Source organism: Spinacia oleracea, chromosome 5 (assembly GCF_020520425.1).
Source record: "Spinacia oleracea cultivar Varoflay chromosome 5, BTI_SOV_V1, whole genome shotgun sequence".
Taxonomy (NCBI): Eukaryota; Viridiplantae; Streptophyta; class Magnoliopsida; order Caryophyllales; family Amaranthaceae; genus Spinacia; species Spinacia oleracea.
In genome coordinates, this window is record NC_079491.1 from 107,703,703 (window position 1) to 107,775,791 (window position 72,089).

The 72,089-nt window shown below is 38.1% G+C and overlaps 4 protein-coding genes across 4 annotated transcripts; 1 reads left to right on the plus strand and 3 right to left on the minus strand.

The window, feature by feature from the left end:
* Positions 1 to 20,604: 20,604 nt before the first annotated feature.
* LOC110789387 (protein FAR1-RELATED SEQUENCE 5-like) lies at positions 20,605 to 47,620 on the minus strand. Its single transcript, XM_056829971.1, has 4 exons — positions 46,436 to 47,620; positions 45,023 to 46,144; positions 44,824 to 44,928; positions 20,605 to 20,655 (listed from the first exon to the last, which is right to left on the minus strand). The coding sequence occupies exons 1-4, from the start codon at positions 47,618 to 47,620 to the stop codon at positions 20,605 to 20,607; spliced, it is 2,463 nt and encodes an 820-aa protein (XP_056685949.1).
* Positions 47,621 to 49,138: 1,518 nt separating this feature from the next.
* Positions 49,139 to 52,541, plus strand: LOC110789390 (ATP-dependent zinc metalloprotease FTSH, chloroplastic). The gene is made up of 5 exons (XM_021994048.2): positions 49,139 to 50,685; positions 51,240 to 51,486; positions 51,586 to 51,769; positions 51,862 to 52,033; positions 52,190 to 52,541. Exons 1-5 carry the CDS (start codon positions 49,387 to 49,389, stop codon positions 52,409 to 52,411), a joined length of 2,124 nt encoding a protein of 707 aa, XP_021849740.1. The 5' UTR covers positions 49,139 to 49,386; the 3' UTR covers positions 52,412 to 52,541.
* A 341-nt stretch (positions 52,542 to 52,882) lies between these two features.
* Positions 52,883 to 58,767, minus strand: LOC110789389 (serine/threonine-protein kinase BSK1). Its single transcript, XM_021994047.2, has 9 exons — positions 58,163 to 58,767; positions 57,927 to 58,062; positions 56,885 to 57,018; positions 56,040 to 56,145; positions 55,436 to 55,521; positions 55,150 to 55,338; positions 54,052 to 54,216; positions 53,858 to 53,971; positions 52,883 to 53,362 (listed from the first exon to the last, which is right to left on the minus strand). Exons 1-9 carry the CDS (start codon positions 58,448 to 58,450, stop codon positions 53,108 to 53,110), a joined length of 1,473 nt encoding a protein of 490 aa, XP_021849739.1. The 5' UTR covers positions 58,451 to 58,767; the 3' UTR covers positions 52,883 to 53,107.
* Positions 58,768 to 62,236: 3,469 nt separating this feature from the next.
* On the minus strand, positions 62,237 to 63,565 carry LOC110789381 (uncharacterized). Its single transcript, XM_021994040.2, has one exon. The coding sequence runs from the start codon at positions 63,429 to 63,431 to the stop codon at positions 62,481 to 62,483; it is 951 nt and encodes a 316-aa protein (XP_021849732.2). The 5' UTR covers positions 63,432 to 63,565; the 3' UTR covers positions 62,237 to 62,480.
* Between the last annotated feature and the right edge of the window lie 8,524 nt (positions 63,566 to 72,089).

The window sequence follows — 72,089 nt, forward strand, 5'->3', positions numbered from 1 at the left end:
TAACAGAAACTGTGTTCATGACACAGCCTGAAGGTTTTGAGGATCCAAAGAATGCTAAAAAGGTATGCAAGCTAAAGAAATTAATTTACGGATTGAAGCAGGCATCCAGGAGCTGGAATATACGTTTTGATGAAGCAGTCAGTGACTTTGGTTTCATCAAGAACGCAGACGAATCTTGCGTATGTTAGGTTATGATACATATGACAATTCATAAATCATGCGGAAAAACCATAAAGCCAGGAAAGCATATTATATTCACATAATCATTTAGCATAGTATTGATGCATACATGTTGTAGCGTGCCTTCCCTAGCTGCCCCCGAACCGAACAAGAACAAGTCTTTAGGACTTCAAATGTCGTCCCTCCGTAGATAGTCCACAGTACGTCCGGATCCGCCTCAAGTTAGACCAACTAGAATCGCCCTTCAGGTTGCTAGGATTTTCGGGTAGTGTTTGCAAGTGTATGGCTAATTTTATTTCACAAACTTACCCTTTAATTACTTCAATCATTACTGCAAATAATGACCCTAGGCCCTTATTTATAGAGGTATGGAAAAGGAACTGGAATCCTATTAAGATACTAATTAGTTAAACTAGAATCCTAGTAGGACTCTAATTAATTAATATTTATCCTTTTAGGATTAGGAATTTAATCATCAAACAAATCCTATACAATTTAGGTTTCGTATGTGAACACAAACTCTACACGAGCATGACCTACAAGCGTGCAGGCCATGCCCGCGCACAGCCCACACAGCTGCTCGGCCCACGCGAGCCGCAAGCCCACGCGAGCAGCAGCACAGCTCGCAGCCCATTGCTGCGCGCGCTGTGCGCGCTGCCACGGCCTGCTGGGCCTGGCCTTGCGCTGGGCCTGGCGTGGCCTTGGCTGTTTCTGTGGCGCGCTTGGCTTGCTGGGCGATGGCCTGGCTTCGTGCTGGGCCTTCGTCCGGCAGGCCTCGTCCGATGCTTATTCGTACGATACGCTTCCGATTAAATTCCCGGTTCTGGAATTCGTTTCCGATACGAACAATATTTAATATTTCCGATTCCGGAATTAATTTCTGTTTCGAACAAATATTTAATATTTCCGTTTCCGGAACTATTTTCCGATTCCGATAATATTTCCGATTCTGACAATATTTCCGTTTCCGGCAATATTTCCGATTCCGGCAATATTTCCATTTCCTATAATATTTTCCGATACGTACCATGTTTCCGTTTCCGGCAACATCTACGACTTGGATAATATTTATATTTCCGATACGATCCATATTTCCGTTTCCGGCAATATCATCGTTTCCGGAGTATTCATTTCTTGCTTGTGACGATCTCAGCTCCCACTGAAACCAAGATCCGTCGATTCCGAATATCCATAGATGGAGTATTTAATGCCATTAAATACTTGATCCGTTTACGTACTATTTGTGTGACCCTACGGGTTTAGTCAAGAGTAAGTTGTGGATTAATATCATTAATTCCACTTGAACTGAAGCGGCCTCTAGCTAGGCATTCAGCTCACTTGATCTCACTGAACTTATTAACTTGTTAATTAATACTGAACCGCACTTATTAGACTTAACATAGAATGCATACTTGGACCAAGGGCACTATTTCCTTCAGTCTCCCACTTGTCCTTAGGGACAAGTGTGCATTTCCTAATTCCTTTGTCACTCGATGCTTGCTCTTGAACATAAGGTAAGAGTTGTCATCCTTATTATGTCCAGAGGTGTTCCTCGGTTTCAGAGTTCAACTGATCAAATAAACAGATAATCATAGCCTATGATTCATCCGAGCACGGCCATGCATTTCACAGTTTCTAGCTCTCCGAGTGGCCTTGTACAACTTTTAAGCATCTCATCCCGATTTATGGGAGGACAATCCCAATCTTGCGATCTTGAGATTAGACTTCGTTTGATAGGTGATTACCTGAGCGTTGCCTTTATAGCCTCTTTTTACGGTTCGACGGTTGGTCAACGTCAAAGCAACCAGTTCTCAAACAAGTAATCTCAAATCACTCAGGTATTGAGGATTTAGTGTCTAATAATTTTAATGAAATTTACTTATGACAGATTTTCATCTCTTACAGTAAAGTTTCATAGGTCTTGTCCGATACTAGTCTTCCCAAAGTAAGTATCTATGCAAATGATTATGACATTGCCATGTCCACATAGTTCAAGAAACAGAACTACTAGTCATCTTGCATTCTAATCGTCTAACGTTTTCTATGCGTCCAATTTTATAGAAAACTCCGACTAGGGACCATTTTCAACCTTTGACATTCAAGTTCACTTGATAGACATTTCTTAGTCACAGGACTGTTCCTGACAGTCTATCTTGAATATATTGTCAAATTGAAGGGACTCATCATTTAATAAACCACAAATTAAATGGAAAAATGAATTCTCTTCATTTATTGTGAATGATTAACCAATAATGTTTTACAAAGATTTAAACTTTAAAACATTAAACAGGGATATCAAAGCCATTCTCCAATATGTTTGATTCCCATAGCTGCAGTGTGCGAGTTGTGCTTCGCCTGCGGTAGAGGTTTAGTCAATGGATCTGATATGTTGTCATCAGTTCCAATCTTGTTTATCACGACTTCTTTTCTTTCAACGAACTCTCGTAGAAGGTGAAATCTACGAAGTACATGCTTGACTCTCTGGTGGTGTCTAGGCTCCTTTGCCTGTGCAATAGCTCCGTTATTATCACAATACAGGGCTATTGGTCCTTTAATGGAGGGGACTACACCAAGTTCACCTATGAACTTCCTTAGCCATATAGCTTCCTTTGCTGCTTCATGTGCAGCAATGTACTCCGCTTCAGTTGTAGAATCCGCAATGGTGCTTTGCTTAGCACTTTTCCAGCTTACTGCACCCCCGTTGAGGCAGAAGACAAACCCAGACTGTGATCTGAAATCATCTTTGTCAGTTTGGAAACTTGCGTCCGTATAGCCTTTAACAATTAATTCATCATCTCCACCATAGACCAGGAAGTCATCTTTGTGCCTTTTCAGGTACTTCAGAATATTCTTGGCAGCAGTCCAATGCGCCTCTCCTGGGTCTGACTGGTATCTGCTCGTAGCACTGAGTGCATACGCAACATCCGGGCATGTACATATCATAGCATACATTATTGAACCAATCAATGATGCATATGGAATCCCATTCATTCGTCTACGCTCATCAAGTGTTTTTGGGCACTGAGTCTTGCTTAGAGTTATTCCATGAGACATGGGTAGGTAGCCTCGCTTGGAGTCCGCCATCTTGAACCTATCAAGCACCTTATTGATATAAGTGCTTTGACTAAGTCCAATCATCCTTTTAGATCTTTCTCTGTAAATCTTGATGCCCAATATGTACTGTGCTTCTCCTAGATCTTTCATCGAAAAACATTTCCCAAGCCAAATCTTGACAGAGTTCAACATAGAAATGTCATTTCCGATAAGTAATATGTCGTCGACATATAATACTAGGAAAGAAATTTTGCTCCCACTGACCTTCTTGTATACACAAGATTCGTCTGCGTTCTTGATGAAACCAAAGTCACTTACTGCTTCATCAAAACGTATATTCCAGCTCCTGGATGCCTGCTTCAATCCGTAGATTGACTTCTTTAGCTTGCATACCTTTTTAGCATTCTTTGGATCCTCAAAACCTTCAGGCTGTGTCATAAACACAGTTTCTGTTAAAATGCCGTTTAAGAAAGCAGTTTTGACATCCATCTGCCATATTTCGTAATCGTAATATGCAGCGATTGCTAACATTATCCGAATAGACTTTAGCATTGCAACTGGTGAAAAGGTTTCATCGTAATCCACACCGTGGACTTGCCTGTAACCTTTTGCAACCAATCTAGCTTTGAAAACTTCAAATTTCCCATCCTTGTCTTTTTTCAGTTTGAAAACCCATTTGCTTCCAATGGCTTGGTAGCCATCTGGCAAATCGACCAAATCCCATACTTGGTTTTCAGACATGGAGTCTAATTCAGATTGCATGGCTTCTTGCCATTGCTTGGAGCTAGGGCTCGTCATAGCTTGTTTGTAAGTCGCAGGTTCATCACTTTCAAGTAATAGAACGGCATAGCTCTCGTTCGTCAAAATACCTAAGTACCTTTCCGGTTGAGATCTATATCTTTGCGATCTACGCGGGGTAACATTTCTAGATTGACCATGATTCTCACCAGATTCTTCTAAAGATCTCTGAGTTTCATCCTGAATGTCATCTTGAGCATTCTCTAGAGTTTGTTGTTCGACTCGAATTTCTTCGAGGTCTACTTTTCTCCCACTTGTCATTTTGGAAATGTGATCTTTCTCCAAAAAGACACCATCTCGAGCAACAAACACCTTGTTCTCAGATGTATTGTAGAAGTAATACCCCTTTGTTTCCTTTGGATAGCCCACAAGGATACATTTGTCAGATTTTGGATGAAGTTTGTCTGAAATTAATCGTTTGACGTATACTTCACATCCCCAAATCTTAAGAAAAAGACACATTTGGAGGCTTTCCAAACCATAACTCATATGGAGTCTTTTCGACAGCTTTAGACGGAGCTCTATTTATAGTGAGTGCAGCTGTATTTAGTGCATGTCCCCAAAATTCTAATGGAAGTTTGGCCTGACCCATCATTGACCTGACCATGTCTAGCAAGGTTCTGTCCCTCCGTTCCGACACACCGTTCCATTGTGGTGTTCCAGGAGGAGTCAATTCTGATAGAATTCCACATTCTTTCAGATGGTCATCAAATTCATAGCTCAAATATTCACCGCCTCTATCAGATCGCAGTGCCTTAATCTTCTTGCCTAATTGATTCTCTACTTCACTCTGAAATTCCTTGAATTTGTCAAAGGATTCAGACTTATGCTTCATTAGGTAGACATAACCATATCTACTGAAGTCATCAATGAAAGTGATAAAGTAGCTGAAACCACCTCTAGCATTTGTACTCATTGGTCCACATACATCTGTATGGATTAAACCCAATAGTTCATTTGCTCTTTCTCCAACTTTAGAGAAAGGTTGCTTTGTCATTTTGCCAAGTAAACATGATTCGCATTTACCATAATCCTCTAAGTCAAATGGTTCTAGAATTCCTTCCTTTTGAAGTCTTTCTAACCGTTTCAAGTTTATATGGCCTAATCGACAATGCCACAGATAGGTGAGATCTGAATCATCCTTTTTGGCCTTTTTGGTATTTATGTTATATACTTGTTTGTCGTGATCTAATAAATAAAGTCCATTGACTAATCTAGCAGATCCATAAAACATCTCTTTAAAATAAAACGAACAACTATTGTCTTTTATTAAAAAGGAAAATCCCTTAGCATCTAAGCAAGAAACTGAAATGATGTTTTTAGTAAGACTTGGAACATGGAAACATTCTTCCAGTTCCAAAACTAGCCCGGAGGGCAACGACAAATAATAAGTTCCTACAGCTAATGCAGCAATCCGTGCTCCATTTCCCACTCGTAGGTCGACTTCACCCTTGCTTAACTTTCTACTTCTTCTTAGTCCCTGTGGATTGGAACATAAGTGTGAGCCACAACCTGTATCTAATACCCAAGAAGTTGAATTAGCAAGTATACAGTCTATAACGAAAATACCTGAAGATGGAACGACTAATCCGTTCTTCTGATCTTCCTTTAGCTTCAAGCAATCTCTCTTCCAATGCCCCTTCTTCTTGCAGTAGAAGCATTCGGATTCAGAAGTGGGTTGACTGACCTTCCTCTTTACAGATTTGGCGCCAGTTTGCTTAGTTGGGATGGCCTTGTTGCCACCTTTCTTAGCATTCCTCTTCTTTCCAGATTTCTTGAACTTGCCCCCACGCACTATAAGCACATCCTGCTTATCACTTTTGAGCGTCTTTTCAGCGGTCTTCAGCATACCGTGAAGCTCAGTGAGCGTTTTGTCCAGACTATTCATACTGTAGTTCAGTTTGAACTGATCATACCCGCTATGAAGAGAATGGAGGATGGTGTCTATAGCCATTTCCTGAGAAAATTGCTGATCCAGCCGACTCATATTCTCAATGAGTCCAATCATTTTGAGAACATGTGGACTTACGGGCTCGCCTTTCTTAAGCTTGGTCTCAAGAATTTGCCTATGAGTCTCGAATCTTTCGACTCGAGCCAGATCTTGGAACATGTTCTTCAACTCACTGATGATTGTGAAAGCATCTGAGTTGATGAACGTTTTCTGCAGATCTGCACTCATGGTGGCGAGCATTAGACATTTCACATCCTTGTTGGCATCAATCCAACGATTGAGGGCTGCCTGAGTGACCCCGTCGCCTGCGGCTTCGGGCATCGCCTCTTCTAGGACATACTCCTTTTCTTCCTGCATAAGAACTATTTGCAAGTTCCTTTGCCAGTCAAGGAAGTTTTTCCCGTTCAACTTCTCCTTTTCGAGAATTGATCGAATGTTGAATGAATTGTTGTTTGCCATATTTAAAACTACAATTGAAAAGAATAAACAAATAAATAACCATTCACAGTTTCTCTTAATAAACTTAAATTCTAGCATACATGCATAATTCAATGTTCATTAAGCATTTTATTCAAGTTATGTGTTCCGGCAGGTGTGAATAAAATGATTCCAAGATCCTAAAATCATTGAAGAACTAAGCACAGTTTGTCGACTTAATCCTAAAACATCTTAGGTAAGCAAAAGCCTTTTGCTAATAGTCTAGAAACTATTCTTGGTTGATAGGTACGTCTAAGAACTTATTAGGTAAACCTATCGATTTTGCCACGACATAAAAGGACTCCTTACTTATATCGTTGAGTTTCACCAAAACTAACATGTACTCACAATTATTTGTGTACCTTGCCCCTTTAGGACCAATAAGTAACACCTCGCTGAGCGAAAACTATTACTAGATTGATGAAAAGGATATCCAAGCAAGTGTATATTTTGGCATGGCACCTTTTAACTCAATTTTTAAGTTTGGAACTTAAGGCTCTTACTATGTTGGTTAGATTTTAAGTGAACTAAAATCCTTAATCATGCAACATAATCAAGCTTTTGACCTCATGCATTTTAAGACATATTTAAAAGTAATAAATAACTTAAAACATGCATAAGATAAATGTGATCTAGTATGGCCCGACTTCATCTTGAAGCTTTAACTTCAAAGTCCGTCTTGAAAATCTCCGTGGGAGGCACCATTTTCTTCAAATAGAATAAGCTATAATTAAAACTAATTACAACTATTTGATGGTACGCAGACCATATTTGAATTGAAAAACAACTTTGGTACTTTAGACCAATTACATTCAAATTAATGGTACGCAGACCATATTTTCTATCCTATTTGGGCCATACTAGTCACTTCATAACCTGCAAAACAGTACATATACAATATATACCATTCACCCATTCATTATCATGAATGGCCCACATAGCTGGTTAGTAAAACACATTATGCATCACATAAACATTTGCAGCAATTAATCAAGGGCACCAATAATCTACAAATTATTCAGTCCTTATTAATTCTAATCAAGTTGTTTTAACCTTAAGGATTTGTAGACCTAATCAAGAGTTTATGACTAAAAGGGGCTCCCACTTAAACCAATAAATTCATATGCTTTACTAATTTTAAACATAAAAATGTATTTCTAGTCTAACCGGAAACATACAAATTAAATTAAAATTTAAAGCTCATATAAATTTATAATTGAATCCAAAAAGTTTAATTTAATTTCAGTCGTATTTAAATTAATTCATGATTTTAATTTTAGTAAAATAATTAGAATAAATAAAATTTATTATAATTACAATATTCAAAATTAAAATCCAAGAAAATAATTTAAATTATCAATTTTAAAATTAATTAAAATTACGTAAACTGAAAATTTCAAATTAAAAATTTCAAAACGATCTAATCGCAACGCAACAATCCCACGCATCGCACGCCCATGGGCCACACGCACACAGCCATCGCTGTCCATGTGCGCGCAGCCCATGCGCTGCTTCGCATCGCTGCTGCTCACCATCGCAAGGCATCACGCGAGCTGGTGCTCGCTGCGCGCGCCAGCGCTCGACGCACGAGCATGCTGTCGCAGCCCATCGCTGGGCGCAGCGCTCGTCGCACGTCGCAACACGCACCCGCACGCCATCGCTGGGCGCAGCGCTTGTCGCACGAGCATGCTGCCGCAGCCCATCGTTGGGCGCAGCGCTCGTCGCACGTCGCAACACGCACCCGCACGCCATCGCTGGGCGCAGCGCTCGTCGCACGCACAACAAGCACTCGCACGCCATCGCTGGGCGCAGCGCTCGTCGCACGCACAACAAGCACTCGCTGCGCGCGAGCGATCGATGCTTAGCACAGCACTCGTGGCACGCGAGCTTACGCTCGCTGCGCGCGAGGCAGTGCGCGCTGTGGCGCAGCTCGCTTGCTGCCCACACGCGACTGCTCGTGCCTTGCTTTCGCCCTCGCCCATTCGCCCATTGCACACAGCCCACGACACAAGGCAGGGCTGCTGCCTTGTGCTCGTGCACCATGGCCTTGCTCATTGCATTCGTACCGCATGGGCAACGAGCTCCCTTGCTCGTCTTCACATGCCCGCACTATACAACACCCCTTAAGGGTAACACGTAGCGTCCATTGCTTTGTGCGTGCAAGTTATATGAGCGAATCGCATAAAAATTTAAAATTTATATTCAAAATTAATGACAAATTAATAAATAATATTAATTTCATAATTTTAGGGCGAAAAAATCGAAAATTTATTATTCAATTGATTTCCGATTAACATGGATTCAAGTCTAGGTCATAAAAATTTAAAATTTAACATAAATTTACAATTTTTATGGTGGTTTTTAATCATAGGTATCTAATTAAATTATAACTAATTATGAAAATCAAATTAATTCTAAATTATTCCAATTTTCAACAAATTAATCATAATTACAAATTAGATTGCATAATTAACAAGGCTAGGCATTCAAACTTGTTAAACATATACAGTAGGTCAATCAAAAATTCAAGATTTATCAACAAGAATCGCAAATATTTAATTTTAACATCTTAAATTTACGAAATTTTGCATTCGAAAAACTAAAACCTCCGAAAAGTCATAGTTAGGCTTCGAATTTGAGAATTCTGGGTTCGGCCGAAAAATACTACTGCCGAAAAATCACTCGATTTGGATAAGTAACGAAGAAACTGCCGAAAAACTGCGTACGTATAATTAAATAAACGCAATTTGCAATTAATTAACAATTACGAAAATTAATCACCCCTTTTAATTCTTGCAAATTTGTAATATTTAACCATGTTTATGCAATTTAGATTATGAGAATAATAAGAGACTCGTGATACCACTGTTAGGTTATGATACATATGACAATTCATAAATCATGCGGAAAAACCATAAAGCCAGGAAAGCATATTATATTCACATAATCATTTAGCATAGTATTGATGCATACATGTTGTAGCGTGCCTTCCCTAGCTGCGCCCGAACCGAACAAGAACAAGTCTTTAGGACTCCAAATGTCGTCCCTCCGTAGATAGTCCACAGTACGTCCGGATCCGCCTCAAGTTAGACCAACTAGAATCGCCCTTAAGGTTCCTAGGATTTTCGGCTAGTGTTTGCAAGTGTATGGCTAATTTTATTTCAAAAACTTACCCTTTGAATACTTCAATCATTACTGCAAATAATGACCCTAGGCCCTTATTTATTGAGGTATGGAAAAGGAACTGGAATCCTATTAGGATACTAATTAGTTAAACTAGAATCCTAGTAGGACTCTAATTAATTAATATTTATCCTTTTAGGATTAGGAATTTAATCATTAAACAAATTCTATACAATTTAGGTTTCGTATGTGAACACAAACTCTACACGAGCATGACCTACGAGCGTGCAGGCCATGCCCGCGCACATCCCACACGGCTGCTCGGCCCACGCGAGCCGCAAGCCCACAAGAGCAGCAGCACAGCTCGCAGCCCATTGCTGCGCGCGCTGTGCGCGCTGCCACGGCCTGTTGGGCCTGGCCTTGCGCTGGGCCTGGCGTGGCCTTGGCTGTTTGTGTGGCGCGCTTGGCTTGCTGGGCGATGGCCTGGCTTCGTGCTGGGCCTTCGTCCGGCAGGCCTCGTCCGATGCTTATTCGTACGATACGCTTCCGATTAAATTCCCGGTTCCGGAATTCGTTTCCGATACGAACAATATTTAATATTTCCGATTCCGGAATTAATTTCCGTTTCGAACAAATATTTAATATTTCCGTTTCCGGAACTATTTTCCGATTCCGATAATATTTCCGATTCTGACAATATTTCCGTTTCCGGCAATATTTCCGATTCCGGCAATATTTCCATTTCCGATAATATTTTCCGATACGTACCATGTTTCCGTTTCCGGCAACATCTACGACTTGGATAATATTTATATTTCCGATACGATCCATATTTCTGTTTCCGGCAATATCATCGTTTCCGGAGTATTCATTTCTTGCTTGTGACGATCTCAGCTCCCACTGAAACCAAGATCCGTCGATTCCGAATATCCATAGATGGAGTATTTAATGCCATTAAATACTTGATCAGTTTACGTACTATTTGTGTGACCCTACGGGTTCAGTCAAGAGTAAGCTGTGGATTAATATCATTAATTCCACTTGAACTGAAGCGGCCTCTAGCTAGGCATTCAGCTCACTTGATCTCACTGAATTTATTAACTTGTTAATTAATACTGAACCGCACTTATTAGACTTAACATAGAATGCATACTTGGACCATGGGCATTATTTCCTTAAGCGTATACAACAAGGTCAGTGGGAGCAAAATTGCTTTCCTAGTATTATATGTCGGCGACATATTACTTATCGGAAATGACATTCCTATGTTGAACTCTATCAAGATTTGGCTTGGGAAATTTTTTTCGATGAAGGATCTAGGAGAAGCACAGTACATATTGGGCATCAAGATTTACAGAGATAGATCTAAAAAGATGATTGGACTTAGTCAAAGCACTTATATCAATAAGGTGCTTGATAGGTTCAAGATGGTAGACTCCAAGCGAGGCTACCTACCCATGTCTCATGGAATAATTCTAAGCAAGACTCAGTGCCCAAAAACACTTGATGAGCGTAGACGAATGAATGGGATTCCATATGCATCATTGATTGGTTCAATAATGTATGCTATGATATGTACACGCCCGGATGTTGCGTACGCACTCAGTGCTACGAGCAGATACCAGTCAGACCCAGGAGAGGCACATTGGACTGCTGCCAAGAATATTCTAAAGTACCTGAAAAGGCACAAAGATGACTTCCTGGTCTATGGTGGAGATGATGAATTAATTGTTAAAGGCTATACGGACGCAAGTTTCCAAACCGACAAAAATGATTTCAGATCACAGTCTGGGTTTGTCTTCTGCCTCAATGGAGGTGCAGTAAGCTGGAAAAGTGCTAAGCAAAGCACTATTGCGGATTCTACAACTGAAGCGGAGTACATTGCTGCACATGAAGCAGCAAAGGAAGCTATATGGCTAAGGAAGTTCATAGGTGAACTAGGTGTAGTCCCCTCCATTAAAGGACCAATATCCCTGTATTGTGATAATAACGGAGCTATTGCACAGGCAAAGGAGCCTAGACACCACCAAAGAGTCAAGCATGTACTTCGTAGATTTCACCTTCTACGAGAGTTCCTTGAAAGAAAAGAAGTCGAGATAAGCAAGATTGGAACTGATGACAACATATCAGATTCATTGACTAAACCTCTGCCGCAGGCGAAGCACAACTCGCACACTGCAGCCATGGGAATCAAGATATTGGAGAATGGCTTTGATGTCCTTATTTAATGTTTTAAAGTTTTAGAGTTTAAATCTTTGTAAAACATTGTTGGTTAATCATTCACAATAAATGAATAGAATTCATTTTTCCATTTAATTTGTGGTTTATTAAATGATGAGTCCCTTCAATTTGACGATATATTCAAGATAGACTGTCAGGACCAGTTTTGTGACTAAGAAATGTCTATCAAGTGAAATTGAATGTCAAAAGTTGAAAATGGTCCTTGGTCGGAGTTTTCTATAAAATTGGACGCATAGAAAACGTTAGACGACTAGAATGCAAGATGACTAGTAGTTCTGTTTCTTAAACTATGTGGACATGGCAATGTCATAATCGTTTGCATAGATACTTACTTTGGGAAGACTAGTATCGGACAGACCTATGAAACTTTACTGTAAGAGATGAAAATCTGTCATAAGTAAATTTCATTAAAATTATTAGACACTAAATCCTCAATACCTGAGTGATTTGAGATTACTTGTTTGAGAACTGGTTGCTTTGACGTTGACCAACCGTCGCACCGTAAAAGGAGGCTATAAAGGCAACGCTCAGGTAATCACCTATCAAACGAAGTCTAATCTCAAGATCGCAAGATTGGGATTGTCCTCCCATAAATCGGGATGAGATGCTTAAAAGTTGTACAAGGCCACTCGGAGAGCTAGAAACTGTGAAATGCATGGCCGTGCTCAGATGAATCATAGGCTAAGATTATCTGCTTATTTGATCTGTTGAACTCTGAAACCGAGAAACACCTCTGGACATAATAAGGATGACAACTCTTACCTTATGTTCAAGAGCAAGCATCAAGTGACAAAGGAATTAGGAAATGCACACTTGTCCCTAAGGACAAGTGGGAGACTGAAGGAAATAATGCCCTTGGTCCAAGTATGCATTCAATGTTAAGTCTAATAAATGCGGTTCAGTATTAATTAACAAGTTAATAATTCAGTGAGATCAAGTGAGCTGAATGCCTAGCTAGAGGCCGCTTCAGTTCAAGTGGAATTAATGATATTAATCCACAGCTTACTCTTGACTGAACCTGTAGGGTCACACAAATAGTACGTAAACGGATCAAGTATTTAATGGCATTAAATACTCTATCTATGGATATTTGGAATCGACGGATCTTGGTTTCAGTGGGAGCTGAGATCGTCACAAGCAACAAATGAATACTCCGGAAACGATGATATTGCCGGAAACGGAAATATGGATCGTATCGGAAATATAAATATTGTCCAAGTCGTAGATGTTGCCGGAAACGGAAACATGGTACGTATCGGAAAATATTATCGGAAATGGAAATATTGCCGGAATCGGAAATATTGCCGGAAACGGAAATATTGTCAGAATCGGAAATATTATCGGAATCGGAAAATAATTCCGGAAACGGAAATATTAAATATTTTTTCGAAACGGAAATTAATTCCGAAATCGGAAATATTAAATATTGTTCGCATCGAAAATGGATTCCGAAATCGAGAATTTAATCGGAAGCGTATCGTACGAATTAGCATCGGACGAGGCTCGCTAGACGAAGGCCCAGCACCAAGCCAGGCCATCGCCCAGCAAGCCACACGCATCACCAACACACGCCAAGCCTCGACCAGGCCCAGTGCAAGTCTGGCCCAGCCAAAGCCATGGGCGCGCGCGGACAGCAGCATGGGCCAAGCGCTGTGCGCTCAGTGTGGGCCGCAAGGCCTGCGCGGGTGTACGGTGCTCGTGCGATGCTCGTGTGCGAATCCTAAAGCTATCGGGATTCGATAAAAGATTAAATCCTAAACCTGTTAGATAAAGTTTATTTAATAGAGTCCTAGCAGGATTCTAATTAAATTTATTATTATCCTAATAGGATTCCAGTTCCTTTTCCATACCTCTATAAATAAGTGCCTAGGGACATTATTTACAGATACGATTGAAGTATTCTAAAGGGTAAGTTTTTGAAAGAAAATTCAGCCATACACTTGCACAACAATAGCCGAAAATTCCTAGCACCTTAAGGGCGATTCTAGTTGGTCAATCTTGAGACGGATTCGGACGTACTGTGGACTATCTACGGAGGGACGATATTTGGAGTCCTAAAGACTTGTTCTTGTTCAGTTCGGGCGCAGCTAGGGAAGGCACGCTACAAAGTGTATGCATCTATACTATGCTAAATGATTATGTGTAAATAATATGCTTTCCTGGCTTTATGGTTTTTTCCGCATGATTTATGTATTGTCATATGTATCATAACCTAACAAGCGTTATGTGCAGTAGTTTGATCGGAATTTTGGTGACTCGCGATTTTCAGTTACCCTTGTTAGTGGGGTGACTTTACATATTCTAAGTAGCGCTTAGAATTTGGGAGGGGTTGTAGCCATTCTAAGGTTCGTTTTACACGATCAAACCTTAGAATTGTGCCCCTATGACGTGTGTATAGCATTAGCGTCGAGAATTTGCGATAAAATCGTCATTTCGAGCATTTTTAGAGTGTTTTTCTCAAGCCCCCAATTGTAGCTACGGGATTGGCTTGGTTCTATAATGCTTGGCATACGTTTTTATGCATTCATGGATCATGAATAGTTTGAACCAGACTTGTTTAGTGCGAGGTACGTTCGAGTAGTGATTTGCTACTTCTCTTGTAAATGTCGTATTGTGCGACATTGCCATGGTCAAGGTAGTCACATGTTGAAGTGTGCCTTGACCAAAAGCTAGGTGCCTTTCTTTACCCATAATCATATTTAGAAATCTCTTTGACTCACTTGCAACATCGAGATAAACGCATACTTAGCTTAAACCAACGACACTTTATTATGTTCGAAGAAGTCTTTGAAAATTATTTGAAATCCGAGTCCTACTATGTACAATCCGAGGTGTCCTAAGTAAGTTGACTTATAGAAGGGTTTGTACAGGATTACATGAGTGAATCAAAATACTGTTACGATTTTCGGAATGCTGTCTAAGGATTTGCTGGAAGCCAGGGTGCAGGCGTCAAGATATTACTTGTGCTCGTGTGGCACATGCTTTAGGCTTTTAGGGCCTTCTTTTCCAGAATTGTGGGAATATAAACCGTTTTCAAATTGACTTAGATTTACTTTGTGTATGTCTGAACAAAAGGTCAAGGTATACTTAGTTCTTTACCTAGCTCTTTCATTTCAATTTTTAGCCCCCAGTTGCTATTATGTCTTCTCATTAATGATGCTTTCAGATTTCGATTTTAAATTCCCGTGTCATATGTCTGAGTAGGGTGAGCCTTGGTTAAGTGCCAAGTCCTATTGACAATGTCTGATTTTTTTTTCAAAGGGATTTGCAAGCATTTGAATTACCATGAACGGGTGCCCTGAGTTCGAAGGAACGATGGGGCGATGCCGTAGAACAATCCTCTTTATTGCAAGCTTACGGCCTTTACTCCTTGTTGGCGATTATGACTGTGTCTAGTGGTGAAAGGAGGTCTTAAGTGAGTTAGTTTGCTTTAGGGAGGGTCAAGTCGAGTACTTTAGAGGTCATGGACGCTCGCGCTAGCCCCCATTCAATTGAGGCAAAGCGATCTTTTGAGTATTGGATAAGTGCCTAGGAGTGTGAGTGTTCCTTCTGGCAAGGGTATGTGCCCTTATTATTTTTCGATGTGTGCTCATTTTGGCATCTTGATGACTTGGATTCTTCTTTTGACTTAAACTTTTCTTTCGACTTGGATTTCAAGTAATTAAATTTCAATAAGGGACTCTATTTTTTTATTCTTGTTATTCTATAGGTTTTAACATTTTCGCAAATTGGTTGGACCGAATCATGGGTTGCCTACGTATCCGCCTTAAATAGATTTAATTTGGAATCAGGTCTTGCGTAGTTCTTAGCCAGAAAATGGTTTCTTAGAATGCCGATTTTAAACAAGTACGTTCGAGTGGAATCGTAATGTTTGAAATAAGTGTACGAAAATTTTGGAGCGTACGTATTTTGCGTATTTTATACGATCTTCTACCCCCAAGTGTTCGTTATTCTTCCGCATCTATATAGGAAAATATACGAACACTTTTAGGAATTGGGAGTTGAAAAGTGATAAGCGAGAACGGCGCCCAGGGCTGGGCATTTTTATTTTTGGCGCCCAGGCTTGGGCGTTGAAAATGTGTTCTGGGCTGCCTTTTTGCGCTGCTCCTTTTCGTTTTGTGCCAAATATTTGCGAATCGTTTTTTGTGCGCTAAATGCTTCTTTTTCTTTTTAGACGAACTTTAAAGGCGCTTTGCAAAGTTTCTTTCTTATTATTATTTTTTTTACGTTAAGCGTAGAATGTACTTTTCATTTGTCTCTCTTTTTTTTTATTCGTGACTCAAGACGGCTTGAAAGATGGGTTGAATGAGATAGGATAATTTGTATAGGTATTAGTCAAGCATGAGGATTGGAAAGGGTAGAAGATCGTAGAACTTTATGTAATTTTTGTGGTATGATTTGGATTGGTTGACTCAATTCTTTTCCTTTGTTTACTTGGGTAAATTTCGCACTTTGGGAGGTACGGGCTAAGTATTTCACGGCTCGCTCTTTTCGCTCTCCCTTTTCTCTTTCTTTTTTTTTCTTTTTTTGTTTGGGATTTCTTCCCCTTTTTATTTGGGCTAAAAGGTAGATGGTTGTGGTCTTTGAGTCACGAGGCGAGACTGAGTCAGCCTCGTTTGGTAGGCCTATCGTGGACCTTTAATTTTAGTAGGCCTGGGATGGACCTTTAAATTGTCTTACTTTGCAAGCGTATTTAGTCGTTTCTTAAAATGTGCAAATAGCGTAGATTCAAAATGTTGTTTTTACTTTATTGAAATTTAACGAAAGAATTACATCAAAAATAATTTTTTGCTTCTTTTCAGATTCCAGTTTCCGGGATTTAATTGGAAGTTGTGATTTAGAGTCGAACTTTCATTAATTTTTCTGATTATAACCCGTGTATTACAAGAAGGTGGCCTCGACTCAAAATAATGATGTGGCGTAAGCCTATAATACTTGACCAAGCGACTCTCAGTCTCAGGCTAATTGGACCATAACTTTCGTTGGTTGACACTTTAATTTTAAACCTTGGGTGTTCATTTGTCATGCGCCATTTTGCTTAATGTTGGCAAGGTAGTTAGTTGGGGAGATCGAATTTTCATTTTTGCAAGACTAGAATCATTAGTGCGGCTTCCCTCTTAGTGTGTATTGCTTTACCCAAATGGTAGTCGTATGGCAGGCCGATTTGGGTATTTTCATGGTTCGTCATGTTGCATTCATGGAAAATCTTTTAGTCTGTACTTAGGAGTATTTCAAGGAGCGAGTGGTTCGAGAGGGCTATGATAGTCGTGACCCAATGTGATCATAAGCCTTGAGGCCATTAATTTTTTTGCCAATGGTATTGACACCTTAGGTTCACTTTGGGGGTTGGGCGACTATGTTTTTCAGAATGTGACTGTTTCCATTTTGCAAATACTTGAATTACATAATATATTCTTTTTATTGGTGAGCGAGAGTATTGAGGCCGTAGATTCTTAGCAAGGGATGATAATTACATATGGGTGCTTATTGATTTCTTTTAAATGTTAGGAAGGGAGACTCAATATGGTTTAACCTTTTAACTTGCAGGACGACACCAAGCATTAGGACCGATTCTATGTATAAGACAACTAAGACTTAGGATTTAGATTGTACTTAGGCATAGCCTAGTCTAGACTCGGATTTATTTATTTTTTATACGAACATTATTTTTCCTTGAAAACTTTATTTGAACATCATTTTTTGAATACTTTGCCCATGTGACATTCAAGGTCATTTTAATTAGCATGCTCGGTCTTGGTGTCGAACATTGTCGTCATAGGAGGACTAATGACGACGCAAGGAGTTATTTATTTTATAAGTCGTTCTTAGAATTGAGTGCCTTTTTCATACATCCTCGTAGCAAATTTGTTACGAATTTTTTATTGCTACGTATATTTTGTGCGCGGGCACCGAGGCTGCGGTGCCTGGCCCAAAGGCCAAGCAGCAACTTCAGCGCCCAGCGTGGGCGATGAAATAATTGGCGCCCAGCCAGGGGCGCTGAAAATGCGTCCCTGACTGGTACTCGTATTCTGTTCGTCTATTTTTTCGTACATGCGACTTAATTTTGCGTGCTTGCCTAATAACGTCCTTTACGCGTTGTGGGATCCGTTACAAGTCATCCTAGGCGTCGCTTATTTTTGTGGCGATCGCCCGGGGTTGCGGAACACGTATTTTGGTATAACTCTTTGGCCAATCGGTGTTTATGAATGTTTGGGCAATTTTTAGGGTCGTTGGTTTTCTAGCGTTATTTGTCACACACAATCACAACACAATCACGTAATTCGCTACACATAACTAACATTACAACATGAAGCAAAAATAATATGTCACGTAGTTTATGATAGGCTTCTATGGGTAATATTTGCGCCGGCTTGGTACCGCTTCTATCGTAGATCCAACACATGCCCCGGTCGAGGTAGTGCATATAACAGACGAATTTCGTCCCAAGAGGCCAATCACGATGTAAGCCAAGGGGGCATGCACCAATGAGAGGGACCTTAGTGGGCGAGCGATTGGGTTTGGGACGGGTGTACTACTAGCGAAAAGTGCCGAGTGGACAACATTCGAAGCGTATGCACCCCCCGTTTGGCGATGGGAATCCTTAATCCCAACTCCCGAGATGAAACATGCCAAGGGAGCCGAGATTCGTTATGCGGTTCTGTCCGTTCACATTAACATGCTGATTTTCAGGTCGTCCCAACTTGATAAGGAAATAAACGCGGAGTAGGATCGTCTCACCCTTCGGCTATTTTGATTACCTACGAGCACGATTATTTCATTAACGTCCCCAGTGGAGTCGCCACTGTGAGGGGGTCGAAAAAGCACGAGGCTAATGCGTGGTCTCGTCCCTCGTGGGGGTGACGTTGTCGGATCAAGTGTAGTTAGATTTCCTGTGAGTTTACACCCAATCGACTAGTAATATAGGAGTCGCCATTCAGTTTTTAACGACAATGAGAAAAACTGACAAAACACGGTTATCGTGACATAAAGGGAGTGCAATTATGTTCGACCACGACGGTCATTGGTTCCCTTGTGATACCTGGTGTGGGGATCGCTCAACGTACACCCGCAGGGCAGAGATTGAGAGTTCGGGGGACTGTAACTACCGAGAGGAGTGCTCATCGATAACTCCAGAGGCAAGTTATCCTTACTAGCTCAGCATAAATAATTGAAGGGACATGCGTTTAAACTATTAAACTACTCTGAATTGATTTTAGCAATCTGCAACACATAATACTAAATCGATCTTGATTATCTTATTTAGATTTATTTAAGGTACCTAGCATGATAATTCAATTGTCCAGGGTATTATCTTATTAAGCGTGATAGATCAATCAAATTAATAGTTTAACAAATTTATAAAAGGGTGATGAAATGCGAAGGGACACATTACAACGCACCCTTGAGAGGTGCGTCACGGTTCTCAGAAAACTAACCACTTGGCTTTGCTATTTCTCCTTTTATTTAACGAATCTCGGGTTTCCAAGCAATGTTCCAGTATTTAGGCTTAATTCATCAGCTACAAGGGACAGGATACGTTCTGTTCGACTTTTGGGTCGATTGCGACAGAACGCGGGATCATTTTCGCAGCGTAAGGCTTAGGCTTAGGGTTGGAGTCAATACTCAGATTTTGAATTGTGTGTGTTGTTTCTTGTGTTCGCGTCGGCTTTAGGGGTCTATTTATAGGAAAAGGTGGCGTAGAAAGATAGATTTTCAGGAATATGAATACGAAACGGATTAGGAAAAGAATCCTTCCCAGGTATTTTCGGCGCCCAGCACTGGGCGTCAAAGATATCGGCGCCCAGGGCTGGGCGTTGAAAATAGGATCTGGGCAGAATTCTTTGTCAGATTGGACTCTAGAGTACGGGGTCCATTAAGAGACTTAATCCGAGTTATTTGGTGCGTATCAATTTACGACGGAATGCGTCTGGGCCCTTTACGAACTCTAGGTTCGTTATGAGTTTAATTAATACGTTAACTCTTTTATCGAATTGCGATAGGAATAGGATTCCTTTTACAATTTCTATCATTTTTACAAATCCATCCTTGTTTATGATAGCAGCCGATCACTACTCTGCCACCCAAAAGGCATAATGTATTTCGAACAGCCAAAACCAACAAACGGACCTGAATTGAACTACAACACCACTTCCTACTCCATCGACGTCGAAGACGCAGAAATGGGTCTCCGTGTGCCGCACGCAATCAAAACAGACTTGAATATCCAGCTGTATTCTGCCGTTAGTAAGTTCCCTTACCACCCTGTTATTTTCCCTTGTTCTGTGATGGTCACCTCTGCAGGTAAAGTCCAGCCTGCACACCACCCTTTAATTACGGACCACCCTAATATGGATCTAGGGTTTTGGGCCTACTTAGATTGGTGTTCCAACCAGCTTGCTGCACAAGGGTCGTGGTTGTTGTACCCGAACAACCTCCTCGCTGTAATAGACCCTAGGCCAGATGTAGTTGTGGACGACCTCCCTGTGTACACTTACCCTGATTCCAGGAGCCACGTTTTCATTGCACCCAACACTCACGCTATTCATGTTATGAGTGTGGAACATATGTTTACTGGGGTAGAAGTTACTGTTGTTCCAAGGTATTTTGAGACCAAACCACGGGCTTACACTGAGGTGTGATTAGAGGGAAAGACTATGGTGGGGACGGAGGTACCAGCCATGATACCACGAGGTACGATGGTCGTTGCATGGAACGCCCGATCCATGACCAGACCCTCATTCAAAGCCACCTTCTTTGAGATGTTTGCAAGGCACCATCCATCACTCATGGTCATTACTGAAGCTCGAATAAGTAACAACGACTGCAGGGAGCTAATTAGAAACTTACCAGGAGAATATCAGTCAAAATGGTTTGAGAATCAATGCGGAGGGGTAGTCCTTATGTGGCGAGGAAACGACTTGTTACCAAACTACAAATCAGATTTCGGTTCGGCCAACGTTCTGTTTACTGTCTTATTTGAGGTACTTCATTTAATATCTTATTTTGGTTGGCCCCAACGCTATGTTTACACCGTCTTATGCCATGGTACCAAACAGGTGTACATTTTACTGCATTACATTGTGTGAGGGGGTCGAAAAAGCGCGAGGCTAATGCGTGACCTTGTCCCTCGTGGGTGTGACGATTATTTTTATTCAATCAAGTGTAATTGGATTTCCTGTGAGTATACACCCAATTGACTAGTAATATAGGAGTCGCCATTCAGTTTTTAACGACAATGAGAAAAACTGACAAAACCCGGTTATCGTGACATAAAGGGAGTGCAATTATGTTTGACCACGACGGCCGTAGGTTCCCTTGTGATCCCTGGTGTGGGGATCTCTCAATATACACCCGCAAGGTAGAGATTGAGGGTTCGGGGGACTGTAACTACCGAGAGGAGTAATTCGCTCGTCGATAACTCCAGAGGCAGGATATCCTTACTAGCTCAGCATAAATAATTGAAGGGACATGCGTTAACTATTAAACTAATCTGAATTGATTTTAGCAATATGCAACATATAATACTAATTCGATCGTGATTATCTGATTTAAATAACATTAAGGGACCTAGCATGATAATCCGATTTCCCAAGAATATTATATTTGTTAGGCGTGATAGAACATTCAAATTAGGTTAGTTTAACAGTTCATAAAAAGGGCGAGGAAAGCGGTTAAATCATCGAAAAGGGACACATTACGACGCACCCTTGAGAGGTGCGTCACGGTTCTCAGAAAACTAACCACTTTGACTTTGCTATTTCTCCTTTTTATTTAACGAATCTCGATTATGGGACGGGATACGTTCTGTTCGATTTATGGATCGATTGCGACAGAACGCGTGAACAGTTTTGCAGCGAGAGGCTTAGGCTAAGGGGTTTAGAGTCAATACTCAGAATATATTATGTGTTGTTGTGTGTTATTTCACGTCGAAACTAGGGGTCTATTTATAGGGAAGAGTTCGTGGAAAGATAGAATTGCAGAGTTCTAATCCACAAAGAATTAGGAAAAGAGACGTACCCAGGTATTTTCAGCGCCCAGGCCTGGGCGCCGAATATTTCGGCGCCCAGAGCCAGGCGTTGAAAATAGGGTCTGGGCAGTTTTGTTTAGTCAGATTCGGATTCCTAAAATCCGTAGAGTTTGAGATTAATTCGAGTCTTTTAGCGCGTATCAATTTTGTGACGGAATGCGTCTGGGCCCGTTACGAACTCTAGGCTCGTTAGGATTTTAATTAATACGTAAATCTTATTTCCGAATCCTATTAGGAATAGGATTCTCGCAGTTTTCTATCTCATATAGGATTTATGTTGGAATGCAACACCTAATTCTGACAGGTTTCTATCTTTTATGATTTGCCACTTTTAGAAGCTACCTTTTACGGCAGCTAATATTTTTAGCAGGTTTCCATAAATAGCTGGTTTCGGGTGAAATGAAATGGGGAATCGAGATTCGTTTATTTTATAGGAGATGCGTTGTCAAGTGGAGTTTTTATGCTTTCATCATCGAACCTTTCCCTTGCGGGAACGGGGACAAAAGTAGGTGTCTACACATTGCATACCGGTACAATATGGGTGAGTATGGTACCGATATGGGTGAGTATGGTACCGCTCTTATTATGTCCCATACAGCTGTGGTTGTACCATATACACTACAGAACTATAAAATTTATACATTTTGAATCCATATAACTTGATTCTAATCGTTTATTTGATTTATGCAGTCGGTGAAGCCCCGGAAGCAACCACTTGCGCGTAAACTGGAACTCTAAGCGCCAGAGCCTGGAGCTATTATACACAAATTTCCTCATCAGTGTATAATACTTATTATGTAGGATGGTTTTTAACTGTACTGTAAGAACCACTACAAGAAATTGTACTATTAACGACGGGAAATCCCGTCGCGAAAGGCCAATAATCGTTGATTAACGACGGGATTTCCTGTCGCGAACCCGTCATAAAAGGGGGCCGTCGTTAATAGAAATCCCGTCGTAAATCCGTTGTAAACCCGTCGTAAAAGACATTTGCGACGGTTATTCCCGTCATTGTTTGGTTGTTAGCCCCGTCGCAAAAGGCTTTTGCGACGGAATTTTTGACCCGTCGTAATTAGGTTGTCGTTAAAGATACAAATTCTTGTAGTGAACTTAGCTAGTTACTAGCTTAACTACGGCGTAGTATTTATCTGCATAGTATTCATCAGCATGACTTATTTAGTTATAAGGTATGGGTAGATTTTCTATCCTACTACTATGGCGTAATAGTAGCAGGTAAGTTATATGTTGTTGTTCGGACATTGCCTAACTTTAGCTCGTCGGATATGTAATAGGTGTATTTTTTGTAGTTTCCAGCTAGGCGGCATTGGCTACCCTCTGCCTTCAATGTAATATTTTGCGGACGATGCTTTCGTATTACTAGTGTTATTATTCAAACATATTCGTCTTATTTTAAAAGAATGTACTGGTGTTACGACAAGATTTAGTACCAATAAATTTAACAAATTGTCGTTCAATAACAGGTAAGACAAATACACTAACACACACGACAAAGGGTACCGAATTACCGAATTACACATGGTTTAGTACATCTGGCCTGTACTAATTTAGAGTTCTATGTCAATAACGAAAATACATATTATTAAGTACACTGATCTAAAGTATCTAAAGTAACCTTATTTAAGTTACGACATCCTGTAAACCCCAAATTGGGTTAAAGATTGAATCATATGTTATAGAGGAATGCACATGTGGTAACACGCCATAATTCAGACTTATTGGATGGAAGTCAATGAACTTCAAATAACGTACCACAAAGGTAGATTTATTGGGTGGATTTCACCATGGAAATCATTTCTAATTCTTCGTAAGGTTATGACAACCGAGCAGGTCTTGAGTGAATACTGGATTACCACTGGCGCCATGTATAGAATGCGTACCACACCCCTGAATAACCTGATTGACTAAAAACCCCAGATTGAACTGCAAGAAGTGTTTACTAATTGGTTGATAACTACGGTGATCCCCATGGGAGGTTTCGTTCATAACCTGGAAACTATGCCGGTGCTGGTTTTGATTTCCAAGCATACAATGACTCCCGGCCTCTTGATAATTTCCACCTCTACTGCTGCTATTGGTGGTGAAGTAGCGAATGGAAGTAGCATTCTGGGACATTTGCGACATCTGAGATAGTTGCACTCCACTCAAGTTTTGCGACATTTGCACACCATTAATGTTTTGGGACATGTGTAAACCTGATAGGTTTTGGGCAAGTGGACCACCAGATATGTTTTGTGACATTGATATATATACCACAACGGTCTTGGGACAAAAGTACGTCACCACCCTCCGGGGTCATACGAATCCCACCCACAGACATGCGAATTTCTGTCTGTCCTAATGGAAACAAATTTGTGGCAACAACTCCACTTACTCTTCAAGATGACTGTATACATGTCAAACGCTAATAAATACAAACTAAATGTTGTTGACGGTTAATAAACATTAACTATCATGAGTGGTACAAAATTGAAGGAAATAATGCCCTTGGTCCAAGTATGCATTCAATGTTAAATCTAATAAGTGCGGTTCAGTATTAATTAACAAGTTAATAATTCAGTGAGATCAAGTGAGCTAAATGCCTGACTAGAGGCCGCTTCAGTTCAAGTGGAATTAATTATATTAATCCACAGCTTACTCTTGACTGAACCCGTAGGGTCACACAAATAGTATGTAAACGGATCAAGTATTTAATGGCATTAAATACTCCATCTATGGATATTCGAAATCGACGGATCTTGGTTTCAGTGGGAGCTGAGATCGTCACAGGCAAGAAATGAATACTCCGGAAACGATGATATTGCCGGAAACGGAAATATGGATCGTATCGGAAATATAAATATTATCCAAGTCGTAGATGTTGCCGGAAACGGAAACATGGTACGTATCGGAAAATATTATCGGAAATGGAAATATTGCCGGAATCGGAAATATTGCCGGAAACGGAAATATTGTCAGAGTCGGAAATATTATCGGAATCGAAAAATAATTCCGGAAACGGAAATATTAAATATTTGTTCGAAACGGAAATTGATTCCGGAATCGGAAATATTAAATATTGTTCGTATCGGAAATGAATTCCGGAACCGGGAATTTAATCGGAAGCGTATCGTACGAATAAACATCGGACGAGCTTGCTAGACGCAAGGCCTAGCACGAAGCTAGGCCCAACGCCTACCAAAGCCCGCGCGCGACCAAAGCAAGCGAAGCCCAAACGCGAGAGCAAGGCCAGCAGGCGCGCGCCCCTCGTGGGCTGCGAGCACTTGCTGGGCCTGGGCTCAGCGCGCGCGCACGCAAGGCGCCCCTCGTGGGCTGCTGCGCCTGCGTGTGTGTTTGTGCTTGCGTACGAAACCTTGATCGGTTAGGATTCGTATAAGATTGATTCCTAAGTCTACTAGATAAATTAAGTGATTGAATTTTAGATTAATTCAGATTCACTAAATCGTTTCCTAGTAGGACTCTAATATCCGATACCCATGCCCTATAAATAGGTGATCAATGCTCACAATTGACATCGAGTATTCAAGTATTCAAAGTGATTTTTGAGGGCAAAAATTCAGTCACACAATTGCCTATAAGTGCCGAAAATTCTAAGTACCTTAAGGGCGATCCTAGTTGGTCAAGCTTAAGGCGGATCCGGACGTGCTGTGGACTATCTACGGAGGGACGACACTTGGAGTCCTAAAGACTTGTTCTTGTTCGGTTCGGGCGCAGCTAGGGAAGGCACGCAACAAAGAGTATGCATCTAAACTATGCTAAATGATTATGTGTAAATAATATGCTTTCCTGGCTTTATGGTTTTTTCCGCATGATTTATGAATTGTCATATGTATCATAACCTAACAGTGGTATCACGAGCCTCTTGTTGATAAATCTTATATTTTTGATTGCCCTACTGTATATGTTTAACAAGTTTGAATGCCTAGCCTTGTTAATTATGCAATCTAATTTGTAATTATGATTAATTTGTTGAAAATTGGAATAATTTAGAATTAATTTGATTTTCATAATTAGTTATAATTTAATTAGATACCTATGATTAAAAACCACCATAAAAATTGTAAATTTATGTTAAATTTTAAATTTTTATGACCTAGACTTGAATCCATGTTAATCGGAAATCAATTGAATAATAAATTTTCGATTTTTCGCCCTAAAATTATGAAATTAATATTATTTATTAATTTGTCATTAATTTTGAATATAAATTTTAAATTTTTATGCGATTCGCTCATATAACTTGCACGCACAAAGCAATGGACGCTACGTGTTACCCTTAAGGGGTGTTGTATAGTGCGGGCATGTGACGACGAGCAAGGGAGCTAGTCGCCCATGCGGTACGAATGCAATGAGCAAGGCCATGGTGCACGAGCACAAGGCAGGAGCCCTGCCTTATGTCGTGGGCTGTGTGCAATGGGCGAATGGGCGAGGGCGAAAGCAAGGCACGAGCAGTCGCGTGTGGGCAGCAAGCGAGCTGCGCCACAGCGCGCACTGCCTCGCGCAAGCGTGCGGAGCCTCGCGCGTAGCGAGCGTAAGCTCGCGTGCCACGAGTGCTGCGCCAAGCATCGATCGCTCGCGCGCAGCGAGTGCTTGTTGTGCGTGCGACGAGCGCTGCGCCCAGCGATGGCGTGCGAGTGCTTGTTGTGCGTGCGACGAGCGCTGCGCCCAGCGATGGCGTGCGGGTGCGTGTTGCGACGTGCGACGAGCGCTGCGCCCAGCGATGGGCTGCGGCAGCATGCTCGTGCGTCGAGCGCTGGCGCGTGCAGCGAGCACCAGCTCGCGTGATGCCTTGCGATGGTGAGCAGCAGCGATGCGAGGCAGCGCATGGGCTGCGCGAACATGGCCAGCGATGGCTGTGTGCGTGTGGCCCATGGGCGTGCGATGTGTGGGATTGTTGCGTTGCGATTAGATCGTTTTGAAATTTTTAATTTGAAATTTTCAGTTTACGTAATTTTAATTAATTTTAAAATTGATAATTTAAATTATTTTCTTGGATTTTAATTTTGAATATTGTAATTATAATAAATTTTATTTATTCTAATTATTTTACTAAAATTAAAATCATGAATTAATTTAAATACGACTGAAATTAAATTAAACTTTTTGGATTCAATTATAAATTTATATGAGCTTTAAATTTTAATTAAATTTGTATGTTTCCGGTTAGACTAGAAATACATTTTTATGTTTAAAATTAGTAAAGCATATGAATTTATATGTTTAAGTGGGAGCCCCTTTTAGTCATAAACTCTTGATTAGGTCTACAAATCCTTAAGGTTAAAACAACTTGATTAGAATTAATAAGGAGTGAATAATTTGTAGATTATTGGTGCCCTTGATTAATTGCTGCAAATGTTTATGTGATGCATAATGTGTTTTACTAACCAACTATGTGGGCCATTCATGATAATGAATGGGTGAATGGTATATATTGTATATGTACTGTTTTGCAGGTTATGAAGTGACTAGTATGGCCCAAATAGGATAGAAAATATGGTCTGCGTACCATTAATTTGAATGTAATTGGTCTAAAGTACCAAAGTTGTTTTTCAATTCAAATATGGTCTGCGTACCATCAAATAGTTGTAATTAGTTTTAATTATAGCTTATTCTATTTGAAGAAAATGGTGCCTCCGACGGAGATTTTCAAGACGGACTTTGAAGTTAAAGCTTCAAGATGAAGTCGGGCCATACTAGATCACATTTATCTTATGCATGTTTTAAGTTATTTATTGCTTTTAAATATGTCTTAAAATGCATGAGATCAAAAGCTTGATTATGTTGCATGATTAAGGATTTTAGTTCACTTAAAATCTAACCAACATAGTAAGAGCCTTAAGTTCCAAACTTAAAAATTGAGTTAAAAGGTGCCATGCCAAAATATACACTTGCTTGGATATCCTTTACATCAATCTAGTAATAGTTTTCGCTCAGCGAGGTGTTACTTATTGGTCCTAAAGGGGCAAGGTACACAAATAATTGTGAGTACATGTTAGTTTTGGTGAAACTCAACGATATAAGTAAGGAGTCCTTTTATGTCGTGGCAAAATCGATAGGTTTACCTAATAAGTTCTTAGACGTACCTATCAACCAAGAATAGTTTCTAGACTATTAGCAAAAGGCTTTTGCTTACCTAAGATGTTTTAGGATTAAGTCGACAAACTGTGCTTAGTTCTTCAATGATTTTAGGATCTTGGAATCATTTTATTCACACCTGCCGGAACACATAACTTGAATAAAATGCTTAATGAACATTGAATTATGCATGTATGCTAGAATTTAAGTTTATTAAGAGAAACTGTGAATGGTTATTTATTTGTTTATTCTTTTCAATTGTAGTTTTAAATATGGCAAACAACAATTCATTCAACATTCGATCAATTCTCAAAAAGGAGAAGTTGAACGGGAAAAACTTCCTTGACTGGCAAAGGAACTTGCAAATAGTTCTTATGCAGGAAGAAAAGGAGTATGTCCTAGAAGAGGCGATGCCCGAAGCCGCAGGCGACGGGGTCACTCAGGCAGCCCTCAATCGTTGGATTGATGCCAACAAGGATGTGAAATGTCTAATGCTCGCCACCATGAGTGCAGATCTGCAGAAAACGTTCATCAACTCAGATGCTTTCACAATCATCAGTGAGTTGAAGAACATGTTCCAAGATCTGGCTCGAGTCGAAAGATTCGAGACTCATAGGCAAATTCTTGAGACCAAGCTTAAGAAAGGCGAGCCCGTAAGTCCACATGTTCTCAAAATGATTGGACTCATTGAGAATATGAGTCGGCTGGATCAGCAATTTTCTCAGGAAATGGCTATAGACACCATCCTCCATTCTCTTCATAGCGGGTATGATCAGTTCAAACTGAACTACAGTATGAATAGTCTGGACAAAACGCTCACTGAGCTTCACGGTATGCTGAAGACCGCTGAAAAGACGCTCAAAAGTGATAAGCAGGATGTGCTTATGGTGCGTGGGGGCAAGTTCAAGAAATCTGGAAAGAAGAGGAATGCTAAGAAAGGTGGCAACAAGGCCAGCCCAACTAAGCAAACTGGCGCCAAATCTGTAAAGAGGAAGGTCAGTCAACCCACTTCTGAATCCGAATGCTTCTACTGCAAGAAGAAGGGGCATTGGAAGAGAGATTGCTTGAAGCTAAAGGAAGATCAGAAGAACGGAACAGTCGTTCCATCTTCAGGTATTTTCGTTATAGAATGTATACTTGCTAATTCAACTTCTTGGGTATTAGATACAGGTTGTGGCTCACACTTATGTTCCAATCCACAGGGACTAAGATGAAGTAGAAAGTTAAGCAAGGGTGAAGTCGACCTACGAGTGGGAAATGGAGCACGGATTGCTGCATTAGCTGTAGGAACTTATTATTTGTCGTTGCCCTCCGGGCTAGTTTTGGAACTAGAAGAATGTTTCCATGTTCCAAGTCTTACTAAAAACATCATTTCAGTTTCTTGCTTAGATGCTAAGGGATTTTCCTTTTTAATAAAAGACAATAGTTGTTCGTTTTATTTTAAAGAGATGTTTTATGGATCTGCTAGATTAGTCAATGGACTTTATTTATTAGATCACGACAAACAAGTATATATAACATAAATACCAAAAAGGACAAAAAGGATGATTCAGATCTCACCTATCTGTGGCATTGTCGATTAGGCCATATAAACTTGAAACGCTTAGAAAGACTTCAAAAGGAAGGAATTCTAGAACCATTTGACTTAGAGGATTATGGTAAATGCGAATCATGTTTACTTGGCAAAATGACAAAGCAACCTTTCTCTAAAGTTGGAGAAAGAGCAAATGAACTATTGGGTTTAATCCATACAGATGTATATGGACCAATGAGTACAAATGCTAGTGGTGGTTTCAGCTACTTTATCACTTTCACTGATGACTTCAGTAGATATGGTTATGTCTACCTAATGAAGCATAAGTCTGAATCCTTTGACAAATTCAAGGAATTTCAGAGTGAAGTAGAGAATCAATTAGGCAAGAAGATTAAGGCACTGCGGTCTGACAGAGGCGGTGAATATCTGAGCTATGAATTTGATGACCATCTGAAAGAATGTGGAATTCTATCAGAATTGACTCCTCCTGGAACACCACAATGGAACGGTGTGTCGGAACGGAGGAACAGAACCTTGCTAGACATGGTCAGGTCAATGATGGGTCAAGCCAAACTTCCATTAGAATTTTGGGGACATGCACTAAATACAACTGCACTCACTATAAATAGAGCTCCGTCTAAAGCTGTCGAAAAGACTCCATATGAGTTATGGTTTGGAAAGCCTCCAAATGTGTCTTTTTCTTAAGATTTGGGGATGTGAAGTATACGTCAAACGATTAATTTCAGATAAACTTCATCCAAAATCTGACAAATGTATCCTTGTGGGCTATCCAAAGGAAACAAAGGGGTATTAGTTCTACAATACATCTGAGAACAAGGTGTTTGTTGCTCGAGATGGTGTCTTTTTGGAGAAAGATCACATTTCCAAAATGACAAGTGGTAGAAAAGTAGACCTCGAAGAAATTCGAGTCGAACAACAAACTCTAGAGAATGCTCAAGATGACATTCAGGATGAAACTCAGAGATCTTTAGAAGAATCTGGTGAGAATCATGGTCAATCTAGAAATGTTACCCCGCGTAGATCGCAAAGATATAGATCTCAACCGGAAAGGTACTTAGGTATTTTGACGAACGAGAGCTATGACGTTCTATTACTTGAAAGTGATGAACCTGCAACTTACAAACAAGCTATGACGAGCCCTAGCTCCAAGCAATGGCAAGAAGCCATGCAATCTGAATTAGACTCCATGTCTGAAAACCAAGTATGGGATTTGGTCGATTTGCCAGATGGCTACCAAGCCATTGGAAGCAAATGGGTTTTCAAACTGAAAAAAGACAAGGATGGGAAACTTGAAGTTTTCAAAGCTAGATTGGTTGCAAAAGGTTACAGGCAAGTCCACGGTGTGGATTACGATGAAACCTTTTCACCAGTTGCATTGCTAAAGTCTATTCGGATAATGTTAGCAATCGCTGCATATTACGATCACGAAATATGGCAGATGGATGTCAAAACTTCTTTCTTAAACGGCGTTTTAACAGAAACTATGTTTATGACACAGCCTGAAGGTTTTGAGGATCCAAAGAATGCTAAAAAGGTATGCAAGCTAAAGAAGTCAATCTACGGATTGAAGCAGGCATCCAGGAGCTGGAATATACGTTTTGATGAAGCAGTAAGTGACTTTGGTTTCATCAAGAACGCAGACGAATCTTGTGTATACAAGAAGGTCAGTGGGAGCAAAATTGCTTTCCTAGTATTATATGTCGACGACATATTACTTATCGGAAATGACATTCCTATGTTGAACTTTGTCAAGATTTGGCTTGGGAAATGTTTTTCGATGAAAGATCTAGGAGAAGCACAGTACATATTGGGCATCAAGATTTACAGAGATAGATCTAAAAGGATGATTGGACTTAGTCAAAGCACTTATATCAATAAGGTGCTTGATAGGTTCAAGATGGCGGACTCCAAGCGAGGCTACCTACCCATGTCTCATGGAATAACTCTAAGCAAGACTCAGTGCCCAAAAACACTTGATGAGCGTAGACGAATGAATGGGATTCCATATGCATCATTGATTGGTTCAATAATGTATGCTATGATATGTACACGCCCGGATGTTGCGTATGCACTCAGTGCTACGAGCAGATACCAGTCAGACCCAGGAGAGGCGCATTGGACTGCTGCCAAGAATATTCTGAAGTACCTGAAAAGGCACAAAGATGACTTCCTGGTCTATGGTGGAGATGATGAATTAATTGTTAAAGGCTATACGGACGCAAGTTTCCAAACCGACAAAGATGATTTCAGATCACAGTCTGGGTTTGTCTTCTGCCTCAACGGGGGTGCAGTAAGCTGGAAAAGTGCTAAGCAAAGCACCATTGCGGATTCTACAACTGAAGCGGAGTACATTGCTGCACATGAAGCAGCAAAGGAAGCTATATGGCTAAGGAAGTTCATAGGTGAACTTGGTGTAGTCCCCTCCATTAAAAGACCAATAGCCCTGTATTGTGATAATAACGGAGCTATTGCACAGGCAAAGGAGCCTAGACACCACCAGAGAGTCAAGCATGTACTTCGTAGATTTCACCTTCTACGAGAGTTCGTTGAAAGAAAAGAAGTCGAGATAAACAAGATTGGAACTTATGACAACATATCAGATCCATTGACTAAACCTCTGCCGCAGGCGAAGCACAACTCGCACACTGCAGCTATGGGAATCAAGCATATTGGAGAATGGCTTTGATATCCCTGTTTAATGTTTTAAAGTTTTAGAGTTTAAATCTTTGTAAAACATTATTGGTTAATCATTCACAATAAATGAAGAGAATTCATTTTTCCATTTAATTTGTGGTTTATTAAATGATGAGTCCCTTCAATTTGACGATATATTCAAGATAGACTGTCAGGACCAGTCCTGTGACTAAGAAATGTATATCAAGTGAACTTGAATGTCAAAGGTTGAAAATGGTCCCTAGTCGGAGTTTTCTATAAAATTGGACGCATAGAAAACGTTAGACGATTAGAATGCAAGATGACTAGTAGTTCTGTTTCTTGAACTATGTGGACATGGCAATGTCATAATCATTTGCATAGATACTTATTTGGGAAGACTAGTATCGGACAAGACCTATGAAACTTTACTGTAAGAGATGAAAATCTGTCATAAGTAAATTTCATTAAAATTATTAGACACTAAATCCTCAATACCTGAGTGATTTGAGATTACTTGTTTGAGAACTGGTTGCTTTGACGTTGACAAACCGTCGCAACGTAAAAGGAGGCTATAAAGGCAACGCTCAGGTAATCACCTATCAAACGAAGTCTAATCTCAAGATCGCAAGATTGGGATTGTCCTCCCATAAATCGGGATGAGATGCTTAAAAGTTGTACAAGGTGTTAGGTTATGATACATATGATATTACATAAATCATGCGGAAACAACCATTAACCCAGGAATACATATTATTTACACATAATCATATAGCATAATTTAGATGCATACTCTTTGTTGCGTGCCCTCCCTAGCTGCGCCCGAACCGAACAAGAACAAGTCTTTAGGACTCCAAGTGTCGTCCCTCCGTAGATAGTCCACAGCACGTCCGGATCCGCCTTAAGATTGACCAACTAGAATCGCCCTTAAGGTACTAGAATTTTCGGCACTTTTGAGCAAGATGTGTGGCTGAATTTTTCTCTCAAAAACTCACTTTGAATACTTTTAAAACTCGTTATAAATTGTGAGCCCTAGCCTCATATTTATAGGGGTATGGAAAGGGAATCGAAATCCTATTCAGATACAAATTAATTAAACCTAGAATCCTACAAGAACTCTAATTTAATTAATTTATCAAATAGAATTAGGAATTTAATCATTAACCGAACTCTGCATGTTTTAGGAAACGTGCACGAACACAAACACTTGCACACACACGCACGGCAGCCACGATGGGCCCCCATGCGTGCGCGCGAGCAGCAGCCCACGCAGCGCCCGCGCGCGCTGCGCGTGCTGTGCGCGCTGTGCGCGCTGCGCAGCCTGCTGGGCCTGGCCTTGCGCTGGGCCTGACGTGGCTGTTTGTGCGGCGCGCTTGGCTTGCTGGGCGATGGCCTGGCTTCGTGCTGGGCCTCGTCCGGCAGGCCTCGTCCGATGCTTATTCGTACGATGCGCTTCCGATTAAATTTTCCGATTCCGGAATTCATTTCCGATACGAACAATATTTAATATTTCCGATTCCGGAATTAATTTCCGTTTCGAACAAATATTTAATATTTCCGTTTCCGGAATTATTTTCCGATTCCGGTAATATTTCCGATTCTGACAATATTTCCGTTTCCGGCAATATTTCCGATTCTGGCAATATTTCCATTTCCGATAATATTTTCCGATACGTACCATGTTTCCGTTTCCGGCAACATCTACGACTTGGATAATATTTATATTTCCGATACGATCCATATTTCCGTTTCCGGCAATATCATCGTTTCCGGAGTATTCATTTCTTGCCTGTGACGATCTTAGCTCCCACTGAAACCAAGATCCGTCGGTTCCGAATATTCATAGATGGAGTATTTAATGCCATTAAATACTTGATCCGTTTACGTACTATTTGTGTGACCCTACGGGTTCAGTCAAGAGTAAGCTGTGGATTAATATCATTAATTCCACTTGAACTGAAGCGGCCTCTAGCTAGGCATTCAGCTCACTTGATCTCACTGAATTATTAACTTGTTAATTAATACTGAACCGCATTTATTAGACTTAACATAGAATGCATACTTGGACCAAGGGCATTATTTCCTTCAGTCTCCCACTTGTCCTTAGGGACAAGTGTGCATTTCCTAATTCCTTTGTCGCTCGATGCTTGCTCTTGAACATAAGGTAAGAGTTGTCATCCTTATTATGTCCAGAGGTGTTCCTCGGTTTCAGAGTTCAACTGATCAAATAAACAGATAATCATAGCCTATGATTCATCCGAGCACGGCCATGCATTTCACAGTTTCTAGCTCTCCGAGTGGCCTTGTACAACTTTTAAGCATCTCATCCCGATTTATGGGAGGACAATCCCAATCTTGCGATCTTGAGATTAGACTTCGTTTGATAGGTGATTACCTGAGCGTTGCCTTTATAGCCTCCTTTTACGGTGCGACGGTTGGTCAACGTCAAAGCAACCAGTTCTCAAACAAGTAATCTCAAATCACTCAGGTATTGAGGATTTAGTGTCTAATAGTTAATGAAATTTACTCATGACAGATTTTCATCTCTTACAGTAAAGTTTCATAGGTCTTGTCCGATACTAGTCTTCCCAAAGTAAGTATCTATGCAAATGATTATGACATTGCCATGTCCACATAGTTCAAGAAACAGAACTACTAGTCATCTTGCATTCTAGTCGTCTAACGTTTTCTATGCGTCCAATTTTATAGAAAACTCCGACTAGGGACCATTTTCAACTTTTGACATTCAAGTTCACTTGATAGACATTTCTTAGTCACAGGACTGGTCCTGACAGTCTATCTTGAATATATTGTCAAATTGAAGGGACTCATCATTTAATACTAAACCAAGATTAAATGGAATATGAAAACACATTTCATATATGATAAATGTTCAACCCCAATGTTTTACAACCATGGGCCTCTAACCCATCTTTAAAAACATTTCATGGAATTCAAAGCTATGTTTGATTTCCAGTGCTACAACGTGAGTGTTGCTTCTCACTTGTTGCATAGGTTTAGTTATCATGCTTTGCCAATCTTAATATCCTTTTCATCGAATGTTCTTCGAGATATGATGATAAGATCTTTTGAGTTTGTTTATTATGTGATCTAGTCTTTCTTACTTCGATAGTGGTTCTACGCATTTTGCAATGAAGAAACATCAAGTTAGCAGACATGTGATCCACCCAAGTTCAATGAAGAACTCATTAATATAAACAACTCTGTTTTATTGCTTCTTAGGCAATAAGTACTTTTACTTCAACTGTTTAGGTTGCTAGTGATGCTTTGTTTGGATTTGCTTATCCAAGCAGTTCACAGATATGTGGAAGACTTTCCAGCTATATCTTAGAACATATTTAATTTCCCACGCAACAACTCATGGTCTTCAATCCATGTTGCCATTTCAAAACACGATGCTCTTTAGCTCGTCCTTGTCAATGGTTAACTCCAAAGGGTCTTGCTTGATCCTTTGCCAGTGTTTATGCGTGTAGCATCAATATTTAGCATATCTTTATTTCCTTGAATCAAGAAGTAATCCTATGTACCTTTTCAGGTACCATAAGTTTTTCTTGATCTCAATCTAATTGGTCTTCACTTAGATCAATAGAGATTGGTATATGTTCGTCATGCCTAAAGTCATACGATACGTTTTTGGCGATCCTCATATTATATCATACATGATAAATTCTTTTGTAGAATAATTCCCAATTGAATTCTATTCATGTAACTTTAGCTCATTCAATTTCAGTAGATACTGAATCCAGCTAAATTCTTTGACATATAATATAGGTGAAGAATCTCATTAGATTCTTTGATGTTAACTTAGTAAATGCTTATACATAGTTCAAACATCCTTTACTTAGATTTATTCACATGGGTCGAATATCTCCAATGGAGACTTTCGTGTTTGATTTAGTAAATGCCATTACTTAATCCAAAATAATATCATAAGATCTTTGTAAATAGATCTTAATACCCAGTATGTACTAAGTTTCGCCATGGTCCATTATTGATGAATAATTTCAAATCTAAGTCATTAGCATTTGAATGTTATTTCACAATAGAGAGATATGTGTGTGATACACATAGGACCAATTAAGTTTTAAGTACTCCCACTAAACTTCTTATATATCTATAAGAATCATGTATATTTTATGAAACTAAAATACTTATTAGTTTCACTAAAATACAGTTTCAATTCCCAATTGCTTGCTTAAATCTGTACTTAGATTTTATAAGCTAGCTTTCCTTTTCAAGCATTTATTTGGATCCACAAACTCTATGACATACCATGTACATATTGTATTCCATCATTTGATTGAGGAATACGTTTTGTCATCCAATTGCCATATGTACCAATATGCAATCATTGCTTGAATTATAGACTTAAGCATTACGATTTTGCATGAGGTTTCAACACAATCCATGCCATGAATTTGCTTGTAACCTTTAGCAACTAATCTAGCTTTGTGTGTGAACACAATTCCATGTTTGATGGTTTTTATCCTTAAAACAAACTTGCAACCAATAGGTGTGAAACTATTCTTGCAAATCAACAAAATTTCAATTTTGTCATCAAAACATTGAGTATGTTATATGGCCTCTAACCATTTAAAACATTTGAGTCTATATATGGCCTCTAACCATTTTAGGGAATCTGGGTTTCGTCATAGCTTTCTTACAAGTCACAAACTCATTAATCTACATGATAATAGTTTGACTGCAAGTTGTAGGTTTCTTCACTATTTAATAGAAGAATCTCATAGTTTCATTGACCTGATCTCTATGTTTCTTCACTATCTAATAGAAGAATCTCATAGTTTCAGTGACTTGAATTCTATGCCTACTTGGGTATAGAACATCAAACAATAGAATATCAATAGCCACTTGAAAGTCCTTTGAATATTCTGTTCTCCTTGAAGCACTTGTAAAGTCTTCTAAGAGATATCTATTCTTTAAAGCCACTTCTAAAGTCCTTAAAGAATAAGTTCGGATTTTCTGAAGCACTTCGAAAAGCCTCCGGAATGTCCGTTTATGTTTGTTGTTCGCCTCGAAAACTTTCGAGGTCTATTTTCTCCCACTTGTCATTTTGGAAACGAATCTCCAAAAGGACATTATTTCGAGCAAACAAACATTATGTTCTCAAAAATTCGTGGTAGAAACAATACCCTTGTGTCTCATTTGAATAAATCACAATGAAACATATATCTATACTTGGACCTTAGTTTGTTGAATAACAAACACTAAGCTCCCACTGAGTTTAAGAACTCTTTAGATATATTATGAAAAGATATTCTGAAATTACTTTTCAATAGCTTTGACGAATTTGGTTTAGTTTGGTGGTAGTTGAGCATTTTGTTTTAGAAATTATAGGAAAAGTCTTTATGATCCATCATTGATTGAATCAAGTACTAATCGACTTCGATCATTCCAACTTAGATATGCCATATCTTATGGAGCTAGATTGTGAAATTACAACACACAATCATTGATGATCATATTTGGTCTCAAGTAATCATCAACATGATCTAACCTAGATCTTTATGATTTCTTGCCAAGTGGATTTTATACTTCTGAATCTTTGAACTAGCCAAACAGATTCAACTTATATCACATTTGAGTAAATAAACCTATATTCACTCAAATCCATGTGAAATAATAAAGTCATAAAATCTTTCTTTAGCTTTGAACTCTATCGTCTAGGCGTTCTAACAATAGTTCATATCTTTTGTTACTTTCAACAAGTAAGACTTGCTTGTCTTAAGTTGATCTAGAAATCAACCAACTTTCAAAAGTCCGTTAAAATAGAGCTTTTGAATGTTAACTTGTTGATATGGTCTAAGCAACAATGCCAAAGATTAGTGGAACTCAAATCAAGGGGTTGATTTGAACCTAGTAAAGTTCTTTAAAGAGTTGTTTGTTTTAATCAAGCATATTGACTCATTCTGTAAATGACCATTTCATTCAAATGAACAAACAATCAAGCATTGTTTTTGTTCTTCTGAATGTGAGTCTTTCTGTGTTTGAAGCAGAAATTTAGGTATGCTGATTATGGAACAAAATAGCCATTAAGTTCCAGCCTTTGAAAGGACTTAAAACAAACTAGATGACCCTACAACTAATGTAGCATTGCCATGCTTCATTTCCCACTTGTAGGTCATTAGTGTATCCTAGCTTCCATTGTTTGAGTTATTATCGAAGTAAGAACCTCAAGCGGTATATGATACCAAGGAAGTTTGATTGCTAGGTTACTTCTCTTTAAACATAAACTTATAGGTAGAAACGGAATCGTAAATTCCTTTCATGTGTTCCTTTGTTTTCCTATTTCTTGTACCCTTTCTTATAGTCTTAAGAATTGAATTCTTTAGTGTTGACTTTTATACTTTGTTAGACATGTCCAATGTCACCAACAAGGTTCTTTACCATTTTAATTTATGTTGAATATTTTGTTTCAACTAGATGATCTTACCAGAAGCTTCTAAAGTTCTCTAAGCATCGATCTATTCGAATGTCTAGGGACTAGACTCATTCGAGAATTAAATGGACAAAGATATTAGGTTGTTAACCATTGGTAAAGCTGAGCGTATTAAACTCAATGCTTTATGATCTCAAAACTACATTGCATTTTGAATTCACAATCACCAATCGGTTTGCCATTCGATTTTGATTCTCGAAAACAACCATAAAAGTCGATATAAGAAACGTACATTTTAAATTGCTCATTTTCTCTCATTTCCGTGAATCGTTCTTGGATTCACTACCAATCGAGGAAATTTACTGTTACCTTTCTAAAAGGATTTATTGCAGTGCAAGATATTTAATTATAAACAATAATTAAAACATACATTGAAGCATGCAAAGTCTAAACATTTATCATGAATAATAACTTGAAATTAAAGCAACCATGCAATTCAAACAAGTTATTAGCATTTTATTCGATTTTATTGTTCCGGCAGGTGTGAATAAAATGATTCCAAGACCCTAAAATCATTGAAGAACTAAGCACAGTTTGTCGACTTAATCCTAAAACATCTTAGGTAAGCAAAAGCCTTTTGCTAATAGTCTAGAAACTACTCTTGGTTGATAGGTACGTCTAAGAACTTGTTAGGTAAACCTATCGATTTTGCCACGACATAAAAGGACTCCTTACTTATATCGTTGAGTTTCACCAAAACTAACATGTACTCACAATTATTTGTGTACCTTGCCCCTTTAGGACCAATAAGTAACACCTCGCTGAGCGAAAACTATTACTAGATTGATGTAAAGGATATCCAAGCAAGTGTATATTTTGGCATGGCACCTTTTAACTCAATTTTTAAGTTTGGAACTTAAGGCTCTTACTATGTTGGTTAGATTTTAAGTGAACTAAAATCCTTAATCATGCAACATAATCAAGCTTTTGATCTCATGCATTTTAAGACATATTTAAAAGCAATAAATAACTTAAAACATGCATAAGATATTTGTGATCTAGTATGGCCCGACTTCATCTTGAAGCTTTAACTTCAAAGTCCGTCTTGAAAATCTCCGTGGGAGGCACCATTTTCTTCAAATAGGATAAGCTATAACTAATTACAACTATTTGATGGTACGCAGACCATATTTGAATTGAAAAATAACTTTGGTACTTTAGACCAATTACATTCAAATTAATGGTACGCAGACCATATTTTCTATCCTATTTGGGCCATACTAGTCACTTCATAACCTGCAAAACAGTACATATACAATATATACCATTCACCCATTCATTGTCATGAATGGCCCACTTAGCTGGTTAGTAAAACACATTATGCATCACGTAAATATTTGCAGCAATTAATCAAGGGCACCAATAATCTACCAATTATTCAGTCCTTATTAATTCTAATCAAGTTGTTTTAACCTTAAGGATTTGTAGACCTAATCAAGAGTTTATGACTAAAAAGCGCTCCCACTTAAACCAATAAATTCATATGCTTTACTAATTTTAAACATAAAAATGTATTTCTAGTCTAACCGGAAACATACAAATTTAATTAAAATTTAAAGCTCATATAAATTTATAATTGAATCCAAAAAGTTTAATTTAATTTCAGTCGTATTTAAATTAATTCATGATTTTAATTTTAGTAAAATAATTAGAATAAATAACATTTATTATAATTACAATATTCAAAATTAAAATCCAAGAAAATAATTTAAATTATTAATTTTAAAATTAATTAAAATTACGTGAACTGAAATTTTCAAATTAAACATTCAAAACGATCTAATCGTAACGCAAACACCCTACGCATTGCACGCCCATGGGCCGCACGCACACAGCCATCGCTGGCCATGTGCGCGCAGCCCATGCGCTCGTCGCATAGCTGCTGCATCTCCATCGCAAGCCATCGCACGCTGTGATGCTTGCTGCGCGCGCGCCAGCGCTCGTCGCACGCGAGCCATCGCTCGCAGTGCGCGCGAGCCATCGCTCGCTGGGCGCGCGACATCGCTCGTTGTGCGCGCGACATCGCTCGCTGGGCGCGCGACATCGCTCGCTGTGCGCGCGAGCCATCGCTCGCTGGGCGCGCGACATCGCTCGCTGTGCGCGCGAGCAACGCTGGGCGCAGCGCTCGTGGCACGCGAGCTTGCGCTCGCTGCGCGCGAGGCTGCGCGCTCTTGTGCGAGGCAGCGCGCGTTGTGGCGCAGCTCGCTTGCTGCCCACACGCGACTGCCTTGGCTCGCTCTTCGACCATGCCCATTCGTTCATTGCTCGTGGCACACGACACAAGGCAGGGTTGCTGCCTTGTGCTCGTGCACTACGCCCTTGCTCATTGCATTCGTGCCGCACGGGCGACGAGCTCCCTTGCTCGTCGTCGCATGCCCGCATTATACAACACCCCTTAAGGGTAACACGAAGCGTCCATTGCTTCGTGCGTGCAAGTTTTATGAACGAATCGCATAAAAAATTTAAAATTTATATTTAAAATTAATGACAAATTAATAAATAATATTAATTTCATAATTTTAGGGCGAAAAAATCGAAAATTTATTATCCAATTGATTTTCGATTGTTATGGATTCAAGTCTAGGTCATAAAAATTTAAAATTTATCATAAATTTACAATTTTTATGGTGGTTTTTAATCATAGGTTTCTAATTAAATTACAATTAATTATGAAAATCAAATTAATTCTAAATTATTCTAATTTTCAACAAATTAATCATAATTACAAATTAGATTGCATAATTAACAAGACTAGGCATTCAAACTTGTTAAACATATGCAGTAGGTCAAAAAAAATTCAAGATTTATCAACAAGAATCGCAAATATTTAATTTAACATCTTAAATTTACGAAATTTTGCAATCGAAAAACTAAAACCTTCGAAAAGTCATAGTTAGGCTTCGAATTTGAGAATTCTGGGTTCGACAGAAAAATACTATTTTTGTCAAAATTTTAGAATGCCTTTTACATGCGGAATTGACACAAAAATCACTCAATTCGGATGAGTAACGAAGAAACTGCCGAAAAACTGCGTACGTATAATTAAATAAACGCAATTTGCAATTAATTAACAATTACGAAAATTAATCACCCCTTTTAATTCTTGCAAATTTGTAATATTTAACCATGTTCATGCAATTTAGATTATGAAAATAATAAGGGGCTCGTGATACCACTGTTAGGTTATGATACATATGATATTACATAAATCATGCGGAAACAACCATTAACCCAGGAATACATATTATTTACACATAATCATATAGCATAATTTAGATGCATACTCTTTGTTGCGTGCCCTCCCTAGCTGCGCCCGAACCGAACAAGAACAAGTCTTTAGGACTCCAAGTGTCGTCCCTCCGTAGATAGTCCACAGCACGTCCGGATCCGCCTTAAGATTGACCAACTAGAATCGCCCTTAAGGTACTAGAATTTTCGGCACTTTTGAGCAAGATGTGTGGCTGAATTTTTCTCTCAAAAACTCACTTTGAATACTTTTAAAACTCGTTATAAATTGTGAGCCCTAGCCTCATATTTATAGGGGTATGGAAAGGGAATCGAAATCCTATTCAGATACAAATTAATTAAACCTAGAATCCTACAAGAACTCTAATTTAATTAATTTATCAAATAGAATTAGGAATTTAATCATTAACCGAACTCTGCATGTTTTAGGAAACGTGCACGAACACAAACACTTGCACACACACGAACGGCAGCCACGATGGGCCCCCATGCGTGCGCGCGAGCAGCAGCCCACGCAGCGCCCGCGCGCGCTGCGCGTGCTGTGCGCGCTGTGCGCGCTGCGCAGCCTGCTGGGCCTGGCCTTGCGCTGGGCCTGGCGTGGCTGTTTGTGCGGCGCGCTTGGCTTGCTGGGCGATGGCCTGGCTTCGTGCTGGGCCTCGTCCGGCAGGCCTCGTCCGATGCTTATTCGTACGATGCGCTTCCGATTAAATTTTCCGATTCCGGAATTCATTTCCGATACGAACAATATTTAATATTTCCGATTCCGGAATTAATTTCCGTTTCGAACAAATATTTAATATTTCCGTTTCCGGAATTATTTTCCGATTCCGGTAATATTTCCGATTCTGACAATATTTCCGTTTCCGGCAATATTTCCGATTCTGGCAATATTTCCATTTCCGATAATATTTTCCGATACGTACCATGTTTCCGTTTCCGGCAACATCTACGACTTGGATAATATTTATATTTCCGATACGATCCATATTTCCGTTTCCGGCAATATCATCGTTTCCGGAGTATTCATTTCTTGCCTGTGACGATCTTAGCTCCCACTGAAACCAAGATCCGTCGGTTCCGAATATTCATAGATGGAGTATTTAATGCCATTAAATACTTGATCCGTTTACGTACTATTTGTGTGACCCTACGGGTTCAGTCAAGAGTAAGCTGTGGATTAATATCATTAATTCCACTTGAACTGAAGCGGCCTCTAGCTAGGCATTCAGCTCACTTGATCTCACTGAATTATTAACTTGTTAATTAATACTGAACCGCATTTATTAGACTTAACATAGAATGCATACTTGGACCAAGGGCATTATTTCCTTCACAAGGCCACTCGGAGAGCTAGAAACTGTGAAATGCATGGCCGTGCTCGGATGAATCATAGGCTATGATTATCTGTTTATTTGATCAGTTGAACTCTGAAATCGAGGAACACCTCTGGACATAATAAGGATGACAACTCTTACCTTATGTTCAAGAGCAAGCATCGAGCGACAAAGGAATTAGGAAATGCACACTTGTCCCTAAGGACAAGTGGGAGACTGAAGGAAATAATGCCCTTGGTCCAAGTGTGCATTCAATGTTAAGTCTAATAAGTGCGGTTCAGTATTAATTAACAAGTTAATAATTCAGTGAGATCAAGTGAGCTGAATGCCTGACTAGAGGCCGCTTCAGTTCAAGTGGAATTAATTATATTAATCCACAGCTTACTCTTGACTGAACCCGTAGGGTCACACAAATAGTACATAAACGGATCAAGTATTTAATGGCATTAAATACTCCATCTATGGATATTCGGAATCGACGGATCTTGGTTTCAGTGGGAGCTGAGATCGTCACAGGCAAGAAATGAATACTCCGGAAACGATGATATTGCCGGAATCGGAAATATGGATCGTATCGGAAATATAAATATTATCCAAGTCGTAGATGTTGCCGGAAACGGAAACATGGTACGTATCGGAAAATATTATCGGAAATGGAAATATTGCCGGAATCGGAAATATTGCCGGAAACGGAAATATTGTCAGAGTCGGAAATATTATCGGAATCGGAAAATAATTCCGGAAACGGAAATATTAAATATTTGTTCGAAACGGAAATTGATTCCGGAATCGGAAATATTAAATATTGTTCGTATCGGAAATGAATTCCGGAACCGGGAATTTAATCGGAAGCGTATCGTACGAATAAACATCGGACGAGCTTGCTAGACGCAAGGCCTAGCACGAAGCTAGGCCCAACGCCTAGCAAAGCCCGCGCGCGACCAAAGCAAGCGAAGCCCAAACGCGAGAGCAAGGCCAGCAAGCGCGCGCCCCTCGTGGGCTGCGAGCACTTGCTGGGCCTGGGCTCAGCGCGCGCGCACGCAAGGCACCCCTCGTGGGCTGCTGCGCCTGCGTGTGTGTTTGTGCTTGCGTAGGAAACCTTGATCGGTTAGGATTCGTATAAAATTGATTCCTAAGTCTACTAGATAAATTAAGTGATTGAATTTTAGATTAATTCAGATTCACTAAATCGTTTCCTAGTAGGATTCTAATATCCGATACCCATGCCCTATAAATAGGTGATCAATGCTCACAATTGACATCGAGTATTCAAGTATTCAAAGTGATTTTTGAGGGCAAAAATTCAGTCACACAATTGCCTATAAGTGCCGAAAATTCTAAGTACCTTAAGGGCGATCCTAGTTGGTCAAGCTTAAGGCGGATCCGGATGTGCTGTGGACTATCTACGGAGGGACGACACTTGGAGTCCTAAAGACTTGTTCTTGTTCGGTTCGGGCGCAGCTAGGGAAGGCACGCAACAAAGAGTATGCATCTAAACTATGCTAAATGATTATGTGTAAATAATATGCTTTCCTGACTTTATGGTTTTTTCCGCATGATTTATGAATTGTCATATGTATCATAACCTAACAAAAATGACACGAAATAAATCACCTGATAGTGTTGAACAGGTACCCCGTTGTTGTAGTTCTGTTGAGGGTATACCATAGTCCCCCTTACTTGCCCAGCCATTTGAGGCGAGTGATCAGCACTATACCCCTGGAAAAATCCCAAACTCGGATCAATATTCGTTTAAGTAGAATTTCAAGCGTATGTGATTCAGCTAAGGAATGCAATACATTGTGTGACTCACATATTGATCGTGGGATCCCCAACCAGGATGGAAGGTGTTTGGCGGCTGCACATAGTTGTGTTGAGGAAGGCAAGTGTTCTGACAATTGCTGGGTTCTGGAAACTCCTGTGGTACAACATTCTTGTTTTTCCTGACTTGCTTCCTTGCCAGGTTTTTATTCTCACCTGGTTGTAAAAATCTTTTTTCACGAGTCCTGTGAGCCTTTAAACCGCCGCGCAAAACAGGATCTTTAACCATTACAGGGGGAGTAAGTGTGGTAGTATCATCCCCAACGCTGTTTGGAGGTTTGTTAACGGAGCCTGGTGTTGTAGGTGCAACAATCGTCATCCTGTTCCCCCCGGAAGTCGGTGCACCAGCTTCGTTATCACCAACTGCTGAAAGAGCATCACTCTCATCAAGACGTAACACAATATTCATAATACCTTCTATGACCAAATCCAACTTCTGCTCGGACAGTGATCCACGGAGGGCAGCAAGTTCCACCGCATTCATAATTCGGTCATAGTGCTTAACTTCTTCTGTTTTCTCGGGATCATGATAAGCAACCTTCACAAGAGTGTGCTTGCGTTGTATATCTTTCCTCCATCGGTCAACTATATATCCAGCAGGCACATTTTCCACATCCTCCACGTCCAACACCTTAATGATGTGCCTACACATAATGCCGTGGCACTCAAAATGTTTGCAGTCACACTTTGCAAATGAGGTCTCCTTGTTGAACATCACGACGTATATACGCTTCCGGCCTGCCAAAGATATTTCCTTTTTCAGGAACTTGGACCATACCCATACTTTGTCAGACACCGTATGCTCAACCTCCACATCAGAAACTACTTTCGAAGTAATAGGTGTTACGTAACATACCCGCATACATTGGGTCTGGACTTCAACGAACTTTGCATCCGTATAAAGTTTCTGGAACTTCCTCTCCACAACAAACTCTCCAACCAAAGACCGAGTAAAACGACAACAGTTCACATCAGCAGCTTTTTCATCATTGGCCCTACTTTCCATGGCCTTGCAGTACCTAGGAGCAAACTGATATAATCTCGTATTCTTCTTCAAGTAGCCGTCGAAGAAACTGTTTATACTCTCAACCCTCTGAGTCGTCTGCATCCCCGCCTAAAAAATATGCTTCACATACGCAGGTATCCACATTTCTCGCTGTTTATACAACCCTTATACATTTAAAAAAGGTCATTAGGTAACTTAACAACAAAGGAATTGAACATGGAAAATATTTTCACCAAAGACAATGCCATATATGAAATACCTACCGCATTGCACATGTAAATAAAATATTAATTGCAGTTTGGTACAAAATTAATTTTAAACGTGTACCAATCAAAAATCTAATCGCAGTTTGGTACAATGTATACTATACCATATCACGATTATAATAAAAAGTAGTACCAAACTATGATCAATACCTTCTAGCCACTTGTAGCTTTGCTTAGCCTCCTTCAGCTTGAAAGTTTCCACCACTTCAGCCCAACCTTCTTCGAATTCAACAGGGGTCAAACTGTTGTATATGACATTCTGTAGGGCTACTTTTATTTGGGGAAAATCAGTCATCGAACCCAATCTTCGGCTGAACTTCTGCATAATATGCCACATACACCAACGATGTCTGGTTTTAGGCATTGGCATTGCTATTCTTATTGCCTTCCTCATAGCCGCATCCTGGTCGGTCATCATTGCAGCGGGAGCTTTACCCCCCATACAAGACAACCATGCCCTAAAGAGCCAAACGAACGTTTTTGCGGTTTCATGGGACACTAATGCACATCCAAGCAAAATAGTTTGCCCATGGTGATTCACCCCAACAAAGTTCGAAAATTGCAACTCATACTTGTTTGTCAAGTACGTGGAGTCAAAACAAACGACATCCCCAAAATACTCATACGCAGCTCTGCTACGAGCATCAACCCACATTACATCCTGCAACTTCCCTGTTTTATCAAGCCGGTGGAGATGGAAATTTTTTTTATTATCCTTTGTCATTTTATCTAAATAATTTATCATTGCAACAGCATCCCCATCTCGTAGCCTCAATCGCATCCTCCTATTCAAAATATTATGCATGTCTTTCTTCGTAAAACCAATATTCACTACACCATTCCTTCTTCCCGCTAAGTGATTGAAAATCAGTGCCACAGGTGCCCCTGAATCGTGATCATTTTCAATCTGTTTCAGGATTGTCTGAGTAATTTTCCTGACCCAGAACATGGATATATGGTTAGACTTGGTAGGAGTGGGAATGTGGTTCAAATGTTCAGTAACAACACTCTTCACAACCCATAAGTTCTCTTTGGTCCGAGCACCATATAGCATAACAGGGCAACTACACTTCTTCGTCTTCCTCTTAAGAATTGGTTCCTCTACACAGGTAACTACCCTTCCATTCACCATCCGCCGGTATTTAGGCCTTCCATGACACTCACACCTCCAAACATAGGTCCTCAGGGAATTCGATTTCCCCGTTTCACTGTCTTTCCCCCCGCTCTTATTCCCTCCCATACACACTACACCAAAACCTTGTTGCTCCCCATAGGATCGATAATAGTTATTCAATGCTTCCCAATTAGAAAATGTCATTCCAACAGCAGGGGTCGGTACAACGGGACCTTTGGTCCGCTTCGTAGGAGTTGTATACATATCTGAGTTATTGGTTGAACACCATCTCCATCACCAGGGCCAATGTCTTCATCCTCCATACAAGTAGTGTTTCGCGCTACTCCGATTTCTCCGGATTCATCATAATTATCCTCATTCGTGTCATCTTCATAATTAACCTCATTCAGGTCATCATCATTTTCAATACACAATTCGTCATCTAATTCATCTCCGGCATCTAATGCTTCATCATAATCATCCACAACATCATACTCGTGATCTTCCCAACTTTCTTCACCAACTTCTACGTCCCCAACATCCCCATCTTCGGACTCTAGAGCATCACCTACCCCATCATCTTCGTCAAACCCATCATCACTACAATATTCCCCTTCTTCATCCAACAACTCTTCCTCCCCATCCAATTCAAGAACCTACAAAATGAAATTTATTGTGTTTAATTTGGAGTATGGTACAGGCTTCCGATACCAAACCTTAAAAATGTTTAAAAATCAGTTCGTGTTACCCATTACCTTTTCCTCTTTTAACAAAATGTTTTCCCTAATTTCACAAATTAACAATAAACAATACCCTACATTTTTATTCCAATCATCGTTGAAATCCTAATTTTTGGACCCAAACATTTTCGAAACCAAAATGGAATAAATTTATATTATGGATAATAATAAATTTAAAACCCTAATTTCAAGATAACTCACTGAATTGAATGAACTGATTTAAATAACTATTTGCAGATTTTTTTTTCATTAATAATTGAATGCATTAATTGTATTAATTAATGAAATTATTGGTTATTAATTACAACTAATTACGGAAACTTGGAAACATACCTGGTTTAATTGCAACCTCCTTTTGCTTCCAACCACCACTTCACCCTCCTTAGAAGTTCTCATTACCGCCGCCTACCAATTTTTTGCCCAATCGCCTACTTATCCACGGTTAATTCATGACAAACACCATATACGAGGTGAGCCCAGATTCCACATTCGATGGCTTCAATCATACGTGGGTGAATTGTTCATCAATACGGATTTCAAACTTTTAAGAAGCTTATCCAGATCTGAAAGAAGCTCTCGGAAATATGGGGGAAGAAATTAAACAAAGTAGAAAATAAATATTACAAAAAATGAGTATAGAAATTATTTCACCAATTTTGCCGCCTACATTTTCATCAATGACATTGGCACAATTGGTGAAATTTTCACTCTCTCTCTACAATTTCACCTTAATTCATTGGCGCTAACATTTTTCCCCAATTTCCTTTTTCTTTTCTAACTATAATGACCCCACTTCTGATATTACTATTATTCTATTGCTAGTATACCATTTAAATGATATACCTAGTATACATAAAGACTTCCTCCTAACAAAGCGCTGAAAATAATTGAATGGATAATGGGAAGTACACGTAGACACAGTCTAAGCAAGTCCTCATCTCCTGGTTTATATTGAACCCCAATTCCATCTTTTACTCGCACACTATCTATTGTTACACATTAATCCACGCACTAAACTTCACTTAACTCAATTTAATTCAACATTTCAAAAAGAATAAAATAGAATAAAATAAAAATCTATAGATTGCATTTTATCATTTGTGTACCTCCATGCTCCAGCACCAGTAGCTTTTAGCCATAGATTCTCTCTCCTCCTTCCCTCTAAAAACCCAGAATTACTGGAATACGAAACCCATTTTCCAGTTTTGTAAAGCTTCAAAACGATTAACAATGGCGGCTAACCCTTTACTCTCTTCAAGCTTTCTTGGCAATGGCGTCTTATTTTACCCACCAACGCCTAAAACCACAAAACCCATTCTTCCTTCTTCTTCAAGAAGAAAGCAATTTATCATCACTCAATCCTTAATTCCCAATTCCCAAAACCCCAAATTTCTATCAAAATCAGCATTAACAGCCCTACTTTTATCCTCAACTCTCGCCTCACAGCAAGCTTTTGCTGCCGATAATCTCTCTCCTCCTCCGCAATCTCCCCAGGTAATTGAAGCTCAACCCACTAATCCCGGTCTCCCTAATTCTTCCCCCTTTTCGCAGAATTTAGTATTAAACGCTCCTAAACCTTCGGATCCGGACCTTCCAGAAGGTTCTCAGTGGAGGTACAGTGAGTTTTTGAATGCAGTTAAGAAGGGTAAGGTGGAAAGGGTGCGATTCAGTAAGGACGGTTCTGTTTTACAGTTGACTGCTGTTGATGGCAAGAGAGCTTCAGTTGTAGTTCCGAATGATCCTGATCTTATTGATATTTTGGCAATGAATGGTGTAGATATCTCTGTTTCTGAAGGGGAGGGTGGAAATGGGTTGTTTGGTTTTATTGGGAATTTGTTGTTTCCTTTATTGGCTTTTGCAGGACTATTTTTCTTGTTCCGCCGGGCTCAAGGCGGTCCCGGTGGCCCTGGAGGACTTGGCGGACCAATGGATTTTGGCCGGTCAAAGTCGAAATTCCAGGAGGTGCCGGAAACTGGTGTGTCATTTGCTGATGTTGCCGGTGCTGATCAAGCTAAGCTTGAGTTGCAGGAAGTTGTTGACTTTTTGAAAAACCCTGATAAGTACACTGCATTGGGGGCTAAAATTCCCAAGGGGTGTCTCCTTGTGGGGCCACCCGGAACTGGGAAGACGCTGTTGGCGAGGGCGGTGGCTGGGGAGGCCGGAACACCATTCTTTTCGTGTGCAGCTTCTGAGTTTGTGGAGCTGTTTGTTGGAGTGGGAGCTTCTAGAGTGAGGGATTTGTTTGAGAAGGCTAAGAGTAAGGCGCCTTGCATTGTCTTTATTGATGAGATTGATGCTGTTGGTAGGCAAAGAGGAGCAGGAATGGGAGGTGGAAATGATGAGAGGGAACAAACTATTAATCAGTTGTTGACTGAGATGGATGGGTTTTCTGGGAATTCTGGGGTCATTGTTTTGGCAGCCACTAATAGGCCTGATGTTCTTGATTCTGCTTTGTTGAGGCCTGGGAGGTTCGATCGTCAGGTGACCGTTGATCGGCCTGATGTTGCTGGGAGGGTTAAGATCCTTCAGGTATAATATTCAACTCTATTCAAGAATCAAGACTTGTTTACTTGCATGCTTTTCATTTCATATGCGACTTTAAATACATTGGTATAATTGGTTGTTACTTGTTTGTTAGTACTTAGTAGTATGTATGAATGTTGCAAGTCTAGGTTATTGATATTGTGCTAGTAGATTAGAATTATTGGAATTCTTCCTAACAACAAGTAAGTCTGAATATACGTTAATGGATATAAAATGGAGAATGTCATTTTTTGATTGTTATGTTATTGTGTGTATGTAAACATACAAGTACATGTATAGTGTCCTCGGTTTGACTACTGTTTTGTAAGATAGGGTATGAAATGTGTTTACAACTTGAGCAATCATCTTACTGTGGAAGTAAGGGCAACGTTGATTAACAACGGATCTTTCTATTTTGCCAGTTTGCTTGTACTTTTGTAAGTGTATTAGATGGAAAGCGAAGATTGACTAGTGACAATAGTATGTCTGAGTTTTACCTAGTGACATAATAATACCTTTCTGTGTGAACTACTGATTTGTTGAAATTGTTGGTGTTACAGGTACATTCTCGTGGAAAGGCACTAGCAAAGGACGTGGACTTTGATAAGGTTGCGAGGAGAACTCCTGGTTTTACTGGAGCAGACTTGCAGAATCTTATGAACGAAGCAGCAATCCTTGCAGCTAGGAGAGAACTCAAGGAAATAAGCAAAGACGAGATATCTGATGCTCTGGAGAGAATCATTGCTGGTCCAGAGAAGAAAAACGCAGTTGTTTCAGAGGAGAAAAAGCGTTTAGTAGCATATCATGGTGGGTTAAGATGATCAAGCCTAGTATAGTAAACTACTCGCCTGATAGTATTACTGGTCTATAGGTTGTGACTGTTTTAAGCTTTCCTTTTTTGTGCAGAGGCCGGCCATGCCTTAGTGGGTGCTCTCATGCCTGAATATGATCCTGTAGCCAAAATTTCAATCATTCCTCGTGGCCAAGCGGGTGGTCTTACATTCTTTGCCCCCAGTGAAGAAAGGCTAGAATCAGGCCTTTACAGCAGAAGCTATCTCGAAAATCAAATGGCTGTTGCTCTTGGTGGCAGGTCTGTCGTAGTGTCATTAATAGTAATTTTCACCATCTAACACGATCATTTAAGTCTTGGTGTTGACTCTGAATTTCCCTGTTGTTTTGCAGGGTAGCTGAAGAGGTAATATTTGGTGAAAACAATGTCACAACTGGTGCATCAAGTGACTTCATGCAAGTTTCACGGGTGGCCAGGCAGATGGTTGAAAGATTTGGGTTCAGCAAGAAAATTGGACAACTTGCTGTCGGTGGAGCTGGTGGAAACCCGTTCTTGGGCCAGCAGGTACCACATTATTGGATTGTTTTAACTCTTCAACTTGAGATTAGTTTTAACTTTCAACCGCGTAACAAAGAGTAAAACAATTGAATTTATGAAATATATTTGTCTATTTGTGTAAGGAACGCCTCCCCCTAAAAATGTTATGAATATATTTTACAGATGTCAAGTGCAAAAGACTATTCGATGGCAACTGCAGATATAGTTGATGGTGAAGTGAGAGAGTTGGTAGAGGTTGCATATAAAAGGGCAACAGAGATCATCAACACCCACATTGACATCCTCCACAAACTTGCTCAGCTTCTCATTGAGAAGGAGACTATTGATGGGGAAGAGTTCATGAGCTTGTTCATTGATGGTCAGGCTGAATTATATGTTTCTTAAGCCATCAATTCCTGTATTCTTGTACTAGTATATGATTCAACTACATTGGTTTCCATGATTGTACAAAACCTGATAGATAATACATACTGCATATTTTAAAAAAAGTGTACAAAAAAATTCGATGAGTGAACTGGCTCTCTCTGTCTTTAGCTTGTTCTTTGCTTTAAGGTTGTTTCACAAAGTTGGTTATGCGACATTCTTCAATACTTAGCTGGTAATCAATGACGGTAATGAGAATGAACTTAAGTGTAATTTGAAAATAGTTCTCAATAACATAGTAATGTCCATTGCAATGCAATTTATCCCGAGTTTTTCTTAATAAATGTTCAATGTCTACCCTCAAATGGAAACTGATGGTAATGAAGATTATGAGAAAAAAAAAAAAAAACTGTTTAATCCTATGCACATTCGTTTTATAAACAAAAACATAAACAAAAACTAAACATTGATCAAGGCAAGCACAAACTGTGATTCCCAAAATTGTGTTGTATTATAGTTTTGAAAATGTACATAATACAAGTAGAAGAAATTATTTTTATAATGAATTTGGATACTAAATAATGGCACCACAAGAAAATAAATACAACTCTCCCTCTCTATGGTACAGCATCAAAATGCAAGAGTAATACATACACCCCTCTGAACTATTAAGACTAAAACAAACGACAGAGAACCCATTATGAAAGAATTATACAATCAGCTTCCTTTCATACTGCGTTGTCGTTTCTCTTCTAATTGAGCAGCATCATTCAACATGTCGGCTGCATCTTTGTGCATGTCGAGTTTCGATAGAGCAACAGATTGCATGTAGAAAGCTGTTGACCAGTCCGGGTATACACATTGTGCCTGCATTGCATCTCTTAGAGCTGCATCGGGCTGGTCTGAGAACAAATAGCATAGACTTCGTCGAGCATAAACAGTTGGAGATACCATAGTTCCAACATCTATGAACTGCCCACACGAAATAACAGTTCAAACAGTGAGCTTCAGAGCTATTAGAAAACTTGTTGCTATACTACCCCATCCCAAAAAAGGCCTTACTTCTTTTGCTGAGCATTGCTAAAAAAAACCCAAATTTTCATTCTTGACTTATGGGAGAAGTTCCAATTTAGATATACGAAGTATTAGTCAAAAAAAGAGAGAGGCGACTCTTTTGATCAATAAACTTAAGAATCCGACTTTACTAACTAAACCTGAACATCATAAAATAGAAGAATCTTGATAGATTTATTAGGTCCTTACTTGCCCTACATGAAGTTCAATGCAACCAGTTTCCAATCCGGTAAAGAAGCAGAGTTCTGTATAAATGACTTCCTACATTCTACAGCTATTCTATTATTGATCACTAAGACCCTAGAATATGTGATTCTGCTTAATAGAGCTTGTTTTCAGCCCTCTTTTCCATTCTAGGGAGGGGAGCTGAGAAGGTTTTACACTTTTACATACCTGTGAATAGCAATCTATCGCAGTCTTAAAATCTTTATCACGGAATGCCAAATCACCACGTTTTCTTGCCTCCAGGATGTCTCTCATTTGTTGTGTCCACTCTTGAAAAGATAACTGAGCTCAACCAGAAAACTCGTTAATTTCAAGCAAGCGACGAAATCACACGAGTGAATAGCATATTATATAACAATTACCTCGTTAGTCCCTTCATCGTCTTTGTAGTGTGTTGAAACCAATATTTGATGGATAGCAGTGAGATCCAATCGAGAACAGGCATCTCCCATTGGAGAAAGTGGTTGTGGAGGCGTAGGAGGTACATCTTCAGGCTTTGGTATTCCCAACATCAGATAAGATGGAACCTAAAACCAGCATATAAATTACTTCCAAGGAAACATATAATTTCTTCAACATTCATCACCTATTCCCCTCACCTTATCCCCATTTCCCCTGGAGCGTACAAAATCCCACAAGATATTTGACAGGAAATGTTATTTACTACAGATTACTGTACACTCCAAAACAATTACAGCATGAACTTGACCCTAGTAACAAAAGATAGACCGAACAAGAAATTGGAGAATAAAACAAAAGGTATCCAAATTTAGGGATGACATTAGACTGGGGCGGGGAGGGTCTCCCTCATACACATAGGAGTTTAAACTTCAAACCATGTTAAATTAATCAATGCTTTTATAGTTGTTCATTATTTGGAATATGGAAGAATATAAAAGTAAGACTTTTTCATCAATACTGGTAAGAGTGTAAGACTAGCAGAGGAATACATCCCTAAGCTAATAGGATCTTTTGCCGATCTGATGAACAGTAAAATAGATTAATGAACAGAAAAGGTGGATCTATCTAAAAGTAGTGGAAGTAATTCAAGTGATCATAAACCAAGAGATATAACTAATAGTTCAGGAATTTCGTAAAAGTCCCCACATGGTTTCATGGCCTAGAAGACCTAATGAATTGTCCCTTGTCTCGAATCGGAGATGAGATGATTTTTGTATGAATTATATACCCCTAATTTCTAAAAACAGAAAGCAACATATAAGAAAATCAAATTCAAGGGAAAATGTCCTTCCCAATCCCAATACATTGGTTTCATGGCTTCACACTACTCATAATTTCATATTAGTCTCATTATGCAGAGAGGTACCCGTATCAATAAGTTTAGAGTCTTCAGAAGCCAAAACATACATGCAGTGAAGCAGAAATTGATACCACAGTAGAACATATAAAGCAGAACAGCATTAAAACAAATCTGGACAGAATAGCAATAGGAGACTTACATCGGCTTTATTCTGCAGCAGAGCAAGTGTTGTAACTAGGTCTTTGACACTTGGCCGCTCTCTTGGCTCGTACTGCAAGCACTGCGAGGCAAGATTAAAAACAGCCGTTGCCTCTTCACCAGAGAAGTTGCCTTCCAAATGTGAATCCATTAGAACAAGAATGTTTTTGCCTCGTATCATGTCAAGAGCCTGCGGAACACAAAAAACTTAGCAACTCTGAAAGCATTGCATCGTGTAGTGTATGCAGCAAAATGCAGTCCAACGATAATCAATAAAGAGAACTCACATGACTTGGAGGAATATGCTTGCCACTAAGAAGGTCCAAAAGGACTGTTCCGAAACTGAAGATTACACTTTCTGGAGTAACTCTTCCTGTATGAACGTGAAAGTATGTTGTCAGTGCAGGTGACGTAGACAGAATAGTAAGGTACAATGCTGGTAATCCACAATGCTTTCAACAAGGTTCACTCTAAACGCAAGCACATTATGTTTTTGAAAAAAACCATTTACTTCATATCAAACAAGAATAGGATAATCATATTGCCATGATACTCTGTGACGGGGAAAATTCAAATCTCATTCTAAGTTTTTCATAATTTTCAATATAATTTCCTCAACTGATCAAGCCCTAGAGTTCATCCCAAGAACATCACAACTTCACACGCATAGAACCTAATTCATTTGACCAAATACAAACTAAAAATGCCACACCCCCCCCCCCCCCCCCACCCCCCAAAAATATATATATATATATATATATATATATATATATATATATATATATATATATATATATATATGAATCAATCTGAAAGAGAGTTCTGCTAAACCTATCAATCTATGATAGGTAAACAAACAAGATGATCTAAGACTAACAAAATAGTGGATACCATTTCTTAGATACTCTGGTGGTGTGTATGCAAGATTTGTGCTATAACTTTTTCCATCTCTGCTGTTTTTCATCAGACCAAAACAAGACAATCTTGGATCACCATTCTGCCAAAAATGACAGTGGTTAACATCCAAAACAGTAAAAAACAACAGTTCATAAACTATTATGTCATAGCTTTTCAGGTTATACCAAGCTATACTCTATGCACAATAATGAACAGATTACACATTAGAAAGAAAACCCAATAAAATTAAAATATTGAGACTAGAAACAAAACATAATAAAGATTAACCAATAGAATGAATGCGCAGTGCGATTAATAAAGATGATCGATTGATATCGCATTTACCATTTAATTAGGACAATTTGCAATGAAAAATAGTAATCCACATTTTCATTTTCGAGTCAAATTTATTAATTTTGACCATTAGTTCGCGAAAATATATCAGTTGCAATACACACATACTCTCACTAGATTCATTTTCGATAATAGTTACTTCCTCTGTTCTTTTTTAGATGACAAAATTAGTTAAGCACGTTTTCCAATGCACGATTTCAAACATTAATATTTTTAATTACGGATAAGAAAAAATTATAAAAACTTGATATTTAAAAAATAGTTATTGAGACGAATCTAATAAGACCCCACACGACTATATTTTTTCTTAAGTATAAATCGCAAAAGGAAGTCAAAGGAGTTTGTCTGAATAGTGTCTAAAACTCAATTGTGTCATGTAAATGACAACGGAGAAAGTATATGTTTTACTTTTAGGTCGTAATCAACAATAATAGTCAAAGTTCCTAACCAAAAAAAGGTTAGTCTGAGGGAGTATTATCCAATACCTCATCAAAGAGAACCCTGTATGCATTTAAATCATGATAAAGTGGGCGACCTTCAATGCTGCAATACTCCAGTGCTTCAGCAATATATAAAGCAACTCTCAATCGCATCGCCCACTCAGGAGTTTGGTTCTCCCCTACAAAGAATACCAATTTCATGAGACCAAGATCATTAAGGTTGTAAAGTCCTTAAAATTTTCACCTCAACAAGTGAAAACATTGTAAACTGACTGGAGGGGAAATTAATTCAATTCGAAGTAATGAGAGAAACCCACGATGAATTCCCTTCTTTGAAAATTATTGGACTTTTAACCCTGATTGACATTCAACAATGTTAACTCTGACGCACGCAATGATGAAGCAGAACTTTGACTGGCAAAGTAAACAAAGCTCAAGGCTCTCCACTATCACACTATGGCATTAACCCTATGATTCAAACCAATCATGTACTCCCTCCATCCCACTTATATAGACCACTTTTCTATTTTGGGATGTCCCGATTCCCAAACTGATGGGCTAGTTTTCATATTTAATAAGGTAAATTATGAATTTTCCCATAAATTTCTTACTTTTTTATTTTAATCTGATCCATATTATCACAATAAGATGGCTGTTCTCAATAATTGTACTAAATTACCAAGGACAATTAAGGCAGTAAAAATAAATTCATAAAAATGGCCTCTAACCGAATGTTGCAAATCAAAGTAGGACGGAGGAAGTACAAGATACCCAAAATACAAGTAACTATCACATCCCTTTTCACACATGCATAGCAATCTTTTAGTGTTATCTAAGCTTAAATTAGAAACAATCCCCAATAGAAAAAACCCTAAAATAGATCAAAACCCCAATTCAAAAATAAATACACATTTCCCTATTCCACATTTCATTTGAAGAGAAAAATAACGTTTCCTTAATAATCAATCACATGATCAACACACAGTAAAACACATTTACCAAAATTAAACTCAGCCAAGATTACCAAAAAGAAAGGGGAAAAAAGCAGCAAAAGACAAAAATAGAAATAATTAAGCAACTTCCTTACAATGGAAGAGATGTTTAGCAAGAGTATCATTAGGCATAAATTCCGCAACCAACAACCTCTCATCCCCATCACAACAATACCCTATCAAATTCGCCACTTTCTTGTGCCTCAATCTCCCAACTCCTTTTGCTTCTTCCTGCAAACAAATAAAATTAAAAATAATCAAAATTCAAATTCAACAAAAAATTAAAACTAATTAAATCAAAAATCCAAAAAATTAAAAATCAAATAATTACAGCAAATTGTTTGGGGTCAGGCCAAGCAAGCTTAGAAAACTTTTTAACGGCGATCAAGCGGCGGTTCTGGAGGCGACCACGATACACAACATTAGGCGCCTTTTCGCCACCTTCGGAAACAATCGATTTCGAGCTGAAGTTGTCGGTGGCCGTCTTTAACTCCGCCAACGAAAACTCCGAGAATCCCGGCGAAACACCGTCGCCGACAGCGGCGGAACCTCCGTTTCCACCGTTGGCGTGGTTAAGGGGTTGTTTGGATGGGCCCAATGTTGATTGAAAACACCCCATTAAATCAATAAAAAATGGATAAGTATTAACTTCACCACCAAACAAGGCTTAAAGCTTAGCTAGTAAATTAGTATACTTCTACTTAGGTTGGTGGGAAAAGAAAAAAAGTTGGAAAGAGTTGACAAAAAATTCTCTTTGTTTTTTAAAAAGTCAAGAATTCTTCTTTTCTTTGATAGTCAATTGAGAGAGAAAGAGAGATCTGAGTTTTTCTGGAGTTGAAACGAGTTTAGAGAACAAGGCACTTGTAATAAGCTTAAGCTGAGCTGGTTTTGTTGTTCTTCTCTCCTCCGTTGACGAAGAGAGACTTTAAACTACTCCCCCGTTCCTAAGCTAAGATACTAATTCCATCTTAATTATATGCAATTACATCTTCATTTTTTAAATGTTTTTCCCATTTTCCTTTAAGTTGACTCAAAATGATCTTCTCACTTCTTTTTTATCCTTTTTAATTTACTATTTAAAATTTAAACCTTGTAATTATATTGGTTTATCAATAACAGACATTGTAATCTCATCGGTTGATTTAAGTTCGAATGAATTAATAAATTTGCATTTTTAGGGATTAAATCCTATTGGCTCACAACCCTTACCGTTATTTTATTTTCTTGTAAAAATGGAATAAAAAGGAAAATTTTCGCATAAAAGTACAACAATTATAGTTAATTTTATAATGTTCATTTCTCCTTAATAACCGCGTAAAATGACAAATGAGCAAAACATTTAGGGGCAGAGGGAGTACGTATTAGTAAAACTTTTAAAAACCATATTACTCAAATATTATTTGACTGTTATGGAGTATACATTAGTAAGAAATTTTGGTTAAATTTAATGAATGGATAGTTTAAAAGTCAAACTGTTGTAAATATCAAAAGCGGAGGGAGTAGTATCGTATTTCACTCATTTTTATTTATTTGCAACGTTTCTATTTTGTTACCACATATGTCAAATTTTGTTTAATATTATTACCTAGTAATACGTATGCTTTACTTATCTTCTTTTGATCATGTTTTTCTACTGATGAATAAAAACAAATAAGTAATATTTTGTAAATGTTATGGTTTTTCTCTCAATGAACGAAACACATTTGTACTTTGTTCTTATATATTAACTTTTTATAATTTCTACTACTTCCTCCGTCCCAAAATATAGTGTCTGTTTTTTATTTTGGGTGTCCCAAAATGTTGTGTCTGTTTTCCATTTTGGGTGTCCTAAAATGTGGTCCTATATTTAATGTTTGTGCCTAGAAAATAGTGTGGTTTTATCATTAATGTTTCTATCATGAAAATGTGGTCCCATAATTTATTATTTTTTGTCTTTTCGTTTAAAAAATAAAATAAATAGTGTATTTTTCTATCAAAGTAAAATAACATTAATAGTTTATCATGTTATTTTTCAAGTTTTTTAATTTCCGTGAAAAAGGTCAAACGAACACTATATTATGGGTTGAAGGGAGTAATACACAATCATGAGTATTGATAGTTAAAGTTATGTGTTGTCAAACGTAAAAGTCAAAATGACGCTATTGGGGAAATATATATTTTCAAAAATGTTGAATTTTTCATAGATTTTTTTCGCAAATAAATAATTTTAGTTGTTCGGTAAGGTAATGGATATCCGTACTCAATCTCGGATAACGGGGTATTAGTTTCATTTTGAATTCTATGGGTACGTGTTACTGTTTCATGCTCCTTGTTCCTGTGTGCTATCACTGCTATGGGCAAGTTGTTTGGATTTGGATACAATTTACCAATGGCTTTTAGCCTCAAGGTCTAAACTACCTAGGCCCATTACATGTTTTTTAAAAGGCTAAGGTCGCTATGTAACACAAGAGATATCATGAAATGTAGGGGACCAGGAGCCAAAGGTTTGTAGGTTGTCAAAAACTGACCCGGTTTAATAGATTTAAGATAAAAATTGAAGTGACCCGAAAAACATTCACACATTCATAAGCACAATGACCCCACACAATTATATTATCCGATAATATCCGAACCGTAATCGATTGATGACCCGATTTGACAGTCCTAGAGGTCCGTGGGGATGGAATGGGGAGTTCAGTGTCCATAATTCAAATAAAATATAACTCAAACCAAATCAAATTACTAATTCGGGTTAATGTGTGTTAAAAAAAATTGGAATAGTTTCACTCGAAATTTTTAAAATCAAAATTTCGGATTAAATCCAAATTGAAATTGTTTAGGCTCTTTTTTTTGTTCACCTAATTTTCAGTTATTTTCATGAAAAATAATTTCAGATAAGTTCAATTGTAACCTATGCTAACCTTAAATAACATTGACTAAATATTTACCATATTTATATAGCCTATTAGTTATCTAGTATAATCTATAATTAAAGCAAGTTTTAATAAATTCTAATAAGTTCGAATAAGATAAGTAAATAAACAAGTAAATATAATTAAGGTAAATATAACACACTCTTAAGTTCATTAGTTCAATAAAGTCAAAGTTAATGGTTGGAATTAATTTAGAAATGCGTTGAAATTCATATGTTGATCGGTGTAATCAATGTTCGATTTATATGAAAATTAGCACAATAATTCAAGATTGTTACGGTTGAGTAATGGTTAATATTTTATAAACATAAACTATAGACTATATTATACGAAATATTTATAGAAATGGAGGCATGCATGATGCATGATGCATGTTGGGAGCAAAATGATGAAGGATGTATTATTAGAGGCATCCTCTGAATACGGGTTATTGTACAGGCTATTAGGATCACTACCAGACAACAATATCTTTGGATCATTCATTAAACTTCTAAGTTCTAACTGCTTATAATGCCTCCATCATTATTGGATAAAGATTATATATTATCAAAAACATTTATTAGCTATCCTTAGCTTGCTTTCTCTTTTCTTGTCGTTCAATATAATTCTCGTAGTTGTTCTATTTTACAAGGTTTTATTTGTAAGATTATATAACGTGAAACTATACAAGGGTATTTTTTTAAAAAAAAATTAGAATTGTTAGAGTTAATTTAGTCGGAAAATTAAAGGATTATTCAAAATATTAGACCGACTAAAAATCAAATGGGCTTAAAATTTTATTAGACTTCTGGAGATGAAAAAACACACTAAACCATCTAATTTCGTTCCAAAATAAATTGACACTAGCTTATTTCATTCAAATATTACTCACCTTTTCTTTCTAGAAGTCTGGACAACATTACATTAATTCTTATCTTCATGTTTTATGCTAATTAGTTAACCGTTAATCATGATTAACAATGCAGATCAAAGGAAGTAGTATCTAGTAATTTTGTAATAGGACATTTTGTGCTAAAAACACATCTAGTATAAGTTAGGTGACTATATATCGATCTAATAATATTCCTACATTTTTTAATAATTTTACAAGAGACTTTTGACCATAGATCCAATAAGATCAAGTTCATGCAGTTGATAATTGTTGAACACATACGGTTTAAACCAGCGATAAAAACACAAATATATTTGAACACATTAGATTGAGTTTACTGTTTAACACTAGCATATATATGTTCATTTTTGTAAACATTTCGATTCAAAATTTGGATAGTGTTCAAATTTTTGAAAAGATCTTGAATTGAATATATAGGCCATCAATTGAATATTTTGATAACAATGTTGTTCCCGAATTTTGATACCTATTTTTTAAAAAAATTTAATTTTTTGAAAAGGAATTCTGATATCTACTACTCTATTCATGGGTACTTCATACTTTATACTACTCGATTCGTACAATATTGTTCATAATGGTTTAAATCAAAGAAGAAATTAGAGAACGATAATTGGAGAATTAATATTTATATGCATTAATTATATCTATGTGATCATGTACATAAAGAATGACTATACAAGTGGGAAAATAGAAGAAAAAAAATATTCATCAATTCTTTTTCATGCATCTCTTTGATTTTTGATCCTTTTTAACTTTCTTACACTCCAAAAAAATAAAGGGGGGAAACAAAAAAATTAGTTACTAGAGTCAAATTTCAATTTCAAAGAATCGTGTAAGAGATGTTTCTATGCATGAGTTAGGATGTTTAGGAGTGAAACTCTTGTGCTAATCAAACTCCTAAACACTCTTTCACTCTCTCTTTCTAGTTCTCCAATACAATCCTCCAATTCTTGCATTCCCTTTAACAATCCCATTCTCATTACTTCCTCCTCATTATTATTAGTATTACTACTATTTTTCTTCTTATTATTATTTTTTCTCAACTCTAACCAATTTTCCACTCCTCCTATCACCTTTTGAAACTCCTCAATCAACCCTTGTTCTTCCTTTCTTGCCTTCCTCCCGAGCCCAAAGCTAGCCCATGTGGGCCTTCGGCCCGAAAAGCCCGAAACCGACACGAAGACGGCCTCGGAAACGGAAGCCGTTAGCCGGTTCACGTCCCTGATCACATAACCGAGCTCGTCGTCGTAGTCGGACACCGCAACGACGGAGGGGCTGACGGGTGGTTGTTCCGGGACTGAGCCGATGGCGGTGATTAGCTTGCCAACTTCAGTAGCTATTTTCTTTTGGGCCTTGATGAATAGGCCAATCTTGGAGTCATCCTTCCTACGGAGGGCAACTTGTGCAGCGGAAACTTCCTCCTTTAGGCCCAACATTGAGGCCCGGAATATACCATACACGTCTACAAACCGGAGAAAATCTTCTAGAAGCTTCTCAACGACGTTGGTTTTGTTAGAAAGAGAGTCCTGTGTCAGGGGCAGCTGGAGGACATCGTCAAGGGAGTCTAAGACACCCTTCAAACGGGCCAACCCGTCTACAATGGAGCCCGATCCAGGCCCGGATTGGGCCCGTTCCCATGCCCGAAGCTCGTTAACCTCGTCTCGGAGCTGAGGGATCAACGGGTGGGATCGAATGCAGGGGAGGGAGGCAGACCGGACGTGGTAGCCTTTAGCAGCGGGGCGGATGTGCGGCGTGGGCGGGTTCGGAAACGAAACTGTACGACGGTATCTTCCCATAATAATGGCTTTCTTTTGAAGGGTATTGAATTTGTTCAAAGAATTGAAGGTGTTTTGTTTAGTTTTGTGTTATTTAGAAGAAAAAAAATGGAGGAAGTTTGTTTTGTGGAAATGTTTAGAGGATGGAGGGGGGTTTATAAAGGGTGGTTAAAGAAGAGAGGGAGAATTTAATTACAGAAAAGTAGGCGCGCACGAACGGGTAGAGAGAGATAGAGGGGGAAGCAAGTACAGGCTGGCAGGGGCATGTGGGTAGTCCAGGATTAGCTTAAATTTAATGAGGAGAGAGAAATCTTAGAATTAGCTTAAAATCATACTTTTATGATTTGGTGATGCACTTTACGATTAACTCATACACTCATAGTATTAACTTAGTTATTTTTTTTTATAAAAAATCGATTTTGATTTGAGCATTTGGAAAAAGTCCAATTGAATCCTATCAAATCTTAAAGTGTAATTTCCCTTAAATAAAAAAAACTTAAATCGTAAATAAACTTTGTCTTAATGGTTTTTCATATCGTGAACAATAAATGCTTCATAGTACAGAGTCATTTGGATTTAGATCGAATCGAATATTAGGATTGCATGGAAATTATTGGTTGAACCACACTACGGATTAATGAAGACGAACTTTAACAAGCTTGCTAGTAAGACTTTGTATTCTACGGTTTAACTAGCAATGCATTTTTCCCTCCATGATTGTGGTCCATTCAAAGAATCAGTTGACAACACCTAGTACAAACTTAACTCGATAGGATTTACCAGACTCAACAAGTCATCTTAATAGTAACATTTAAATTACTTGTGGTTGATAGACGACCTTTGTGTACCACATTAGGTCAGAGCCCTAATAAATATAATCACACGATCAACAAAGTCACGTGTGCATTCGTGATCTAGTGTACTTTTCATCCAATATACATTTAGAAACTCGACGTTAGGTTAAGAACATAGATATTTATAACTTCATTCCGATTTGACCTTATACTCAGTATTAACTTACAAAGAGTAAAGATGCATAGAAATTTTGTATCATTGTGCAAATAGTTATATATATATATATATATATATATATATATATATATATATATATATATATATATATATATATATATATATATATACTTACGTATATGTTAATTGCTAACTTATTATTTAGTCGAGTTGCTTCGCTCCAGTTTCAAGCATTATTATCTAGCCAATCTCGCTTGAAAGTTTCAAATAGTACCAAGATATAATGAGGATTATTTTATTGTTCATTTTATTTTTCCATTCTCCACACACTTTTAAAATCAAATTGAAAAATGAAGTGGTATCATGAGCATATATGTCATGAAAATTCTTAAAGATTTGTGATAACGCAAACCTAAAAATTATTATTGGATCACACGTCATAAGAGCATCAACAATGGGGAGGATATATGTCCTCCCTTACACTCTCTCTCCTCTAAAATAGGATCCTCTTTAATGTAGAGGTAGAAGAGAGGATCCTCCATATGGAGAGGAATGCAATATATCCTCTATATGGAGAGGATATATTGGGTTAGCTAGAGGATATATTAAGCCACATGTCATTTAATAATTGGGTAGTTTTAAACAATTTTGCATACGGTTATAATTTTAAACGATAATAAATAAAAAACGGTAACTTATTTGTAAAAAAAAAAATACCAACGATTATATATATTTTTTCTCTATAAAATGAACCTAATTTTAACCATATTTCATACATGTCATCTTTTTCATGATGAACTTGAAGCATACATATGTACCTGAAACTGATAGATGAGTTGAGTAGTAGATTTTTGCTTTGAATTATTAGTAGTAACTGCAATTTTTATTATTATTGTCACCGTTAGGGTTTATCACTGTTATTGTTTTTCATTTACCGTCACTTTTTTTAATTACGGTCAGTGTATTGCATTAGTTAATGTTAGTAGTAATGTTTTTATTCTTGTCAATGTTATGGTTTGTTTTTGTCATTGTTGGTTAATTACTGTCATTATATTGTAATATTCTTAATTATTATTAATGTTATATTAACAAGTTTATTATTTTCAAGGTTACAATTCGATTTATTTTATCAATAGTAATGGAAAAATAATTAATTAGGCTAATTTATTTTTTAAACACTTGAAATTATCATTATTCCTAAATTAAATATTTTAATAAGAAAGATAATATGTATTAGGGTATGTAAACTAAGAGAGAGGTTAGACCTGTCAAACGGGTCGGTCGGATCGGGTTATAAAAAATTATTTTTGGGTTCGGGTTAGATCGGGTCGGTCACTTTCGGGTTCGAGTTTACAAATGCTTGTTTAAGACCCAGAACTTTCGGGTTCGGGTCGACCCAACGGGTTGAGAGATTTTAAAACGCGCATTATATTTTCATTAATTTAGGTGATAAATATACAAAATATGGGCACAAATTAACAAATTTTCCTACACAAGTTTATATTTAGGCAAATTCAACCATAAAATGGCGTATAATTCAAATTAAAATCATATTACACACAATAATAGTAAAAACAGCATGTTTATTATGCTTAAATTTTCTCATAATCACATTTATTACTATAAATACAACGATTTTCAATCGGTCGAGACCAAAACAGGTTCAGTCGGGTTTTGACCCATTACTTTTCAGGTTGCTCGGGTTCGGATAAAATCGGGTTACGGGTCACAAAATCTTGTTCAGGACTCAATATTTTCGGGTCGAGTTCAGGTCGGTTTTCGGGTCGGGTCGATTTTTGACAGGTCTAAGAGAGGTAAAAAGAGAGGATCCTCTTTGATGTGTGAAAAAAAATAGAAATAGGAAAAGGAAGAGGAAGGAGATATTGGGAAATAATGTGGAAGAAAGAAAATATGATGTGTCAAAAGGAGAAAAGGAGAGAGAGTAGAAGAGAGGATATATATATCCTCCCCAATAATCCTGCTCTAACCCAAGTAAGCCGTTTCTTTGCAACATGTTTGGTTGATTCATGATGATAGATGTTGACCTAAGCTGGTAACTGTATTTTTATTAGCTAAGCTAGTAGCTAACTTAATCAAATAAGAGGTATAAGAATCACCAGAGCCAGCAAATCATCTTAATTAATACGGAGTATAATTTATTACAGCATATATCTTGTTTAGATAAAGGATTTTAGGTAGTAGGAGTAAATGATCGAGTACTAATTAAGGAGTTGGATTAAATCGAATCGAATTATACAAATCAGATTAATTAGATGTACTCCCTCCGTTCTTGTTTATTAATTAATCTCTTATGGAATATTGAACAATCCATCAAAAAGACACGTTGTTTATGAATCTCTAAAGAATCTCACCCATGTGGGTAGAAGAGATAAAAAGTTAAGAAAATATGGATAGGTGGACTGTATAGTGTTGTTAAATTAGAAAATGAAGACACCACTTACATATTTATTTGGGACGAAAAAAAAATTAAAATTTTAATATAAGGGTAGAACGAGAATAATTGTTAAACAAATAAGGAAAATTTCTAAAAATGACTAATAAAAAAAAACATCAATCATAATTAGAAAAGGGGACTAATAAACAAGAACGGAGGGATTAATACTTTCCTCAAGTCTTATATGTGACCAGCCACACCATCAACTTGATGGTGTGACATGTTCACACTTATAAATAAGTCCAGCGTGTTTAAAGCATAGAAAATAAAGTAACATCAGCATAGAAAATAAAGTAACATCAATATAGACAAAGAAACTCTAACATGAAATTGTAGAAAATTCAATAAAACAAGAAAAATAACGGTGAATATAATGTATAAGTAACACCAACGTAGAAAGTCAAGTAGCAACAGTCTATACAAGAAACCTCTAACATGAAATTGAAGAAACTGCAATAACTAAAAGAAACATCAGCATAAAAAGTCAAGTAACACCAGTCTATATAAGGAACCTCGAACATGAAATTCAAGAAATTGTAGTAAACCAAGAAGATGACATCAAATAAGTAACATCCTCATAGAAATTCAAGTAACATCGGTCTATATAAGGAACGTCTAACATGAAACGGCAATAAAATAAGAAAAGTAACAACGAATACAATATATAAGTAACACCGGTATAGAAAATCAAGTAATACAAGGCTATACAGGGAACCTCAATTCAAGAAACTGTAGTAAAACAAGAAAAGTAACAGCGAATCTATTACTATATACTAAAAGAGACACCAGGAATGACACGTGTCATGTCCTAGTGCGATTTTTTCCCGCCAAAATGTTTTTTTTATTTTTTCACTTTAAAATAAATAAATTACATTACGCTTTTTTAAGAAACTAAGATAAAAATATATTTTAAATACCATAGATATGTACTGCATAATATATTATTGGAGGAAAGCTAAATCAATATTCTTTTTTCCTTTATGATATAATTTTATTTATGTATATAACTTTTTAATCTGATAAGAAATATAAAAATATTGATAAATGAACTTCTAATGTTAGTCTACTATTAATAATATAATACATGGTAACTGGTAAGTAAGAATGTTAATTAAAATATTTATACATGGTAAGTGGACTTCCCTCAAAAAAAAAAAAAAAAAAAAAAAAACATGGTAAGTAGACTAACATACAAGTTTATCAAGATTTTACTCAATTCAAAATATGTTGTATTTGACTTACTCGGTTATGCTCGGGTCTTTTCGAAAATTAGTCTTGAGTCATTCGGGTTTGGTTAACGTTGTTAGATCGTTCTACATACAAGTAAACGACTATAATTTTTAACTTTGTATAGTAATATGCAAATTTAGTTCATTTGAATATTTTTTTTACACAACTTTGAATTTATACTTTTTCATATATCCTTTTTACTTTCATGTTTTCCTAATATCACAAGTCTTTTAGTTACTATTAAAATAATAAATTATTTTAGTAGTAGCCGTGCGTTGCACGGGCCCTAAACTAGTACAATGTATAAGTAACACCAACATAGAGAGTCAAGTAACACCCATCAATAACTTTCTCCATATTAGTTGCGCGCGTCACACCATCAAGTTGATGGTGTGGTTGGTCACACATGAGACATGTTGTAATACTTTTGGCTTACATTCGGCTCCAATTTACCTAAACAGGGTTTCAGAGTATGTTATTCCGCACAGGTCTTTCTTAGACAATTAGACGCATGCATGTGCTTTTCAAGAGTTACTCCGTAACAACAATATCATCCTGGTTAACAGTTGTCGACCTCTGCGTATCAATTACTCGATCCTGGTCTTATATGAATTCTCTTTAATGTCATTGTGCACTAGTGCTCTAGTGATAATCCAAATACTCCAACCGTTTTCGAAAATATTTAGTTATCGCAATATTACGTGTTAGAGTTTAATTGGTATATATAGGCGTCACGTAGGTTATGCGTCATCAGAATATTTTTACTATAAATGCAATATTTTTACTATGAAAATATGTAAATAAGGTATTCGATATAAAGAAGGAAATAAATTAGATATTAAGATATTCCTACCTTTTTTTGAAACATGTATAATAAGTTATACTCCCTCCATTCCTTTTTGTTCTTCCCGTTTCTATTTCGGGCGTTCCTATATGTTCTTCCCAGTTCATATTCTTTCCTTTTTTGGACATACTTTTATTCCTACAACACCCTTATATCCCCTTATATTTACCAATTAACCTAAAGATTCCACCCAAAATTCCACCTAAATTTCCCAACCCCATTATTTAATTAATTTCTCTTCCCAATAAACTCACTTTCCCACCCTCCTTTATACCCATCCCTTTCACTTCTCTCTCCCCTCATTTTCTACCACACCTTTACGGATTTCTTTCTCCCTCTTCACATTTTCTCTCTGTCTCCCTCTTTCTCTCTTGAACTTCCCATTGTTTCTCTATAAACCCTAAAAAACTCCGCCTCTGTTCTTTGCTGTTTCTTCAAGATCGATCAGATCTGAGATTATTTCGCACAAATTTTGCTCACAGCATATAAACGGAATTACATTCCGGTCAGATCTCTGTATTTTTGTCCCCTTAATCGTCCCACATCATTGTCTCTTGTCGATTTTATCTCAAAAGTTTCTGGGTAAAAAAAAACGGCGAGTTTTTAGGGTTTCTTCGTTTTCTCATGGGGTCCTTTTCTTCCAAATATCTTGAGGGCTCTTCGATGGGTACTTCTGGACAACGCATTCCTGGCCCAAATTGTGATTGGGGGTCGAAATGCAATTGTCCCAATAACAAGCACTCGTATTCTGGCGAGTATTTGAATAACCTGAGGTTGGCCCAGAAAGAGAATACTAGTACTCGAAATTATCTGAAAGCTTGGTTGGAGAAGAGGGAAGTGGAGCCTGGTGAAGAGGTGAATTCGAGGTATGACGATCGGTTGCCCACTTCTGCAGATCTGAGATTTTTTGGAGGTGACGAACAAGTTGAGGTGTATTTTCTGTGTTTTTAATTTTTTAATATTCTTTTATTATTTGGAATTTTTTGTGATTATTTGTGAATTTTTCGGATTTTGTGTGATTTTTCTAGGAAATTTCGGAATTTTTCCGATGTTTTGTTCATTTGCATGTATTCGTTTTGTTGATCTAAAATTTTTGGAGCGAAATCGTTTTTTTTTTCAATTGCATGTCTGATATGTTTTGATCTTAAAATATCTGGTGTTTTTTCGAATATTTGTTCACTTGCATGTCTGATATGTAAACAATCTGAATATTATGGACTCAATTCGTTTTATTTTTCTCATTTGCATGCCTGATTTGATCTGAAAAAATCTTGTGTTTTTTCAACTATTTGTTCATTTGCATGTATGATTTCATATGATCTAAAAATGTTGGAGTTATTTCGATTTTATGTTCATTCGCAAGTCTGATTTTATATGATCTGATAAATTTAGTGAACTATCGATATTTTTGTTCAAATGCATGTCTGATTTGTTGCGATCTGAAAAGTTTGGAAATTTTAGGTTTTTTTGGTTGATTTGCATGTTTGATTTGTTGTGATCTGAAAATGTTGGATTCTTTTCGATTTTTTCTACATTTTCTTGTCTGATTGGAGATGATCTGTAAACAGAGGGACTTGATGCTATGGTATGTTGCCTTGATGAATATGAGAGGGGTGAAAGCATATGGGGATGGGTTTTGTGAAATTAAAGAATAACTAACTTGACTTGAATCAAAATATTGAAACAAAACGATCAATCATGTAAAGTCTCCTCTTAATGTTTCCTTCTGTTGAATGATTGATGCTTGATGTTCATGTGTGTCCCTTTAGTCCAATTGCCTTTGTGTTTGTGTGAGGTCTGTGATGAGTCTTTCAGTTTGCTGAGAAACTATCCATGCATCATAAACCACAGTGCGCCATTAACATCCAGCCGTAGGATGTTTGAGGCTCTTGTGCTAATGGTTTGTGAACATGGTGTGCTTCAATGAAGCTTGGGGACATCCGAGATCCTTAAAACTTGGTTTGTTTTGGCTTTACAATCTTTTGCAAGTTTTAATGTGGTAGGAATCAGATTGGTTGCTTCACATCTAAACTCGCATTAGATTGTAGAGGCAATTCATGTCGTGTTTATTTAGTTGTTAGTTGTCCCCTTGAGTTCCTTTGTTGTGTTAGATCGATGATGGGTCTTTTATATGCTGAGAAATAATCCAAGTTACCTACACTCACTCGTTCTGCCATTAGTATCAATGATGATGCTTCTCAGGTGCTAAGTGTTTTTAGGTTGAATTTGTTTCAATGATGCTTGGGGACATTCTGAGATGAATATTGATGTCTTGCATGAATGAATTTTAGTCTTTAGTTGGTCCTTCAAAGGGGATTGAGTGATTGCTTACTATCCAATGCGGTAGTTAATAATTTGTCAATTCCTTTTGGAAGGACCACCAAAACACTTAAACAACATGTATGAATGTGGTGTTAGTGATATTCAATGATGTAATTGTTGATAATCTGAGAATTCTGTTTTAATATTTGTCCTTTAACTCCTTCTGTCGAACGGAGTGATTGTCATTTCACATGATCAATAGTGAATATCAATCATTCCATTCGGCAGAAGGATGTTAAAGTTGTGAAAATATTGAAACAAAACGATCAATGATGTAAATCAACAAATCTGAGAATTGAAACCCTAATGTTTTCTAATGTCTCATGTGTGTGAGTCATATATGTCCCACCTTGTTCATGCCTTTCTGAAATTTATTTTGTTTGATCTATGATGAGTCATCATTGTTGTTTGATCTATGATGTAATTGTTGATAATCTGAGATTTGTGTTTCTAAAAATTTTCTTCGTCTCCTTTTGCAAAAGGGATTAACTGTCATTTCACATTAACCGAAGAGATCATGTATTCCCTTTTGTAAAAGGATGATGAGGTTGTAAAAACTTTAGAAACAAATTTGGTCAATGATGTAAATCAACTAAACTGAGAATGAAACCTCTTATTCCTATTTTGCCTTGTGATTATGTTTCCTTGCCTTGTTCCTATTCAATGATGTAATTGTTAATAATCTGTGATTGTAGTTCATTGTTCATTGCTGCCTTGTTCTCTGTTTTGTTTGATCTATGATGAGTCATCATTTGCTGAGACTCAAACCCATCTATCCATTAACACTCATGCGCCATTAGCATTATTAATGCTTTTCAGGAGCCAAGTGTTAGTGGATAGGGTTTGTGTCGGTGAT

Coding starts and splice junctions, on each gene's coding strand:
- LOC110789387 (XM_056829971.1), bottom strand. CDS start 47,620: ATGACATTTTCTAATTGGGAAGCATTGAATAACTATTATCGATCCTAT. Junction 44,929..45,022: donor GGGGATCCCACGATCAATAT/GTGAGTCACACA, acceptor GGATTTTTCCAG/GGGTATAGTGCTGATCACTC. Junction 20,656..44,823: donor TACCTGTTCAACACTATCAG/GTGATTTATTTC, acceptor GTTTCTAATTAG/CTCCCTGCAGTCGTTGTTAC.
- LOC110789390 (XM_021994048.2), top strand. CDS start 49,387: ATGGCGGCTAACCCTTTACTCTCTTCAAGCTTTCTTGGCAATGGCGTC. Junction 50,686..51,239: donor GGAGGGTTAAGATCCTTCAG/GTATAATATTCA, acceptor TTGGTGTTACAG/GTACATTCTCGTGGAAAGGC. Junction 52,034..52,189: donor ACCCGTTCTTGGGCCAGCAG/GTACCACATTAT, acceptor TATATTTTACAG/ATGTCAAGTGCAAAAGACTA.
- LOC110789389 (XM_021994047.2), bottom strand. CDS start 58,450: ATGGGGTGTTTTCAATCAACATTGGGCCCATCCAAACAACCCCTTAAC. Junction 57,019..57,926: donor TGCTAAACATCTCTTCCATT/GTAAGGAAGTTG, acceptor TATTCTTTGTAG/GGGAGAACCAAACTCCTGAG. Junction 56,146..56,884: donor ACAGGGTTCTCTTTGATGAG/GTATTGGATAAT, acceptor CATTTTTGGCAG/AATGGTGATCCAAGATTGTC.
- LOC110789381 (XM_021994040.2), bottom strand. CDS start 63,431: ATGGGAAGATACCGTCGTACAGTTTCGTTTCCGAACCCGCCCACGCCG.